General features: G+C 45.6%; 1 protein-coding gene across 1 annotated transcript; it reads left to right on the top strand.

Moving 5' to 3' along the window:
- Positions 1 to 15,943: 15,943 nt before the first annotated feature.
- Positions 15,944 to 52,665, top strand: pou2f2b (POU class 2 homeobox 2b; the record flags this gene model as incomplete). Its single annotated transcript, XM_079276146.1, has 16 exons — positions 15,944 to 16,043; positions 44,375 to 44,440; positions 44,603 to 44,637; positions 45,013 to 45,069; positions 46,010 to 46,126; positions 46,324 to 46,647; positions 46,954 to 47,059; positions 47,186 to 47,274; positions 47,412 to 47,552; positions 47,651 to 47,792; positions 47,902 to 48,050; positions 48,293 to 48,490; positions 48,586 to 48,782; positions 49,541 to 49,609; positions 50,050 to 50,123; positions 52,337 to 52,665. 16 exons carry the CDS (start codon positions 15,944 to 15,946, stop codon positions 52,663 to 52,665), a joined length of 2,193 nt encoding a protein of 730 aa, XP_079132272.1.
- Between the last annotated feature and the right edge of the window lie 8,283 nt (positions 52,666 to 60,948).

Raw genomic sequence — 60,948 nt, 5'->3', positions numbered from 1 at the left:
GTGAGTGTGTCTGCAGGTTTGTGGTTGGAATACATCAAGGGCTCGGGGGCCAAAGTTCAGCTTCATCCCAGACTGATGACCCTGCAGACAGACTGACCTTTGGGGGTCTAACAGCTGGGGGAGAATGTGGCGTACCGGACCGGTCGGGGAGAGGGGAGAGGATTGGGAGAGGGGGAAGAAGATGGAATCAGAGGAGGTGAAATTTCGGACAGAAGGGAGGAAAGTTAGAGCGAAGGGGAATCTAAAGAGGAAAACGGCAGGGGGTGAGACAGAGGTGTTACCACAGTGGACCTTGAATACATCCTTGTGGTTGTTGTCTGTGCTACTGCGCTCTCCCCTGTTTTGGTGCTTGGCTCTGGTTTGAAGCAGTGAATTAACACCCGACCCCGGCATCTGACCCTACCCCCTTCCTCCAGCTACCCCCTCCAGATTAGCAAATATGTGCTATCTAGCCTGGACACACACACACACACACACACACACACACATATATGGCAAACAAAGTCATACATGTACACACTTGGCTACTTAATGTATAGGGAGCAAAAATGGACAAAGCAGCGCATGTCCACACAACCTTTGCACATCCCATCGTCTGTCCACCATCTAATTCCCCCGAGTGAAGCCTCATTGTGTCACTGCTTGTCACCGTAACGGTCAGTCTGTAATGACTACCTCCCCCAACACAATGACCAGGGAGGAAAACTCCCCCCCCCCCCCCCCCCGACACACACTGACCCTCATCCATTTTACCTGCAGGACGTAGCCCAGCGGCGGCCCCACTGCCACAGCGTTGGACCCCGTACATGCTCATACTGCAACACCCGTAACCTCTAGCTTTTGTCCATACCAGTTTACACCTGAATCGCTTTTGATTTCTTACACCTTAAACTGAAACCATACTTCAAGTGTGTTTATGCAGAGTGATGTGCACGACAATGAAAGAATGTTTTCTCTTGTCGGGGAGTTTGGTTAGAAGTGTCCAGAGGCCTGGAGTCTAGAAAATATTTGGAACTAATATTAGGAAACAAACCAAAAATCATTGAAAGCCTTCAACCATCTTGTGGAACCATTGGTTTATAGTTGCTGCAAGCAGCAATAGTGGCAGTTTGCCTTTCATAAAGGTGCACGGTACAGATGTGATTCAAAAAGTTGAACAGGTATGATATTGCAAAATATATATATATATACCAGCTACATTGGCAGAAATTTATAGTTATTATATAGCCAAAAACAAACAACTGAAATTCTGTTTACTAATATACCAATTGACATTAAGTCATGTAACAGAATCTGTACCAGCTTTATTTATTTTTTGTGCAGAAGCAATTTCTCTACATTTTTTGCACATTTGCAGCTAATGTTCATTGTTCTGTCGTGATTTGATTTCATAATTCAATCTAGTTGTCGTTTATTTTATTTTATAATGTAAAAAAATAACGACCAACCACAAGTTTCCAGACTCCAAAATGATGTTACACTGTAAGTTATTTATTGTGATGTATTGTAAAAAGAAAAAATCACATTCACATTTGACTAAATATGAAACAGAACTGAGGTCAAATGTTTGCATTTGTGAAGATGTAACCAGCTCATGTTTGGTATTTTTTTCTTGTTAAAATGATAAAAGATATTTGCACTTATTTTCACAACCAAAATATTTCATTTTGATCAAATAATGCATTAATCAACCAAGTGTGTCAGCGCTATTGTTATAAGAGGTTGTATTATTATGGCGATTCATCACATGAGCCCTTTTGTAAAAAACAACATTACCGTCGCCAGACCATTCCCTACATTGATGGTGACAGATACCAGGCACCCACATATTTTTCTCACATGCCCAGCAGGAATTAAACTCCTAATTCTTGACAGTGTAAGTGCTGTCCGTTACCCGTTGAGCATCACAGGACCACATCCCTTTTCCTCACATCCCATCTCCCACAGCCTCCCTAAGGCCATCGTGCCGGATTGATGGCCGCTCCGGCCGAAAGGTGAGGGGGGTCTCGGTCGGGCCGGTCAGCAGAATTTGTAGTGTCCACCCTCCGCCTGTGAGTGTCAGCAGAGAGCAGCCGGTGTGTCTGGCTCGATTAGGTTTCCTACCTATCTTCCCACTGTGTCAGACAGAGGAGGAAGGCAGCAGAGAGGGGGAGAGCGGCGGGAAGTTGCCCAGAGGAGAGGGAGGACAACAGAGGAAAGCAGGAAAAATACATCTTTTTATCCCTGCTCTCTCTCCATCAAAAGCCCTGTACAGTTTCTCCTTATGTGTCTCTGGCTCTCCTGTTCTCTCCGCCTCTCACTTTGTCCTCCTCTCACCCAAACCCCTAATCCTTCTCCTTTTACCCCACACTCGTTCCTTAATCCTAAACCTCTTCTACCCTCTCCACCGGCCCTTTTTCAATTGTTCTCCCTGTACCTCTCTGTTACACCTCCTCCCTCTTTTCCTTTCCGTCTATCTCATCTGAACATGCCCCCTCTCAGCATAACCATTTTACACACTCCAGATGACTGCAGCACCTTATTTCCTCTCCTTCATCTCTTGAACCTTGTTTTCGGATTTTATTTCCTCCCTTGTTTTCTTTGTTATATCATCCACACGTCCTCTTTGAGCCACTAAATAGCTGCCCAGCATCTCTTTTCATTGTGCTGCTTGCTGTCCAATAGTGCCAGATTTAAAAGTCACTAATGTCACCATCACAGATATTTCCAGAGTACATTCATTCGTGCTTTTTCTAAAATCATTTTCCGATGTAGGAATGGTAGCCGTGCCGTTGTCACAATGCACCTGCTAGAGGTTTTCTTTTCTGTCCCGAGCAAGCTCAAGCACACACCAATTTTAGTCACTGCCGCCATTTTGTTGGATGTGATCAATTTTCTGTGATTTGGCTTCAGTGATTTCCAGCCTGTCAGTCTCGCTGTTGTGTTCGGGTTCAGCGGTGTTGCCATGTACAGCTCAACGTGTTCAGCCGTACCTGAGGGCTGAAAGAGGAATAGGAAGTTGTTCGTTGTGGTTATTGGAGCATAATCATGGACGGATTTTTCCATTGTCAACGATACAACAAATTGACAGAATGTAAAGATTAGTTTCCCCCTTGAAAGCTGAAGAAGGAAATGGAAAAAAAAAAAAAAAATTGATGTTACGACAAACAAAACACTGTGAAAAACTACTTTTGCTTCCACAATTTGACTTTTTTGTTGTGAGAGTGGGCTGTAATTTCACCCCTGAGTTTAACCACACAATGTTTCACAAATAGTGTTTCTGTGCCACCTCAGCACTGCTCATATTATTCAGATAACAAGAAAGCCTCTGTCACGTCCGACAAAATAGGATATGTTTTCTTAATCTGTCAATGGCTCCGGCCTTGAAAGACTTCATTTTGGCTGAGCAATGAAAGGCTCAAAAACATCAATATGGCTGAGCAGGATAAGAAGAAAGAGCCATATTCCAAGTCTGTATCGCACTCCCTCCATATCCTCCTATTTGTATGGTGCAGATATTGGGTCTCAAGCGAGAAATCAGGATTGCGTTCTCTCAGAATGGCAGCATCCTTCTGTTGAAGTGGAATAGGAATGTTATATGGAACCAATGCATCCGGACTTGCCTGGACATCTCAACAATACCCCTTCACACTTTCTCTCTCTCCCGCTCTCTTCCTCCATGTCTCTCTCTCTCTCTCTCTCTCTCTCAATAACGTTTTCGCTTTCCATCTCCATCATAACCCACAACAGTGTGGAGGACGAGGTGTGGATTCGGCCTAAATGTAGAGTCGTGTCGACCAAGCCATGACTGGCTCTGATGCCCGGTCCACCATGGTAATAAAGTCTGAAGAGAGGAAAATGGAAGAAAAAAAACAAAAAATACACTCCCTTTCATACGCCTCTCACTTCCATTCTCTTTGTGTGTTTAAAGTGTGAAAAAGGATTGCTGAAAGAAGGAAGAGATAGGAAGAGACAGTTATCCTTGCTTTGCCTCGCCTGTCACACTACAATGTGCATGGTTGATAACTCATTCAGAAAACATGCATGGGCCGGGTGTAGCTTTTCAAATAGCTTGTATGTCTGAATGCGATTTAAAGGGTGTTTTTTTTATGCAGCTGCCTGTAGCTGATCAATGCTGTTCCTCTTGTCATGCTGTGAGAATATCACATTGGGGTACAGTAAGTCAACACTGGGCACAGGCAGCGTTTAGCATGGCCTGTGGAGAGAGTTTGGTTTGCAGAGTGTGATGTATATGGATGTGGTTGGGGGGGGGGGGGGGGGGGGGGGTATTGTGGTCGGTAACTGTCAGTGCAAAAAAAAGAGAGAGAGCAGCCTCAGCACCGCGGACAGTGATTTCACCGATGTACAGTGGTGGCTTTTGCCTCCTGTCTTTTCCCCCTCACTCATCATATTTTCAGCCTTTCATTTTTTTTTTACACAAGGGGAAAATGAGGAAGAACAAAACCAACATATGAAAACTAAAACATGACAGAGAGGGGGGGGGAGGGAAGGGGGGAGGAACAGAGGAAGGAGAGGCAATCTCAGAAAACAAGAGGGCTTTCAAAAGTAAGGGATGAAAGCTAGTCAGGCTGTTATTTTTGAAAAATGATCCTTGTGTAGTGCTCCTCTTAAGAGCCAGGTACACATTATTTTATCTTCCTGAGGAGAATCAGTGAGGTGTTTTGGCACAAGGCAAAAAACTTGGCAGTAGTTTCTTTGAAGTTGCACAGTTTATTGTCCTTAAATGTGATTTTTGACAGGTATATTTTCAATCATTTTTCAGCGAAATGTTCTTCAAATCATAAATGTGGATCATATCAAAAGGCAACTCATGGACTCCTGAAATGTCAGCATGCATCTGCTGTTTATGACCACAATATATTGACAAGCAGCTATTCAAAAAAGATCTCTTTTAATACGTCAAATTAATATATAGGTGCGAACCGAGTGCCACCATGTTACAAGCAAGCACTGCCTCTCCCTCTCGAACACAGACTCCCTCTTTCCTTAGCGGAGGCTGCTGCTGGCTGGCCGGTGGCTGAAACCTGAATTAGAGTGAAGCTGAGAGTCCACACAGAGTCATTTTGAGTACCCCCCCCCCCCCCCCCCCCTTTGACCCTCAATGCCAGTGATCCCACAGAAAAGATGAGGCACGCAATTTGATGTGATGTGATGTCGGAGAAGAAAGGAGATGGAGGCAGACAAAAAAATCTAAATGGCTCAGAGGACATTGTTGAAGCCGATGGTCAGTGAAACACCTTATCGCTGCTGCTCGGGGGGTGATGCTTTCTTAATCACATCCCTCAGGCCATTATTGTTCCGTGAACATATATAATGTTCCATGAGATATTTTGTCAGGTTTACAGTGAAGGTTTCTGCTATTTAAACGTGGCTTCAAAAGGCCTTTCAGTGTGTTCGTGTGCATCCAGATCTGAAGGAATGCCGCTCGCCGTTACAGCAGGTGTTTGTATTGGAATGTGCGTCTGCGCGCGTGTGTGTTCAACACGTGTCCCACGTATCAATAGGTTAATAGCTGAGATGTCAGTTTCAGTGACTGGCTGATTAGTTGTGTGTTCACTAATCCACACTGGGGCGGAGAACTATTGGCTTTCCCATTGATTTTAGCGTGGTGAGCAGGCAGAAGATAGAGAGAGGGGAGATCTATTGATTGACCCCAAATTAGCCCCCCACCACCACCACCACCCACCAACTCGTTCTGCCGTTCCCTCACTCATCCCCGGCTTCCTCATTGGGTGCCCGTGCTGAGAAACATTCGGTATGATTGGACACTTCGGCGGGGAGAGAAATGTCTCCTTTTTGATGTCGTTGATTTGGTGTCTGGTGAGGATGAGTGCTACACTGTGTCTGACCATAGGGAGCAGCTGGTTTGGAGGCCTTTGATGAACCAAACAGCGCCACTTCCAGAGGGAGGGTTTTACTTCAGTGTTTTCTGATCACAAACCATAACCGTATTTGTAAGAACCAGCTCTGTTACATGTTTCTTTTTGAGCAAAAGCCAGAATATTCATACAAAAGGTGTGGAGGACAAATCCGTCTCTGTCCTTGCGCCCACATCCTTCAACTTCTCCTTTTCTCCTCTGCTGTCCTTCATGACTGTCACACCACTGCATCATATTCTTCCTTTTAACTGTTCTTTATCTCCATTCCTGTCCCTCGCTCCCTGCCTTTCTCCGCCCCTCCCTGCAATCCTGCTTTCCTTGGGTCTAAGCTTTGAGCTTTTTCTCCTGAGCCTTTGCTTCCCATATATCACTCCATCTCATCCCTCTCTGTCTGCCTCTGATATTCCTCTTTAGGCCTCCGTCACTCTCTCCCCTCTCTCCCCTGTGTCTATGTAAGCAAGAGAGAGGAGGTTGTTAAACATTTTTCTTCCCTCTTAATTGTTTTGACTGGGCCGATTGGCATCCCGATTAGGCCCATTGATTTCCTGGCGCTAAGTGCATTGATTTTTAAATTTCTTATTGATCCCCGCTCTAAATCTCCTGCACACTCACTCACACAGGCTCACCGTTCGCAGGGGCAGAGACGGAGAAAAGGTTTGAAAGGAGAGGAGAGGAAGGGGGGAAAGGGATTGGTGTTAGGTAAATACACTGACTGGTGACAGTGTAGTGAATTAACAGAGTGAGAGGAGAAGAAGAGCAGGAGGCGATGAGGGAAAACAGAGTCATGAGCTGTGAGGGGAAGTCGGCTGAAAACGCTTCACCGCACAGCGTTGGTAGATGCAGAGAAGAAACAAAAGAGCAAGCAGCACTGATAGATATTTCTGCATCAATGCACCAAAGCATTGTCAAGGTTTAAGCCTTTTTTTTTTTTCTTCAACACATCTGGCTGTGTCCCAGCGGAAAAGCTGTAAAAATGTAAAGAGAATCCATAATTTTGTAATCATAACAAGCACGAGGAAGGACTGGCAGCGAGTTGCCGGCCTAACCGCCCGGACGGAACATGTTCACGTGTGAAGAATGAGTCGCTTTATGGGTGAACAGAGGTTTATGAGGGATAGACAGATATTGGAAATGTCAGAGATGGAATAGAGTGTTTTGTCTTTGCCTTGCTATTTCACATGGTCTGCAGAGCCTACTGGAGACGTGTGTGCGTGTGTTATTTCTGGCTTATGACTGTGTTAGGCTTTAGAGGCCCGCTGGATTCCAAATCTTACATGCCCACTGGTGTTTCTCTGAAGGTGGTGGACCTAATTGGCTGTATCCGAGTCTCTCTCTGTGTGTGTGTGTGTGTGTGTGTGTGCGCGCGCTTGAAGGTGCATGCGTGAGTGTGCACGTGAGCTAGACTTATGTGAACTGAACTATGTCTCCTCTTGTGTGTGAGCAAGAACATATATGTTTTTACTGTTTGTATATTTGAGTGTGTGTGTGTGTGTGTGTGTGTGTGTGTGCGCGCGTCTGACCTTTTCTTGGCTTAAGTGTTGAGGCTCAAATTCAGACATTAAGTTGATAGAATTTTCTTTTTAAAGCCTCTGTTCTTGAGCAAATTGTGCTAACCTTTCTCAAGTCATTTGCTGCTTTTCTGTCTCAGCGTGTAGTTGAGTGCCTTTGCACAACACACAAGATATGGGCCATATGTAGCATTACTGTGTTGCAATTACTATTTACTCTCTGTAGATCCACTTAACATAAGTGCTTTCAAATGGCAAGCAAGGAAAGGCAACTTTTGTCAGCAACAACAAAAAACTTCAACATCACTACCGTTGTCAGGGATAATGCATTGCTGCGCTGCAGTGACGTTAAATGCACGTTATGAAGAGTGCTCTTTAATGGCTGCGAGACGGTGAAGCTGGCAATGACAGTGAAGATGAGGACGGAGGAGATTGCTTTGCTTAAGTTCTCGGTGTTTATATTTTCTGCCAGCAGTTTGCAGAAAATGTAAAATAACATATTATTGCACAGCAGAGTGTGTGTTGGCTAGACAATGAGAGATAAAGTGTTTAAGATGCATACACTGGGCCGAGCTGCTGTTTGCTTTGTAGCGATGGGGCCTGTGTTTGCTCTGGTGATAGGGATGGCCTTACCGCACGCGCTGCATGCACTCACACTCTCACACACACACACACACACACACACACACACACACACACACACACACATATGCTGGTTTGAAAACGCATGGATAAATCAAGAATATGTGTCTTTACTCATGTGAGATTGCGCATGAACAAACAAACACACACACACTCCCATACGCACACACGCAGACAATAACGCTCCAACTGCCCGATGGTCACTCTTTCTGACTGCTTTTTTAGACGAGGAGTAGGAACCTGCAGACTCAGCGCACAGACACACACACACACACACACACACACGGCCATGTGCCTCTCAGCTCATGCAGATATACACATATGATCACGAGACAGACTCACAAACTCACAACAGCATGACTGAAATTCAATCGTACCCCGTCGTACCACGTCCTTGGACTCACAGACACCTCTCACATACTCACACACACACACACACACACACACACACACTCCGTCCAATACACACTCAAAACATAACCTTGACCTGTCGTACTCCCAGCCTGCTCTGCCATACATACTTCATCCGTTCACACTACGATACACTTTTGAACATTTATTGATCACATGGATGTTTACAAACACAAACTCATCTCAATGTTCAAGTTAAGAGTTTTGTCAAGACGTGTGAGACTTTAAAAAGGTTGACTAATCAATTAATCCAAGAATCGTTGCGGCTCTAGTGATGAATTTGAAGTACACTTTTCTAACATAATGGAGCCATGGCTCCTCGTATTCATCCAAACATGTCCGTAGAATTAGGGCAGATACACTCAGTGATGAATTTCACTGTCAAAGACAAATTCGAAATAAATCTCTCGCCATGGACTTCCAGCGTGTGTCGCACTCTGATAATTTCCACAATATCCTCTGCAACCCCCGGGGGCACATTTCTTTTCCCTGTTATTTCTCTCTCCATCTTCTCCTGTTTGTTTCTATCCCTGTAAAATGCTGGTTGCTTTGCTGAAATACTGCAGTGCTTTATCTGCCCTCTTTTTCCTCCCTTTAGTCCCCCTCCTATACTCTTTTTCCTCCCCTCTCTGTGATTCTCTCCCCTGAACGGGTTGGGTGTACACCCCCCCCCCCCCCACCTACCTCCTCTTTTAGTTGTTGTTGAAGATAGTGTGGGGGGGGGGGAGCGGACGGACGGACGGGTGAAGCGGAGAGGGGAGGCGGTGGTAGCAGCCGGGACCCAATGACGTGGGTGCGACATGTAACCGTGGCGCAGGAGAGGAAATCAATACATGAAAGGATGAGGAGCACTGGGGTGGATTACCGTCTGGGGCCCTGGCTACTGGAGGGATGGAGGGAGATGGAGGGGGTGTAGATGAGGCCTGGGGGGGGGGGGGTTAGAGAGTGTGTGTATGTGGAGGAGGGGTGTGGAGGGCGAGAGGCCAGATTGTCCAGTCCCCTCTCTCCTGCATCCCCTCCCCTGACCAAGCGCTGTTTGAATCTTGACCCCTCCCATCAAGCCTTCCGTGCTTCTAAACACTTTTCAGTGCCAGTAGGCTGCCATAGGTGAACCTTCGGCTCCACACTTACACACACACACACACACACACACACACACACACACACACACACACACACACATACAAGGTGGACTCTATAATGTTGAGTGAATACTGCTATGGCCACTGTGTGCTAACACTGCTGATAACCCGAAGCTATCTGTATGGGGAATAATCGGCTGATATTACCAGTGTGAATTAGAGAGCCCCAGAGAGATTGTGTGTGTATGTGTGTGTTCGTGTGTGGTTGTGCGGTGAGTTTGCCGGCCTGTAAGTCTTCAGCAGGGTGCGTCCGCAGCACTGCCACAAACCCAGATAATAAATATCTATAATAAATATCATTATTATTGGGCCAATCTCCCCCAATAACGGAGCCTCTGTGAAAGATGGCACGAGGGACTGAGCTGGATATTGGCAATATATCAGCATTGATTATTGAGAGTGCTGACAGAGAGAGGGAGGCAAAGTTAATAAAAACTAATAAAAAAAGACAAGGAATACAGAAATAACAAGGGCTTTAGCTGGATCAGCTGCTTGTACGGAAAAGGAAAGGCATGAAGGTGAAGGGATAAAGGAAGGAGATAGTGGTGTACAGTCATGGTTCGTGTTCCTCTGTATGTCTAGTTGCATTTTCTGTCTCAACACGTGTATCTGTGTGTGTGTGAGTCTGAATTTAAGTTTTATCACTCTTGGTGTCTGCATGTGTGACTTTTTTTGTGTGACTGCGAATTGGCATTGACATCTACACAGACACAGACACAGACACACACACACAGACACACAGACTCACTTTTCCCTCTGCTGCATGTGTCTTTTTTGGATTGATTGAATCCTGGTTGGATCTGAACACTGTGGTTGGGATCCAAACCCTGCACAACCTTGAATTGGACACTAACCACGATGCACAAACAATACTTATCCACTCACCCACACACACTCTCTCTCTCTCTCTCTCTCTCTCTCTCTCTCTCTCTCTCTCTCTCTCTCTCTCTCTCTCTCTCTCGCTCGCTCGCTCGCTCGCTCGCTCGCTCGCTCGCTCGCTCACACACGCACACACACACGCACACACACACACACACACACACACTGGCAAAGACACCCACAAACAAACATCATAAAAGGCCATGCATCATATCTATATTATCTTGACAAATCTATACATCATGTCAGAGCATGGCTTTATGTGAATATTGCATTTTGCTGTGTTATTGGTGTGTGTGTGTGTGTGTGTGTGTGTGTGTGTGTGTGTGTGTGTGTGTGTGTGTGTGTGTGTGTGTGTGTGTGTGTGTGTGTGTGTGTGTGTGTGTGTGTGTGTGTGTGTGTGTGTGTGTGTGTGTGTGCAGAGAGGATATGAGAAGAGCGCGTTGGCGCTCTGTGCTGCTGGGTTGAGACGGGACGGGGCGACAGTGAGAGAGGGTTGTCCATTCTAATGGGGCCTTGTTAGGCCGCTGACAGAGCCAGTAACGCAACTGTTGGCTGCTATTGATTCCCGACCGACGCCGTTATTGATGAGTGAGAATTTAATTCAACCAGCTCGTTTGTCAACATGACATCACCATTTAACTACGGCCATGACATGGATGCGAACACCCGCGGATGAGCTGGGTCACACACACATTAAAACACAGACACGCACACACACACACACACACACACACACACACAGAAAGGTTCACAAGAAAACATTTTTCACACACACATGCAGTCTGACAGATTTGCGCCGTTTCATGGAGGCAAAGGAATCATTTCTCAGTTAGAACCTGCTGCTTCTTTTGCATCGTTTACAATCAAAATTATTTTGTTCAGTATTCAAACACTGTGTTTTTAACCAGTCAAATAAATCATTCAAAATGAATTACAGGCAATTACCAGGAGTGCAATAAAGTATATGACTAATGCATGGTCCATGCTATGACTAATGTAGAGCCTAAGGATACTTCTGGCTCTTTCTGATTGGATAAATATTTCATGCCACATTCTGACCTACAGCACATGACATGGAAAACATGTTGTGTGAGGAATTGAACAAATTGCTTTCTATGAATAAATTTGTAACTAGTGTAGGACAGGGAAAAAAACAGTTAACCAAACCATCATTTGCAAATATTGTACTTCATAAGAAACATGCCAACATGACTTTTGATTTTAAATTGAAGCATTACATTAATATTGCATCTGCTCATCACTGTATAGCAATTGTCAGTATAAAATAAATATAAAGAATATTGAATAGTTTTTAATAATTGTGTCAGTTTGCAAACAATACAAAGAAAAGCAAAGAAATGCTGCAACATCTAAACTTTTTTGTTTAATAGTTACATTCCATATATTATTGATCGGGTGGAAGAATTGTAATAAAATACCTTTCATATATACCGTGTTTCCTTATGGACCACCGACGAAAAGGACATTTGCCATCATGAGCAAATTTGTACAGTTCATACTCTAACAGTAGTTTATCATTTTTGCAGAAGATAAATATTATAAATTGTGACATTCTGACAAATTTAAAAATGCAAATGATTTTTAGTAAAAGTAGTAAATTGCAAAAGCACAGCAGACACAATGTAATGCAATGCTGTATAAGTTCAACCGGAAATCATTTTACAATTGATAGAAAAACAGTATGATCATTCATACAAAGTGGCGCTCCTGTATACATGTTATATGTATTTATATTGTATTTCTGTGATGATATAAAGTATATATTTTACACCCAATATACAATAATCATCCATAATCACTGGAGTTAACTGGCAGTATCCAGCATCCAATCATACATCCATTTTCTATCTGAAAAATAGAGGTAAAGAGATAAAGAGAGAGACAATTTTGGAAGAGCATTTTTCAACCAGCTCTATATCTCTCTGTATGGATTGGGAGGCTTGATAGGGAGGGAGGTGGGCAATCAGGACTCTGTGGGCCCCCGATGAGAGCGGTCCAGCAGGGGTTATTGGCTGGAGCGGCCCCCCAGGGGAGCTCTCGCTCTCTCTCTCTCTCTCTCTCTTTGGGCCCATGGGTCTCTCTGTCCCCGGGGAGTAAAACTGTGGAGACCAAATCGCTGCAGGGTTCCTATAGGCACCAAGCATGAAACGCACACAGTCGTAGGCGCAGACAGACAGATGGACAGAATCAAAGATGAACGAGATAGAGGTCATCTCCAGGTATCTTTGTGTTCTGTGTTTGAATGTGTTTGAATGTGTTTGAATGTGTGTATTTTACAATGTTTCTACTTGTAGAGAGAGTGGTGGGGGGGGGGGGGGAAGCCAGTCAGAGGAATGAAAAGTGAGTTTTTTTCTCCCTTAAAAGTTTTTAGATCTTCCACCTGCTGCAGGTGGAGTCTGCGAGTTCATCTTAAATTCATGTGCAGGTGCTTCGTGGTGTCTTTTTACACGTGTGAATAGTTGATCGTTTTTCTGTTATGTTGTCTTTGCGGTCGTGTCAGAAGGAAGAAAAAGAAAGAGTTTGGTCTGAATAGTGCGTGGAGGACGAAGGGGTGGATGCTGTAGGTGTTAGTATCCCTCCTCCTCCTCCTCCTCACCTCCCCATCCTCCTCTACCCCTCCAACACCATCTTCCCCTCTTTCAATCTCACACACCCTCCCTCCATCCCTCTCTTCCACAGATGCGCACAACCACACTACATTCTACAAGAAATAATTGCTTTTGTCTGGAAGGAGTGTAGGGAGGAGGGAAAGGGGGCGCGCATGGCTCCCTCTGTGGCGAGAAGGGGGTCTTTGAAGGACAACTAGTCACTTCTCCCTTCCCTCCTTCTTTCTCCTCTCTCCTCTTCTTGCCTCACCTCCCTTCCCCTCATTCATTCTTATTTGCCTCGCCTTGCTCCTTTCTATCAGTTTTCCTCCTCTCCTTACCCCCTTTCCTTACTCTCCGTCTCTCTCCTCCATCTCCCTTCCTTCTCTCCCCTCTTCCTCTCTCCTCTGTCCTCCTCTTGCTCCATTCCCTTCCTCTCCCTCATTGGACCTGCGGATGTCATCTGTCATACGTGAAGCGGAGGGAGAAGGACAATAAAACCTGGTTGTCTCCTACAGAGGATGACACATTTTTCATAATTAAGAATATGCCAGTTTAGTGTGCAGCGCACATTTCTTGACAACGTGGCTGTCTGTTGATGACAGAGACCATGACAAGTGTGGTGATGATAGAAAGATTATTTATTTTACGTGCAATTTCCATGAAAACAGACCTAATCACCCGCAGCAATAAGTGAGCAGGTACAGGAACAGTCCTGTGGGATGGGGCTTTCAGGAGCAACAGCTCGCTCATTTCTATTGATTTGCCCGTATTGACTGCGATGTTTAAAGTATAGATTTTTCTATTTAAAAATCTATATCGACAATAATCTGGTGTGTAAGCGCCAGGCGTTGACTGGTGCTGGACTGTAATTGACAGCGTGTAACATGTCTGTGCCGGGGAGGGAGAGGGCAGGAGGAGAGGAGAGGCATGCTGGGGAGGCCGGCATGCGTGGCCGGGACGCAGGAGGGAGGAGAGGGAGGTGGTGATCACCTCAATCATGGAGGAGCTCATCCCCTGACACTCAGGCTCTCGCAAGTATTTTTTATTCTTGAAGTGTGTGCTTTTTAAATAAACAAAATAGTCCATGCATATATGGTGCATTTATCTCACTTAGTTTAAGGTGGTTAAAAATTCCCCAAAATGTATTTTCAGGCTGCAAACTAGATATTTTCCATGCTCGGAGCAGTAGAGGTCGTCCTTCTCTTCCTTTATCTGAATAATAATGATACATCGTCCGCTGAGGAGGGCTTATTAAAAGCAGCAGTGATGAGATAACTTAATTGTGCATGCTGGGTATCAGGGATTAGCGTTAAGCACATCTAGGTATCCATGGATTCTCTTATCTGGTCCTCATCCCTTCCAAAGCAGGCCGGTAGTAATGCACTGATCACCACTGGCATCATTATAGCCGGTATTATTAAAACGGGGGGGGGGGGGGGGGGGGGGAATCCAGAAATCAATACAGGATACCTTTTGCAGCGGTAGTGAAAACGAGGGAGATGGGGGTGGGTGGGAGGAGGGAGGGGATGGAGGGAGGTGCGGGGGTGGGGTGGTGATGTGTGAGTAGTAGCGGGTCCTCTCTCGCCTCAATGTTGCGGCCAGCAGATCGCTACAATCCTGGAGGGAGCCGGGTCGAATGAGCTATTGGGGTTCCCATATAATAACGGGGACAAACAGACAGACAAAAAAGACACACAGACGGACGGGCGGAGATAGGCAAGTGTTCCGATAAAACGCGAGACCATAGCTGGAATCGATACGCTGTCTTATTTCCGTTTTTGTTGTGTTTTGGTAGTTTTAATTATTTATTTATTCGCTTTATTTATTTATTTATTTATCGATTGATTGCGTTTTAATTACTGCCTTGTGACAGAGAGCGAGGGAGGAGGAGCGTCAGGGCCAAGCGCGCGCGTGGTGTTTGAGTGTGTGTGTGCGTGTGTGTGTGTGTGTGTGTGTGTGTCCGTGCAGCCTCTGCCCCCACTTGTTTATTTATTTGTTAATGAGAGCCTTTAATGAAGCTGTTTTAAATGTGCTCGCGACGCGATCCGCTGCTTTGCCCGAGCGGATGAATGTAGCCTTCATGCGAAGGAGAGAGGAGAAGGAGCGCGTGCAGATAGAGACCAAATACAATAGATCAAACCAAATACTACAGAAATCCAAATAATACTTTCTAACTCCGCTGGCCTTTTACACGGTCTTGTCCGTTTCTATGTGTCATCATTTATCGTGCTGTTTTAAATTGCAAAGCGAATACCAAAGCTCAGCCCGGTCGGGGATGCTACAGGAGGAGGCTAGCGACTGTTCTCATGCCTTTTTCACACCTACAGGAAACATTACTGGTGAGGAGTGAGAGGATCAAATAAGCTCGCGGGCCTCTATGTTTACTCAAGGAGAACGCTTTAGCTGTGCAGAGGTAACAGAGAGACGCAGGTGCATCAACGACAGGCAGGTGACACACAGCCTTTTATTATAAAGCCACAACAATAGGCCGGCAATTGTATCACAACTTTTTTCCCGTAGCCTGTAAGAAGTGAGGTCGGATCTCCCCTCTGTCCGTCTGTGTGTTAGTCTGGACTGTAAGATAACTGCTGCACTCAAGGGACCATCCTACATATATGTTCTATGCACATTTACACCAAAACGAATGCCGGCCACCAGTCGACATCCACAAATGTAAATAAAAAAGGCGCAGCTGGGCTACATGCATACACACCCAACGGCGAATGTTGTGAGTTCTCCATACCAAATATTTTCCCAAAGCCGTCTAGCAGAGAAACGGACGAAGACACGGAAGCTTCACGAGAGGACAGAGCTCATTACAGCACTTCTGTAAGATTATTTGCATCAAAACAAGAAGCCGGAGGAAGACCATGTTTGTTCCCTTGCCGGTGCCGTTCGTGTTTCAGAGAACTGCCCCTGACCTCAACGCCTGGCGTCTCAAGTCCCCTCTGGCTCTCCGCTCCAACTCCGGTAAGACATTTTTACTCTTCTCCCTGCTATACACATCCTCCATGTCGGCCAGACTCCGCCGCGCAGACGCGCCCCGCCTTGTTCGGTGCCGATGCACTTGCAGCGGGGAGACCAGCCCGCGCGCACACCCACTTACACGGGCGCGCACACGCTCCTCCGGCTCCGTTTGAAGGCTTAAACAGAGTCCTTTACACCTGCAGGGTGGTTGTTCAGATCAAAGAAGCATTCAGATCAAAGAAGCATTCCCGAGCGACGTGGAATGTCCGTGCGGATTGATAATGAATTGCGTAAAATGTCCGTTTTTTGCTGTCCATTCTGTGGAGCGATGCGCCACTGTTCCTCCCGTGTGTTGCTTAATTTCCACGCCGACTATGCCCCTTTCTCGGAGTGTATTTCTCTCATGTCTCCGTCCCCATCCTTTCCCTCGCCTCCACTGCCTGCGCCTGAGCCTGAACCTCCGTCTCTCCCCAACTAGACTCTCGGCAGGCAGGGAATATTCATGCCAACTTATCGATCCTGCGGAGATCGATTCCTGGGCCGGTGGAAGCAGGGAGAGGGGGAGAGAGTAGGTGCACGGAGGAGTACGGACGTACGAGAGGAGAGATACAAAACACTGTTATTCATTCGTTTTATTCCATACTGTTTTGACATTGTGTTTTATTCAGGGGGATAATATATGTGTGACTTGGCTCTGAGCTTGCCGGACATCTCTGATTCCCCGCGGTGACTGCTTTTGCTCTGACTTGTGTTTGCTGGGTAAGGGACAAGGCTCGCATCTTTGTAAACACCACTGGAAATAGACTTCTTTAGTGACTACATCTCTCTGTCCTATCGCTGCTCGGCTGCTGCACGGTTGAAAGCAAAGGGAGTGTGGAGTCAGGGAGGGGGAGGGTGCCGGCTGGGGCCGCCGTCTGCGTTTCATCTGCGCTGAAGCGGAATAAAAGGACGCATGGTGGGAGCAGCCAGGCTGGCTTCAGTGTGTCACTGGCTGTCGTTGTGAGAGAGCTCTAGCTCAGTCCAGCTTCGACTGTTTTTCAGACATGCAACAGCTGCTCGGCCCTTTTACCCCTACTACCTCTTTGGAGAGGCGAGGATGTGCTGGCTCTAGTGTATTCCTGCGCACTCTGAAGGACTGCAGAGCAGGCCTACAGGAGGAAAATTCATTCAACAATGCATATACATACAGTAACTTGCGTATCAGTGCGTAAATGTGGCTGGTGTGCACCTTATCCGATGGACAGGCTCTTAAAGGGCCAGGCATCCCCCCCCCCCCCCCCCCCCCCTGCTCAGCTCCCCCTCTCATTTCCAGATCAGTTCAACCCCATATGATTTCAGAGATGCCAGGCTTCACCCTTACTCCACATACTCAGTCAGCAGTGCACAACATGTGACAATGAAGGGATAGGTGATAGAAGGGGAGAGGAAAAGAGCAAAGAGGGATGAGCGGGACCTGTAACCTACCGTATCTCCAGAGATATACACACAGAAATGAGGGGAGAGGGGTTGGAGGGAGGACGAGGGGAAGGAGCGGGGACTGGGGGGGAGGAGGAGTTTCCGCGCTTTCGCACGTTGAAAAATGGCGAATGTCAGAATGAGATAAAAAACAAATGTGGAAAGAGAGAGGGAGAACTGGGTGAGAGTAAGAGTAGATGACAGAGTGAAAAACGAGGAGGGAGAGGAAAAACCAGTTTGAGCTTGAGAGGTGAGAGTAAACCACAGATGAGCCATTATGTTGCAGTGTCCCGGGCCAGGGCCTGCATCTGAATCAGCAGGCAAACTGATGGGATGTGTGCCGCTGGATTCCTCAGCTGGTCGGATAATAGTGATTCACAATGCTATGCTGATTTTATTCCATTCTGATAACACAGTACAAGGTGCTGTCCTTTTCACACTCAGAGGGTTTGTCGCTAAAAAGGGTGCACGGCCAGTTCAACAACTAAGGACTGAAACAGGACTGAAACAGAACTGAAACAGGACTGAAACAGAACTGTGCGGTTGTTTCTTCTAGAAGTATGCATTGCAAACACACCTGTGTCTTTAGTGATCTAATCTGATAGCTCACACAGGACATGTTAATCCCTCCACACACACACACACACACACACACACACACACACACACACACACACACACACACACACACACACACACACACACACACTGGTTTTTGGTTTTAGAGCTCTTGATTCAAGCCCTCAGTGAACTTGTTTCTTTGACTGGTAGCAGCCCCTTGACTCCTTTTGACTTGAAGCTTTGTACGGGGTCAGAGGTCACAGCAGGAAGGTTTGATTTAGCCCCACCTGATCCTTCTCTGCCCCCTGTGTTTTCCTTCTCTTTCATGTTACAACAGGCCTCAAGCATTCACGCACAACCCCTGTGGGGGCTCACGCACACACAGACACATCGTCATGAAACAGGCGAACCATCATAGAGCATAAAGTGAGGATGTTACACCGTTTTCCACCTGGATGGCGAGCCGCTCTCACTGATCCAGGTTTTGTTCTATTTTTAATGGCATTGTGTCTGTGAAGGTGCAGGTCAGGGCCACTGCTGTGGTGAACTCTGTGTGTGTACGTGTAGTAAAGTGGTTTGTGAAGCCATCAGCATTAACTGGTGTATGAAACAGCGCAGGGCTTGATATGATATGATATGATGGGGCATCAAGGTGACTGCTTTTTTTCCCCCCCTCTCTCGCACACTTACACAAACACCTAGATTCAGTTCATCTCAGCTATGCACCTTCTGTCACACACCATTAACCACCATCTCCTACAACATACCGTCTAGCTCTCTCTCTCTCACACCCCATCAGATTTTAGACTCGCTTCATTTCTGTCTGACAGAGGAACATTAAGCGTACAGTTATTGATATTTGTATTCCTCATAACGTTCCTGATCGTCTAGGGATCTGATGTTTTTATTTCACACAGCGTGTTACAATGCAATGTTCAGTCTTAATCCATTAATCACGACATCTCCAGTTCTGTGTCTGTGCTTTCCCGGCTACTTTCGAGACATTTCTACATGTTTGTGGGGGTCTGGCACACGTCTGCGATGGTTGACGTGGGGCCGTGCATGTGCGAGCCCATTTGCTCTGTGTCCGTCTGAGAAAGAGAGAGTGCGCATGTGTGTGGGCACAAGCACGAGCACACGTGCAAACTAGTGTGTGTAGGTATAGATCGGTCGGTGGAGGGGAGCGTGCAAGTCGCAGTGTTAACATGATTGCAAATGACAAAATGTCAACCTGGGTTTGTTAGCAACATAATGGGGAATCAATAGACACGAGAAAGATGTCAATACTACATGCTTTATTGCATTAAGCTACCTCTCTCCTTCTCTGTGGCCCTCTCTCTCCTCTTCTTCTCCCGTTCCCTCCCACTCCCCCCCTGCTCTCCGTCACAATACGATTCTCTCTCCCTCCTCTCGTCTCCCCGTGGTAGTAGAATTAGATTGCAGTATATGAGCCAGCCACGGGCTCCTAAATGCAGCAGGCTGATGGCACAATGCTTCTGGAGCTAATGGGCTATCGGTTCGTCTATTTACCTCCATTAGGCTCACGTAGATGTCCCAGACGCAGTTTGACAACATGTCAGGGCCAAAGCAGCTGCAGCAATGACAGCTTATGTTTAGCTGTTGCATTAATGCAATGCGACTAACAGCATTTGAAATTAATTTCAATCCTATTAACTGGTTACCTTTTCTGTGGATTTGCACAGGTGTGCATATGCACCAGTAGGTTGTATTCATATACAGTGTGTGTGTATGTGTGGGTTGGTTGAGACGAAGTATTAATGCTGATGAGGTCCCAAAGCTCATTAGCAACAGTGAGTGGTATTGAGTTTCTCCCGGGAAACGCGGACCCGGACACACACACACACACACATATACACAGTGCATCCTCACCAGCCATTAGCGTATTAATAACCATTACCACACACACACACACACACACACATATAAACACGCAAACGCACTCTCACCAATCTGTGACCTTTACACATATGCTTTTAAATATGCATTCTTCGACACACACACTCGGCGCATACACACCAGGACACAGCCATAAAATCATGCAAACGTATTCATCTAAAGAGCTTGATGAGCAGCATTTACTGGCCATCCATTGTTCTTGAATGTGTCCGCTACACACTATATCATTTGATTCACACACACGCTCCCACACACACACACACTCAGAGGAATAATTGTGTGCACTTGGTCACTGTGTCCAGTGAAATACAGCCCAGCATTAGTCCTAATCAGAGGCCGGGTGAGCAGGCCACTTAATCAGACCTATCACCTGGAGAACACACACACAGAGGGATAGATGGTGTGTGGGCGTGCAATTAATCAACACATCAGCAGGAATAAACACATACAAACCACCTGACTCCATTCTCGGTATTGATTTATCCCTCTTTCTGTGTTTCTCGTTGCCTCTCCCTCTCTCTCTTTCAACAGCATACGGATGACGTATGTACGGAGATTTCAAGCATTCTTGACCTCTACACGGGGGACGCAGTGAGTGTGTGTGTGTGTGTGTGTGGACGATCGGTCAGCGGTGGCCTGGCTGTGATCAGGGTTGGAGTGGGCTTCGCCACATGCCGCCAATCACCCACGTCAGACTCGGCAGTCAAAACAAGCCTTTGAGCTCCCGCTGACCGTATTGAACTCTTGATTATCTGATTTCACAACCAAGGTTGACTGATTTATTCAAACGCCAGTGCAAAGGCTCAGAGAGAGCGAGGCTTTATGCGTTTCTTTGTAACAGAGCATGCAACGGTTCGGACGGTCTATTTGCTGAGATGACTGTGTTCTCGTAAACACACCAACAATGAGTTTTCGCCCGCCGCTGTCTTTTTTTGTTGTTGATTGCCGCAGGCTGTAACCTTTGCCACCCCGCTCATGTGTCGGTACATTTAGATAATAAAAAAGACCAATAAAATCCAAGGGTTTGATTGGGTGTCTCCCCTTAGCCCAGCAGAGCGAACGACTAAATCAGAGGTCCTTCTCTCCATTTCATTCAGCTGATAAGATTTATGGTAATGAAGGGGTCCTATTAACCTTCGGGGTTCCACTGCTGTCCTTCAGAGTAAGGGTGGACCAGAGTGCTTACCGGTCGGGTTTTGAGGCGGAGGCAGCGAACATGTCTGCGATAAGCAATGTCACATCGTAGCGAATGCTCCCTCTGGAGTGCACACGCGCTCCGCTCACACACACACACACATGCACAACGGAGACTCTCCAAAAGGAGCGCTTTGAGAGACATGAATGCATGTTTAATCTTCCTCCTCTGTTCTCTGGGCTGCATTTTTCCCTTTTCGTGAACCCCTCTATCCTTCCCCCCTCGCTGGCCTTCTCTCGGCAGTAGCGTTCTGTTCTGAAATGTATCTGTTGTACTCCACCACCTCTTCTCCCTCTCATTCCCTTGTGCAGTCTCTCTTACTTTGCCTTTCTTTTACAAGTGCACGGCCTCGCTCCTTTTCTCGTTGCATGTGAAAACAAGTGCCCCGGGGGCATTTAAACATTCTCCAGAGTTAACAAAAGCATTCTTGCGATTGATTCTAAACTTTCAACAAAAAAAAACATTAACCAATAGATTTTGGGACTTTTTTGTTTTTCATTAAAAATTAACATTTTAGATTTTGATACACCTCCAATGTGTTTCTATCTACTCCCTTTCTTCCTGCGTCTATCCATACCATTACCAACAATAATCACTGGGCGTCTATAAATATTAGAGGGCAGAAGGAAATGGGGGGGGGGGGGGGTAAACCCCTCCTTCTCCTGTACAAGGGCTGCACCCCTCTGTCCCTTTGTCTGCTTGTAAAGGGGACGAAAGAGGAGGCGCACACTGCCGGAGGAGTGACTAAGTGACCTCTCTCTCCCGTTTCTTTTGACGCTCCCATGTTCTGTCCATTTTGTCCTGCACATCCCTCTCCCTCCCTCCTCTTTCATCCTCTTTCGTTCCCCCTTTTTTCAGCCTGGTTAAGTCGCCATGGCTGTTGGCCTCATACGTCCTCCCCCCCCCCCCCCCCCCCTCTCTCTACCCACATCTCCGACAGCAGCAGCCCGGTTGCCAAAGTGTCTGTAGGACACATTAAGGCCCATAAAAGCCTAGTCTGCGGTCGCACTCTTAACCACCAGTCAGAGGTAGTGTACAAAAGTGACTTTAAATGAGGCTGTGATTACCCTGGAACATGGAGAGATACTGAAGTGGCCAAGAGAGTGTGAGACAAGGCCGAAGCGTCGGGAAGAGGAGAAGAAAGCTGCTCTTGGACATTTCTCGACTCTCTTAAGGAAAATTGAACAGAAACGAATATTTGTTTCTCCCACAGCTAGGAGCTAAACAGGCAACCCGAGTGGAACAAGCGATGAAAAGTTGTAACCCAAATTTCCTGCCGCCCACCCCCATCATCGCAAAACTCCCCTCGCCTTGCCCCTCCCCTCGCCTTGCCCCTTTTCCTAATTGGCCACATGCTGCCTTGAGTGACAAGTGTAATCATCAGTCAAATTATGATGGGGGAGAGAGGTGGAGGCTAGGGGAGGTGGAGGAGGAAGAGAGGAACAGCAGAAGGTGGTGGTGGTGGGTTGGGTTGGGGGGGGGTTGAAAGGAAGTGCTTTGATCAGAGGTAGAGAGGGGGTGAGCGGGCAAACAGACAGAGCTACATGGAAACCTGCTGTCCACACACCTGCTGCTTCATAGATGGGCGAACATTAGCACCCCCAGACCTCAGTGTATAACATCACAGAAGAGCTTTGCAACAGCCCTCTGTAACCACAGTTAATTGGAAAAATGTGTATTGATTGGCGTTACAGTGAAAACTTTGTTTTGAACTTGGACTCTTTCTCTGCTTTCTCATTTCAACCTGAATAGCAGCAAACCTGCTCTGCTGTCGTTACAATTGCAACACAGACTAGAACAATGAAACCCCAGGGTGTGGTAGCAGCGCGCTCTTTGATTCTCACTTGGACGCACCAGGCCAGGCCCGCCTTATATATTTGGATGTACTTTGTTCGCGAGAGCAGATGTTGCTCTCCCGCCAGCCAATGAGGTTTACAGTAATTAGGAGTGCTGATGAAGCGCTTTGATTCTCCGGCGCTCTCATTAGCGGCTAGCTTGCTAGCGCTGCAGCAGGCGCTCCAGTCACATCCTATTAGGCGGCTCAATGTACACTCTGAATTAGGAGCGGGAGATTAAGTGGAGATGAAAACTGTCTGCGTACGCACGCACACACACACACACACACACACACACACACACACACACACACACACACACACACACACACACACACACACACACACACATACACACACACATAAATTCAGACTGTTAAAAAAAAAAAAAAAAGACCAGCAAAGTTCACATACACTCACTGTTATAATGAGGTTAATAGAAGAAAAGTCCTCCCTTGGAACCAAAAATTCAAGAAGGTACTAATTAGAGGCGGTGTTGCACTGAACATGATGCATACCTCAAACGTATGCATGTGTCAAGTGCAAGTTTTCACAAATGAAGGGTGCTCGTCAGAGAAAAGAACAAATGCAACAGGGAGAGGAACAGATTTTTAAGACATAAAACAAGTTTCTTTAAGTGTGTATGCATGCACCCTCCGGTGTCTAATCCAGGTGGTGGAATAGTTCCCTGTGTTTCGTACAATTTGAGGGAAACAAAAAGACAACCTCGAAAATACATCCCTTTTTTCCCCCTTCTATTCTTCTCCCCGCTAGTCGTCAATACTCTCTACATGCTCCTCTCCCGCTCTCTCGTCGTCTTTTGTGTGATGGAGTGATTGTTGAGGACGTGGCTCCTGTGTTTAACGCTGGTTGATGAAGTCTGCCTTTGTCTGTCTGCGCTAACCTGTCGCAACCGGGACACGCTTATAGCAAAATCAATACACAGAGTAGAAGAGGGAGAGAGAGAGGCCTGGCAAGGGAGGTAGAGAAAAGAAAAGAGAGGGAGGGGTGTTCAACGGTAGATGAAGGCAACGAGACAGAGCGAGGATAGAACGGGAAGTCATTGGAAGGAAAAAGGAGTACGGAATTTGAATACTTAACTCCAACGCTGCAGAAATGTAGTGACATTGAATGGCTTGGGTCGCTCATAGTGCCTGTGTGTGTGTTTGTGTGTTTAAATGAGTGCATTTATATGTGTGTGTTTGTTTTGCCTGCATGTGGTTTTGACCGAGGAGCGGTCGTATGTCTTGAGGCGCCTGAGCATGTGATTGTTTAAGTGCTCGTACGCCCGCAGAATGGGACGGACCCTATCTGTGCGAGGGCTTCGTTCGCTTCCACTCCCCAGAGTCGAAGTCGGTGTGAAGAGGAGAGGGGATCGACAGAGGGACGAGGAGAAGAACAGAGGAGGAGAGAAGGGATGGGGAGAAGGAGAGGTGTATGGGGTGAGGAGGAGGAGGAGGAGGAGAGGGGGGAGCAGTTGTGTGAGAGAGGCACAGCTGGGAAATGAGAAATGCAACCCCCCTCCCCGTATACCACCACCTTACACTCACACATACAGCGCGCACACACATATATGATCCCCATCTCTTTATCCTCCCCTCAGGAAAGAAGGGGCTGAGGTGGAGGGGGTGAAGGGAAGGGAGAGGCGTGGGGGGGGGGTAGGAAGAGATGGAGAAGGGGACAGATAGGGGCATTAAAATTCATGGCCTTTTTTTTTTTTTTTTTTCCTGCTGAAAATCAATAGTGTTTACTATGAATGAGTGGAACAGTGGACAACAGTGGTGCCGGGGGGACAGAGAGAGACAGAGAGGAGGAGGACGAAGGGAGAGAGAGGGAGAGGTAAAGGGGAGGGGGGGGGGGTGAGTTTATTCCGTTAGGCAGAAGCACCAGAGGCCAAGGTTAAAGACCAGCAGGGTTAGAGAGACACAGAGATAGAAGCACCAAGTAAATTCAGTTGTCTTCTAAAACAGACATACTACCCTATAAATGCATATTTACTGCTACATCATAAGAATGTAATGTAAGGTAAGACATTGCGCAGCTGTAACGCTCCCTGCTGTAATATAAACTGTTCCACCGTCTTTACTTTTCTAACTTTCCATTCCTCATTCCTCGCTTCGACTTCCTCTACCTTTCAAAAACTGTGTGTGTGTGTTAATTGGCAGCCAGCAAACACCACTGACATGGTCTTTCACAAACAAACAGACCCACACACATGCACACACACAAGCCCGTCACATACACACAAACACACACAAACTCCGGACCAGTTCACACTGAGTTGTTCTGCAACCCTGACCCTGTTTCCTGAAAGCCTAGAAGTTCAGGATGGCTTCCCAGTGTTCTGATGAAGCACTGCCTGTGTGTCTCACACCACTTGATCAAAGAAGAAACACAGTGTTTGAATCTGTTTTTACTGGATGCGGCTGCTACATGTTCCACATCAATCAAAGCTTTTAAAAACATTTATGTTGTTCTTGTGTCTGCAAAATTCAGTCAGTAAATAGAGAACAGATTTAAGGGTGCCAAACAATACTTTAAATTCCCAGCAAAGTTTTTTTTTTTTCTCCAAAGAGACCAAATTGCCATTTATTTTCTTTTTTCTGTATTTCTGTCTTTTCTGCATGTATGGTATCAGATTCTCACCATGGAGTCTGCGTCTTCAGGTTGCTGTGGTGGACTGCGTACGTGTGTGTGTGTGTGTGTGTGTGTGTGTGTGTGTGTGCGGCAGCATGTAGGTGTGCATGGCTATGTCGTGCATGTAAGCCCCCGTCATTGTGCACACACTGGTGTGTCCCTGCATTGTTGTGCACGTAGAAGCCTCTGTGTGTGCGAGAGAGAGAGAGCTGTACAAGGGGTGTTATATATTCAGGCAGCTCATGCATTATGGAGAGTGCAGGTTAGAGCGTCTAAATGTGAACTTCTGGTATGAGGAGGGTTCAGGGCCAATCTCACCGAAGCCTTTGGTATTAGCATAGCATCTCAATTTCAAATCGGCCTGTCAAAAGCCAGCAGCATGTTTTATTCAGCAGTAGATATTGATCACTGGTATTATGCATACATACCAGATCTATATTACACACCAAATCGGAGCCTTTGATATGTATATGATACTGCTTTGCGAATATGCTGCATATGGGAGCTGACTTGTTTATGAGTCAAAGGAGAGGACCGAGGCAGACAAAGTGCATCCGTTGAGCTCATGAGAGTGTGGACACGGCATCGTCTGCGGGGATGTGGAGAGTTTGCCGAGGTCAGAATGGCACAAAGGTTCTTTCCTGTGGGCTCGGGCTTGTGTGTTCATTACTCCGACGCCTCAAAAGACCAAAGTGGATGTTGTGCGCTAACTACAATTTCTCAATCCACTTCCTGAGCTTCTAGCTTGGTTGAAATGACCTCCAAGCACCCATATACATTAACAGCCAACAGTTCACTGTACCAGCGTCTCTTTGTCCATCAACATGTTTTTCCATCAATAGTTCTCCATGTGTTAAACCGGAGACCAGAGGCCATCTCTGCCTCTCTATCATGTGCCGGGTCTGATCATCACGCTGTATTGGTGCTGCACTAAATCTCCCCCCTCTAAATGACTGGAGTGGATGAAAGGTCACAGTACATGGGGGAGGAGGACAATGCAGGCTTTAGTTGTGATGGAGCTTGTTTTTCACCCTATATGAGCAGAGGTGGCCCATTTGCTGAATGGGACATTAGGAAGGTTTGTGAGGGAATTAACTTTTTTTTGTTCCCTGCCCACATGACTTTGCTCTTACTGAGGTAGAATTCAGTGTTACATTAGATTTTTGTCTTTTTCCGCTTGTTTTTTCCCCCAACCATCTTGTACACCCCCCCCCCCCTCTCTCTCTATCTCTCTCTCTCTCTTTCTCTCTCACTCACTCAGTACTCTGTTCCCTTAGCGACCGTTTCCAAGGTGCCCATTCCCAAGGGCTGGAGGAGGGCTCCAGTGATGTCATGCATGCATAACTCCACACCTGTAATTCATGTCCTGTTCTCCCTTCCTCTCTGTCTTTGTCACTTTTTTCTTTCCTTATTTTCTGTTATTTTTCTTCTTCATTTTTTTCTACACAACTATTTTTTCCTGTCTCTTTGACCTCCCCCCCCCCCCATCTCAGATGCTTTCGTACACTGTCCCCCTCTCTTTTTGTCCCTTCCTCCGTGGCTTTATTTCACATCCTAAATGGCTTTTTCCACCTTGTTCCCGCTCAAATAAAATTCACTTTTGATTTAGGAATCACTTCGGTTTGTTCCAGATTTTGATTTGAACTTGTAGCACTGCCTTTTATTTTAACAGTGACGCTCATCTTTTCACTTGCTGTTAAAAGACAGACAGTTGTGCTGCCCTCTTTCCACCGTGTACATGACTCTCTACATCTGCTCCATGTTTAAAAGGTCATTTGTCAAACCTGACATTTTCTGCCCTTACGAAAGGTTTCCTCAATATCCTGCCCGGCTCCCCCATTCAGAGTTTATGTTTTTTCATCTATTTGTTTGCTTTTGTATAAACCTTTTCTGACAATATATTCCTCTTCAGTGTCAGTAAATATGAAGAGATAGGAGGCTGAATTCTATCATCTTGTAATGTTCAATAAATTAAGGCATGACTGATGCAGTCCCGTGTGTGTGTGTGTGTGTGTGTGTGTGTGTGTGTGTGTGTGTGTGTGTGTGTGTGTGTGTGTGTGTGTGTGTGTGTGTGTGTGTGTGTGTGTGTGTGTGTGTGTGTGTGTGTGTGTGTGTGTGTGTGTGTGTGTGTGTGTGTGTGTGTGTGTTGTATGGGTAATGGGGCCAAGGATTCCATGAACTGCAACCGGAAGTGTAGTGAGTGTACTTGCCCATGCACACGCTCAATGGGGTCTGATTAGGGATTAACGTGTGTGTGTGTGTGTGTGTGTGTGTGCATGCATGCCAGCAGGATGTTTTTACTCAGCACAGGTTGTCACTTTCCTGTTTCCCTCCATGTACCTTTTGTTCCACCCCTATTCCACCATTTTGGTTTTTGTTCCGGACAAAAAGAGGCCCCACATCAAGGCCCCCCTACCTGAGCACCGCCTCCCTACTGATGTTTACCAAAGCTCCCCCTCCGACACACACTCTCCCCCCACCTCTCATCCCAAAGCCGTTCTCTCTTCACCTCTCTCTCTCTCTCTCTCTCTCTCTCTCTCTCTCTCTCTCTCTCTCTCTCTCTCTCTCTCTCTCTCTCTCTCTCTCTCTCTCTCTCTCTCTCTCTCAAATTCAATATTCAAATGTACAAGTTCAATAAATCCAGAAAAAAAACAAATGGTGTGAACATGAGTACACAAAAACACAGGACCAGTAAACAAAAATAGTTTTTAATAAATATATATATACAACACACACATATATATACAAACATATATATGTAACAATAGGAGCACAGAATTTTCATGCGTTTCTTCGCTGACTTTCGTTCAGTTTGATGCATCGTTGGTATTGTCAGGTTCTGTTTCCCAAGAACAGAAAGAAAATATTGACATTTTTTGGGTCTGATCGCTTGGTATTTTGGAAACCGTTGAAGTTGTATTTTGGTAAAGAACTTGGTCCTTATGTCTGCATACAGGCTGCTGCAGGTTGCAGGAAGAGCAGGAAGATCTACTAATGGCCACACTCTGTATTGGAGATCACATGACACAAACTGGAACCAAAAAGACTTTTGCTCATTCACCATTGGATACATACAGAATACATACTTAGTCAATATTTGCATGCCATTCATGTCTGCTGGGAGCTGGTAAAGGACTCCTATGCACAAGCCTCTGTGGGGCCTGAAAAACCTTTCCAGCGTCCGTGCCCACAGCAACTTACATCCAGTTCTCTTAAGGTTCGCATACAAGGTCTCTACCTTTTGTTGCTGGCAGAACCAACACAGTCAGTTTCCTCTGGTTTGCCGGGTTTGTCTGTGTCAACCAGTTTCAATGGTCAGACTGCTCACTGAGGGGGAAAATCCACAAAAGGATCATGCCGTTTCCGCTGCGCTTAACCTGAACAAATGAGACAAAAAGAAACCGTGTAACTCTCAAAACACCTGTGAAGGATAAAATAGCTTCTTGGTGCTCGTGTGCAATTTGCATGTATTTAAATGAGGTAACATGCATACATTTGGCTCAAAATTGGCCTCTTGAAATTTGAGCTTTATTGCAAAAACAAAGTCCAATTCACAGAAATCACCACTAAAATCCACATGCAGTTACAGTAAAATGAATGATGTCTTGGTTGGTGGTGTCGCCCATACTTTCCAGTGATCGTGGCAGCATTGAATGATATTTTTTCTTTTTTCCTCAAAAACAAAAAAACATGGGCACTCAGCTGCAAAACTTGATGGGCTTGTTTGCGCTGTAATATCATTGGCGCAATGTCTTTTGTGAATCGGACCTTAGATGCGGCAAATAGCCGTTTCAAGTGATGTGTAATTCATGCTGCTGTCCGCGGCCGCAGTCCATTCTTTGTGAATTCGCCCATCAGCGTGTGTTTAGTTGATGTCTTTTTCAGTCGCCCTCCCTCTCTCTCTTTCTGTGCTGTGGTGATGGGAGGGCTCTGGTGGGCTTGTTGAATGAACTTTGTGGTCGTGCTGACAAATCAATGATAAAGAGTAATGACATCAACAATGTCATGTATCTCCTTGTGCTTTCATTGACTCTCCCCGTCTCCCCCCCAACTCCCCTCCTATTATGCCACCTTGGGTCTTTGACTTCGCTTTGCACCATAAACTATGTTTCTGTCTCTTAATGTTTGGCATTATATGTATCTTTTATCTCTGTGGTTTGTTTCTCTCTCTATTGGTCTGTTTATCGGCTAACTCCCTCTCTCTCTCTCCCTCCCTCTCTCTCTCCCTCCCTCTCTCTCTCTATTGATCCAGTCATAGTTTCCTCAGTCTTCACAGTACTGGGCCGCTCTAATCAATACAGATAATTGTCTGCTCTCTCTCGATGCCAAACATAGTCTCCCCTTCTCCCCTCTCCCTCCCTCTCTCGCTTTTTATCAATGAACCCCGGTCTTCCCTCACCCCTCCTCACCCACCCCGCCCTCCTCCACCTCCAGACGGGGATTCCAACCTCCCCTAATCACGAGAGATAACCTGCTTTCTTTACCGATTTTCTCCCACCCGCCCTCCCCCACACACATCCCCGCCTCGCCCGCTGCCTCCCTTTCCTCCCCCGTTCATCGATTACCGTGAGAGCCGGGGCCCGGCCCGCCCGCCCTACAGATGTAAACACACACAGTGCTCAGGTTGTGGTTTAGTTGCCATTCGACCGCTCCCTGTGTGTGGGCCTGTTGGTTAATCGGTGGGATCCAGCGGTTTTTACCGGGTTACGGCGGCTTGATGACTCGGATCCATGATTGTCAGGAGGGATGCCGTAATACATTCACCATCTAGCCTGTGACCTGTCATCTCCAAAATATGATCTCTCATTTGTGACGTCAAAAGCAGACATCCTTGACGAGTAGAAAGCTCCAATCTGTATTTGAATTCATTTGTTTCCTGATCAGAGTGATAAGGTGAATTAGAGCCTTTAGTCAAGCAGGACAAGTCACATCAAGTCCATTTTATTTATATTGCCTAAAATCAGAAATTAGTCTCAGAGAGCTTTAAAATCGACACCCTTATATCCTTAGACCCTTGATTCGGATAAAGAAAACCTCCACTCAGCAATCCTTTAAAGCTGGGGTAGGCAGTTTTCTGGAAAAGGCAAAGAAAATGCCAGAATTTGGAAATACAACCCTCCTCCTGCCGCTGTCCACTCACTTTCCTAAGCATCTCCCATCAGCCGAGCGCGGACATATGCCCGTGCTTCATGCAGTAACCTGTACGAGTACTTGCCATTTATTTCAAACGTTATCCCAATAGTGACTGTGATCTTGATGCTGAGAGTGGCAAATAATATTGAGATTTACCATCTTGTTTTCTTTACAAAGGTGTGTTCCCATAAAGCCCTTTGAGATGACATACCAGGATCAGAGGCTTCGGTTAGCAGAAGGTTAAACGATCAGCGGCATTTTCTCTCCGTCTCTGATACGCTTTGCCGATATTGACATGTGTTTTGTTGCGTTTATTGTCAGACTGCTGTTAAGACTCTTTTTGATAAGTAAGTCTTCCTTTTTGTTTGGATACTTTGCAGTTGTTGCCAATTCTGGAATAGCAACTTTTTCTGCAGGATTTTCCACCATTGAATTGGGCTTTGTGTGCATCTGCATTTGTAGAACACCCAATAGTCTCCTGTCATGAGAGGAGGTGCAGAAGTCTAGCTTTCTCTCAGTCCACTTGAATTACAATATGCTGAAAAGGTTATCATAGAATTTGCGCTCAATGATGTCCCAAAAAAACCGACCTGCCTCGGCTTTTGTAGAAAAAAGGGAGAAACCTCAGGAAGAGCAACAGAAGACGGATCCCTCTTCCAGCACGGACAGAGGTGCAAAAAGTGTTAGCATAATAACACGCAATAAGAATTACACTGTGGAGAAACAGAATGATGATGTTAAGTCAATATTAAGTGTAAGAAGTTAAAGAGCTTCAAGAAAAAGAGTGAAGACTGGAGTGAACAAACAGTTGGACCCAGTGCAGCGTTCATATTCTGTTTCTACATATGAAATATGCGTGTTTAATAATGCATCAACCCATCCAGCCAACAAGACAGGTTACAGGCCTGCAGGTTATTGTGCTGTGTGTGCAAGTGCGTGTGCACAAATGTGTGCGTGTAGGTGCGTGCATGCTTGCGCACGTGCATGTGTGTGTGTGTGTGTGTGTAGGTATTCTTATTCTGTACTTTATCACTGAACTCAATCTGGTGCTGCACGTAAGCCATACAAGCACAAACAGTATATGTATCCAATGTTAAAACAAATATCTCATATCCACTCACATCTGCTGCTACTGATAGCTGCGGCACTGCCGTGCTTCTGTTTGGTCTTTACCACAAGAGGAGTAAGTGAGATGGAGTTTGGAAAGGAAATAATCCGTTTCAATCACGATGTAGGTCAAAAATAAAACGAGTTGCCAGGAAAACAGAAGATAGCGAGAGCATTTGTATTTGAACAGTAAGTGTGCATTGGAGTTTTATGAATATGTTTGTGCATCGGTGAGTTATCTGTACGATTGAATGTGTGTGTTTGTTTAGCAGGCCCGCACGTGCGCGTGCATGTGCACATCTGAGACAAATGGAGAGAGTCTGGAGGCTAGGCTCAGGTTTACGCGTGTGTGATCAGACTAAGCAGGGCTTAAAAGGGCCAGCAGCGTGATGGAGAGGAGAAAAGGAGGGAGGTGAAGCGGTGGGGTTATATTGTCCTGGAGGAGGTTTAGGGAGGGGAGGGTTGGGGTCGGACGGGAGACAGCAGGGATCCTCCTCGCCCCTTGGGAGTTGAACCTACAACCCCCTAACCTTCCTCTAGCCCTCTGGTCATGGACTTGAACCATGTAACCCCCTGATGGACAATCTGTTCTTCTCCCTAGTCTCGCTGCAGCACTGTGCATGCCATTAACGGATAAATAGGCTGTGTGTGTGTGTGTGTGTGTGTGTGTGTGTGTGTGTGTGTGTGTGTGTGTGTGTGTGTGTGTGTGTGTGTGTGTGTGTGTGTGTGTGTGTGTGTGTGTGTGTGTGTGTGTGTGTGTGTGTGTGTGTGTGTGTGTGTGTGTGTGTGCGAGCGTGTATACATAAGGACACTTCCATGTATGAGTCAAGTGTTTGGTCAGTTGGCTGTGGCTTTGACGTTGGGTCTTGCCCCCTTTTTATTTGATGCTTGTCAAACAGAAGAGGTGGAAAAGGAAGCCTGAAGCGCGGTGATTTGTTATTTTGATTCTTGACTCTGCTTTGTTGAGATTTCTGTTTTGCAAGCCGGTGTGAGAGGTGATTTTTTTTTATTGTATTTTGCACTCATTGAAATAGATAAATAGAGCATTATGTGTGATCCACAAGGGCTCTTTCTGTCTCCCGTGGATCCCAGCTCTCCTCGTGTCTCTCTAACGAGGACAGTAGCGGAGAGGTTTATGCACGCCCGGACCCGACTCATTCTTCACCTGTCAACAAAATCATTCACACCTCGGGAAAAAAATGGAGATACAGTAGAGAGGAGGACAGGACGGGGGGCAGTTAGTGAGAGGGGAAAGGCTATGAGGAAGTAAAGGAGGTGGCTGATGTATTCCTCTTGGCAATTGTATTTTCTCTTTCCTTTATTTTTCTATTTCTTCCATTGCTTGTGTTTGCGGGCTCTTCTTATCAGATCCCGGCTCCATTCAGGGCCTCAGTCAGGGGAAGAAGCCAGACGCCTCCGTCTCTCTTTCATTCAATCTCTCTGACTCTCTTGCTTTCTGGTGCTCTTCCTCTCCTAACCTTTGAGAATAAGAGCCATGAATTTGAATTTCAGAGCGAGCTAGCAAGCAAGAGAAGGGTTTGCAAGGAGGAGGAGGCGGATGGGCAGGAAAAGAGGGGAGGCTTGGGCAGCTCGAGGGGGGGGGGGGGCGGTTTGTTGGAGCCGCGGTCGTTGAGAAAGGGCCTGCTCAGCGCGTCCCCCGGCCTCCCCCCTTTGAGGGGCCCCGATCGATACAAACTCGGAGCAATAAAGCTTTCCCCCTGTCATCTCTGCAGAATACAAAGCAGAATAGAGAGAGGGAGAGAGAGAAAGAGAGGTAGAGAGAGAAAAAGAGAGGGAGAGAGAGAGGTGAAAAGCTGTTCCGCTAGCCAGACCAATTTCCTAACCCCCCTCCTCCTCCTCGCTCGCTTCACCACCACCTCCCCAACACACCATCACCATCACCACCACCTCTATCACCCCCTTTTCTTACCACCGTCTTTTTATCTATTGCTCTTTCACCTTCTTTTTCCCGAATGCACAATATATCCCCCCGACTGTATAGCTGAACAGCTATCTCTCCATAATAAATACAGCATGAATAAAGGATACAATAGATTCCCTGCTTCCCCAACTATCTGAGAGAAAGGTAGAAAGAGGAAGATGAGGGAGGAAAAGTGGCAAGAACTGTGGCTTGATGGGGGGGGGGAAGTAAAACAGTCAGGGAGCAGGACGGACGGAAAACAGGAAGGAAGGACAGTTAGACCTGGGGATAAAGTGTGTGAGTGTGTGCAGAGGGGGGAGAATAGGGATAAGGTAGAGAAAAAGGAGAGCGGGAAAGGGGGGAGAGGGATTGCACTCAGAGAAAGATGGATGTAGCGATACAGGTACAGAGGAGGCGGAGGAATATTGATGAGGAGGAGGAGGAGGGTAGAGGAAGTGGTAAAATGTGTGGGGATGGGTGAGGGAGTGAGAGAGAGAGAGAGAGAGAGAGGTGAGGGGGTCAAACAGCAATCCCTTGAATTGAGAGCCAATTACTGTAATTGTAATCTGGATTCAAAGCATAGAGACACAGCAGTGACAGGCTCATGCAGGCAAACGCACACATGCACGCACAAAACAGACAAAAGAGAGAATGTGAGTGTGTATATGTCCCTACATGCTGTGTTGATTGTTCTGTGAAACTGCAGATGTGCATGCATTGTGTGTGTGTGTGTGTATATATATATATATATATATATATATATGTGTGTGTGTATGTGTGAGTCCCTGTCTCCATTCTTCTTCACTGAATGGCAGTGCAGGAGTCAGCCTGCCAATCAACAATTGTACTCTTGTCAATTTAATAATATTTCTGAGCGTTGACCTGCAGCGCTACAGCCATGGCTCTATATTTGTGTGTGTGTGTGTGTTTTCCTATGTAATTCTCTGTCTCTCTCCCTCTTTCACCTCAGTCTAACCCTCACCACTCCCTCCCCCTCTATCGCCCTCCCCCGGTCCCTGTCTCTCATTCTCTCCTTTATTTGAAGAAGATAGTGCGAATCCTTCATCTCTCCTCCACTAATTCTCTCCGTTATTGTCCCTCCGCTCGGCCCTCTGTGTCTTTGCACTTCTTCGCTTGTGTCCTCCCTTCTTTCCTCGCCGTGATCTATATTGCTCGCTTTTTCTTTGGGTTTTTTCTTTTTTGCTCCGGCCGTCCTTTCCTGTTATACTTTGGCTTTTCTCTCATTCTTTTTCTTCTCTCTGTCGCCTCACACAGATGTCACATCCCTTTCTTTCCTGTTTTCTTTTCCCTCTCGGACCTCCTCCCTCCATCAACATACCTCAACTTCCCCGCTATCACACTCTTCTCCTGTCCAACCCGCTGATGTCCCTTTTCCAGGCCAGCTCATATTCAACATTGTCCCTTTTTGCTTTTTCATCATCATCGGCTCATTTTGTCAACTCTATGTCCCCCTCTCATTCCTCACCCTCCCACCCTCCGTCCATCCTTCCTTCCTTCCTCATCCCTCTCTCCCTCCCTCCACCCTGTTCGTTCCCTGGGGAGGTCAGTAATAATGGTAGTGATGGAGTGAGAGAGGGAGGTGCGATTATTGTCTTGTCGGGAGTCAGAGGAATCGATCGGCCCAGAAATATGAGGCGCGAGAAAGAGCCGCTGTGTCAGATACAATAACCACCCGCTCCCGGGGGCTTACACACATACATACACACACATTTAGACACACACATACACACACATTTAGACACACACACACAGACCGACAGACACATACCCGTATTCGACACGAACATACACATTTATTTGGTTCGACGCAAGACACTGACACGCCCGCACACTCGTACCGTCTTTCTTTTTCATTAACGCAATGCACACACATCCTTCTTCTTCTGTGGTGGATGAGAGTGGCGAGGCAGCCCAATCATCTCCATGCTTTGATCTGAGATGAAGCATAGATCTGTTCTGATCATTCTTCATGCACAGATAAAGGGCACGGCGAGGAAAATCGCTCACACACCTTTCACTCACGCAGCTATAAACAGACATAAACACACGCATACCCGCGCACGCCGCACACACACGCTCACACTGAGACCTTTCACTGCTGTTGCCTGGCAACGTGGCCGAGTGTCCAATCCGAGGCGAGAACAGTGGCCGGTGATGTCACAGCTGCTGCTGACCAGCAGGTCTAAGAGAGAGCGAGAGAGAGAGAAAGAGAGGCGGAAGAGGAGAAGAGAAAGTTTGAATTGGAGAAAGAAAAGGGGGGAGGTCGCTAGAAAAGAGTGGGATGATGATGATGATGAGAGGGTTTGAAGGAAAGGAGGCAAAGAAGTTGAAGAACAAGCCGAGGTGAAAGAGGGGTGGGTCGAAGGAGCACACATAGACAAATGGTTGCCAGAACTAAAGTACACCCATTGTTTTGTATTTTAATTGGGGGAATATCAAGGCCTATTCTGCACAACAGCGTGCTTTGCCAGTGTGAACAGTTTGGTGTAAAGTTTGGTGTAAAGCCTAAATGCTCCTTGAGCCGGCGATGAAGACCACAAGTCCCGCTCTTGTTCCAGAAGAAGAACAAGAAGAGGGGGTGAGACAAGCAAAAGAAAAAGATTTGAGCATCAACCTTGGGAGCGCCGTGGGAGAGAGCAGTGTCTGTCTAGACAAGCCCGGCTCCCTATGGGCTGCGGAGATGATACAGAGAGGAGGGGAATGGTGTGAGAGAAGGATTGAGGGGCCAGAGGAAAAGGAACGATTGAGAGGTATTAGGACAGGAGAGGAATGGGTGTTGTAAAGGTGTAGGCGGTGTGTATGAGTGTGTGAGATGGCGCATGTCCCATGGTAGCCAACAGTGTGAGTGTGTTTTAGCCCCTGCTGCTTCTCATACAAAACCTCAACCTCTGTAGTCTCCACACTGCTAGACCTACTGTTTATAATCCTGCAACTCCTCATGGGGCTACACCTGCACACACACACACCTACACCAGACGAGATTTTAAATCTCTCACCTTGTAAAATGGAGTCTTGCGGTCGGACTGTGAATAGGACTTGGTGGGTCCATCACTGAGCCGGGCTCTGTCCCCTCTTCAAGAAGAGGAATATGATGGATTACATGAATTAGAGCCAGTGTGCGCACCAGGCCTGAGGCTGCAGTAGATATAGGAGGACCGAGCCGTAGAGGGATACTGAACTGGTTTGGAGACCTCTGAATTGTCCCTGCAATGACCCATTATACACACACAGCGTCCTCACCCCCAGCTAACATCCTCTCTACGATCTTTTGATTTCTGTCTCTCCATCCCTCACCTTCATTCCCATCACTCTTTCTCTTCTCCTTCATCTCCTTCCTTTCTTTTTCTTCACCATTCCTCTTTCCCCCCCCCCTCTTAGTAACCCCCAACCCTCCCTACCTGCCTCTCCCTCTCCCTCTCTGACAGTGGAGTGATTGATGGCGCTCTAGAGGCCTCAGCTTCCCCCCATCCTCCTCCCTGGGGTCCCACTATCAGATTGTGTGTGTGTGTGTATGTGGGTGTGTTTATTATCTTAGGAACGGAACTTCTTGCGGTGACCAAACCACACTCTGCGTTAACATAACTCATATTCCCTGATAAAAATCATCAAAATAAATACTCTTTTATAATTACATATTTACTATATTTTCCAAGTTAACAGTATCACAATTTCTGATGGGGAAGTGTTAATATGTCGTCTTCGATTGAGACCATTTGCAGTCACCCCAATATCATCTAAGTGGAGTGTTGCTAGGTCTGGTCTCCATGGTAACCAAGGCTCAGACCTCCTTGGGGCAGGAAGGCCCCCCATGGCCATGAACGCACACACACACACACACACACACATACACACACAGAGCACACTTACATTCACCAGCCACCTATTAGAGCCACTCAAACAAAAATGCACACACACACACACAGCACGCATGCATACACACACACACACGTACAAAAACACACCCTCTGTTAGGTGGGTAGATTGGAGTTTGAACAAAGGTCACGGCCAATGCTAGGCTGCCCAGATGACCTCTAACCCAGAGAAACGCCCCCTCCCCAACGTGCAGTCTGTCACCGTCGTTGGACAGGCCTGGCAGTCTGCCCGTTCACGTCCTAATGAAGGCCCCAAACATTCTCACAGAAACAAGGGGTCCGAACAGATGAGTGAAACTGAAGATTAGTCTCAGGGCCTTAAGTCTGCTCATGGTGTCCAACCTGCATCTTAAGGTGAATGGACTGGGGGGGGGGGGGGGGGGGGCACAATCACTGCTCTGACTGCAACTGACCATTTTCATTAATCTGCCGAATATTTTCTAGATTAATCAATAAATCATTTGATTGTTTTATCCGATCATCGGGCCAAATAAAAGCAGCAAATCCTCAAATTTCAGACGTTCGGGCAATTTTTTGCCTGAAATATGACGGAACTGATTAATCAATCAAAGGCAGTTCGTTTTCTGTCGGTTGACCGATCATTCATCGAATCTCAGCTGTAAATCCGGCTATTTACCCAAAGACATTGTGCTTGTGTGAGTTTTTTTAAGAAGGCAATGTACTCAAGTTTATGTCCTGATATTGAGTAAATATAAACGTATCTCAGAACACCAGTATTTGTATGTATTTTAGGACAGATGTAAAAAGATGTCTCTGTATATCAGAGAGCACCTCCAGCACCATATGCACTTGCGGTTGTAAATCACCACATAAAGTATTTATACGGTTAAACTTGGGAACTCTGCTGCCGTTAGCTTTTGAATTAGTGAACTCGGACCAAGGGAGAAGGAAGGGGAGGGAGGGGGGTGATCAGCGGTCTCCTCTGTAGATGGGAGTTTATTTCTTCATCGGGATTAGAGAATCAAGAGTGCCACCTTGTGGTTGGTTCGTCCTGCTGTCAGAGCAGCACTTTTGTCTCTCTCAGGTTTAAAAATCGAGGCAATATTTCTGCTGAAACATGCTCGTCTGCTTCCTTGAGATCATTCTCCGATGACAGATTTTCACCAATTTAGCATCGTCTTGGTCGGTTAATCCTCGTGGGTGGCACTTCTGGTGGCTCACATCTAGTTAATCTGCAATGTTCCACTTTCACGTCACATCTATTCGTCACATGAACAGATTTTGCGGCGTGGCTTTTCTGTGGTGCATCACTGTGTGCCGCCTATACAGTGTGGGTTGGTCAGTGGTACAGTGAGTGTTGTGACAGACTTTTTCCTTCCTCGGGGTTTCCTTCCTTCCTCGGGGTTAGAGTGCAGCTGTGGCTGGCAAACTTAGCCGAGGATGTCTCACATCTTCTCTTGTTGGTGTCGACCTCCCTCGACAGACCACCTCAACTCCCACTGATGTGCTCGCTCGCAACAACCCCACAGTCTCACACGGACGACCAAGGAGAGATGGTCATGACTCATGGCAGACAAAACTGACGACGAGAGCTTGTTAGAACAGCTTGGAGTTGAGGAAAAACTCTGCTCAGTTGACTTGTCGTGAAGGTTTTGAAGCAACACTGGGTCACATATCGTGCAAACGTATCATACACTCTTCGGTCACAATGTCAAGCCTGCTGTTTTTCTCTTGCGTGTGTGTGTGTGTGAGTGGCTGTTTCCAGCCGCGCCATCACTTTCCGTCGGCACCCGTCATCCCCCTCTTTTTCACCTCGCCTATCTCTTCGATCTCCTCGCTCACTCACTCTCCCACTCTCTAACCTCTTTCGTGTCCCCCTTTCTTTCTCTTTTTTCTTTTGTCTTGTGTTTTTCTCCCTTCTGTGCCGAGTTCCTACTCTTTTGAGGCTTACTTCCTGTTGTGTTGCAGGATGTGGGGAGGAGGTGGGGCTTGGGGGGTGTGGACTAGAGAGAGAGAGAGAGAGAGAGTAATTCTCTCAACCATTTGATTTAATACACTCCTCCTTTTTGGTTTGAGAGAGAGGGGTAGAGTGAGAGTTTTTCTTTACGTAGCGTGCACACACGCTCTCACACAGACACAGATATGACCAAGACAGCAGCAATAGCAGCAAAGGACTTCTTCAATATGTGGTTGCCAGGTGAGTGACTGTCTGTGCAGCCTTCTCTCTCTGCTGGCCTTCATTTACCAAGACCAATTAAGCTTTGCGTGAGTGAGAAGGTTTGTGTGTGTGAGAGTGTGTGTGTGTGTGTGTGTGTGAGGCAGAAAGAAAACTGTGTCGATGCTGCTGATTAATGCCACTGGGTCTAACAAGTTCTGCTAATTAGAGAACATCAAAGAGCAAGAGATGGTAGAGAAATGGATGGATGGATGGATGGATGGATGGACGGGCGCCTGTCGCAGGCAGAGGGAAAGGTCAGACACCTCGCCAGTCCATAGCATGCCTCTGTGTGTGTGTGTTAGAATGTGTTTATACTATGAATGGTGAAAACTAAATCAAAAATAACACAGTAGGAAAATACAGTGAAAAAGTTTTTCAAAATGTCTAATGAAAGGTAAACCAGGGTTGGAGCCGGTATTTGGGAATATTGGGATTATTTTTCATTCGTCATCCTAAAACATTTTTTCTTTTTATTGTCTCTGCAGCAGCGTTGCATTTGTTTTTAGGTTATAGATTTCTAGCAACCTCTACACCGGTGTTAACTTTCTGTGTGTGTGTGTGCGTTGCACCGATTATTGTTTTGTCCCTTTTAACGTTTAACTGTATGTCAATTCCTTCTAAAGACATTTTTTAAGGACTCAGGTACAAAGATACTTGTTGTTTTGTTTTTTAAAGAAGAACGAAAATCAAAAGAGGAAATGCCTCAAATAACTGTCATTCTCAGTATTTGAAAATTGATTAAAAGAAACAAAACAGAAGGATGGGACTCGTCTTGCCCCTCGGCCTTGTTTTGGTGGTCCGCTCAGGCTGATAGAGTCTCAGTTGACCGACAGCGTGTCTCAGCAAAAAGTACAGCAGGCGGTTAGCTTACTCACCTATTACCAGAAATACATTTTTAAATGTCAATTAGCTCATAATTTTCTGATATGATGTCCTGATATGATTCTTGAAAATGACAAGTGTCTTTGACGCCATACGTTGTTTATTAAGGAGTGATTCATGGGTTAAAAATCCCAGAGTCACATCTCAACCTGATGCGGTCACAGCTGGGACCTTCGGTACGTTGCTCTGACCCGAGTGAAACCTCCTGAGCACCAAACTGCGACAAACAAGAATGTATCACAATGCAGAAAAAACAGAGTTAGTGTAAATAGTACAACAGCTTCATGCAAAACAAAGTAGTTATTATTATTCGTTCTTCATTTTTATTACTTTAAAAGTATGGGGCATTTTCTATAGTTATTTAAATGTTATGCAGTTATGCAATTTTTTTTCCCAGAATTATATGTGAATAAATAAGTCATTTACCCAATTTAAAATTTTAAGGTTCTCGTTGATAAAGGCCCTCCACAGTGACATCAGTCTATATTTCAGCCGCATTTGCTTTTATTAAGCTATTTTACCAATTCATATTTTGCATTTTTAGTCATTAGTAATTTCTCTGTGTTATTGATACAAACACCAACTTAGCAACCGGCAATGTCACATCTCAGGTTTTCCTTTAGCTTCTTACTTTTGTTCGATTTTTCCTCTTCAATTCCTTCTTTCATTCTTGAATACTGTCTTCATCCACTTACTCAATCTTGTTTTTTTTTTCTTCAGCACCTTATTTCATTCTCAAATTGTGACGTCGACTTATGTCTTCATCCTCATGTGCAAACGCTGTTGAGCTGGACGGCCGACTCTTTGATGCTCAGTTTTAAATGGAAAATATCTATTTTCCAATGAAAATCGTTACCTCTCAGCGCTTCTTGGTTTTTTAAATCCGTAGTTAATAAGTGTGATGACTTCAGTTCCCAGACACCCTCCATGACGCTGGGGTTGCATCCTGAATCAGGAAGTATGGATGATAGGTGGGGGGTTGGGGGGCATTGGGGCAGTTCCCACAGAGTTTCATCTCAGCCAAAATACCCAGAGGAGAATAACAGAAACAGTCCTGCCTGAGCAACGACACTGTTATTCCTTGTTCATTTTCTATTGCATCATTTATTTATGACACAGGATTATAGCACATTGACTTTGCTCTGTTTAAGATACAGAGAGTACGCTGCAGCTCTGGTCTCAATGGGTCAAAGTTAAACCCTGAGCTTTGCTGTAAGATGAATACAACATCTTAATGAGGAAATAGACATAGTACTCTAACCTTGTTCTTTGTAAAATGCTTCTTAACACTTCTATAAATGAAGTTTTTACCACGTAGAAAAAACAAGGAGCCGCTGCCTCTTATTCTCAGACTTATTTAAACAAATTCACTAAAATTGTAAAAACATTGCCAACATGCAACTCTGCCCCGTGTCAAGCAAAATGAGTAGTGTGTGTGCAGCAATGTGTTGTAAAAGAGAGGGCATCTTTTCAAAAGACAGAGTGAAAGAGAGGGAGAGAGCAGGCTAATATTAATAGCCTCTCTGACAGTAAGTGTTGGGTTTAGCACTCTGCGTTCAACCCCGTACAAGGGGAAGTCGGGAGGGGAAGTGAGAAAAAGACGCAGCATCTTGATATACTGTCCCACTACTGTATTACTGACCACATTATCCACCATGCTACTGTCGGTAGGCCATTTTCAACCATGAATCAATACACACCTTGCCCGGGTGTCCTGCGAGCGAGCAGTACAGGACAAGAGGCAGCACTTTGGTAACTTCACATTCCAGCTGTTTTATGAGCTGGACAATCATGTTATATGGTGGATTTGGCTTTGGAATATTGTACACTGCATGTGTTGATGATTGGAGCACAAGATAGTCCACTGTAGTGACACAAAATACATAGTTTCGCATTACAATTAGTCAAAGACTTCATTTTGTGCATCTTGAGAGGATTCTATTTTCACCAGAAATGGAGCAACATTGGACAGTTTTTTTTGGTTTCACCAATAGCCATGATGGCAAATATTGCCAAAACAGCAGCCTTATGTAATGTTGGAATAACCACAAGTCGACCCTAATATTAGATGAACCAGATCTTTGCATCCATATGGCCAAATTAGCTTTTTTATTTTGCAGAAGTCTGTTCATTTGAGGGAAACCCTGCTCTGTGTGTGTGTGTGTGTGTGTGTGTGTGTGTGTGTGTGTGTGTGTGTGTGCGTGTGCGTGTGTGTGTGTGTGTGTGTGTGTACTGACCCCAAGTTATAACCAATGTGGCGGGAGAGTGGAGATTTTCTAGCTCACAGACACTTCCCCCTTCCCCTAAAAACACCGCCTGTATCAAAGTCCACTTATTTGTGATGAGGAAGTGGCTCATTTTAGCTATAAGTTCTCGTCTTTATAAAGATTGCACTGGACTGATGATTCGCCTTGTAAAAGTGGCATCAGGTCAGTGATGGTCAGCGGAGCAGTCATCCTCTCCATGTGTCACTGCTGCCCCCCGATGGTGAAAGCCGAGCCTGACCACTTGCTTGTTGGAATTGCACTATCGGTCGAATAAAACTATTCGGCGTGTTGTAATGATAAAAGCTCAGCAACACGCATACGGGGAAATTAAAATGTGCTGTCGTGTCAGTCAGCGCCTTCGTATCTGGAACGTGAGAAAAAAACAGGACGAAGAGAGGAGAGATAAAGAGGAGAGGAAGGGGTGAAAGGGGAGAGAGAAAAAGGAGGAGGGAGACTGAGAGTTTATTATGCAGGTGGCAGATATAATTAGTTGGTCGTTGGGCAGATTTGCATGTTTTCACAAAAGGGAAGTAGCTCTGAGTGTGTGTGCGTGTGTGTGTGTGTGTGTGTGTGTGTGTGTGTGTATGTGTGTGAGAGACAGTGTGAGAGCTTGTCAAGAAAGGGGGGAAAGAAGAGAGAAAAAAAAGGTTTCAAATGGACACAACAAAAAGTAGTCTTTCAGTTTGTGGTTTCAGAGAAATAAAAAGTTCTGCAGTGAGATGATGCCATTGGGTGATTAACAAAGCAAAACTACTACACACACTATACAGACATTTAAACCACAAACTCACACATACACACACACACACACACATTCAAAACTTTTCTTGGATCATCCTCATCCCCATCTTTCCCAAACTCTGTGCCAAAATGCTCCACCTTTTGCAATAGATACATTTTAAAGACTTACATTTCTTGACTCCTGTTGCCAAAGGGACTGTCCCAATACAGTATCAGTGATGTGACAACACACACAAAAAGATGACACACAAAGTGTTGAGTTGCTCCCACGTAAACACCTCAAGCTAAATTTAGAACAAGCTCACCTCAGGTCAACCCACTCTTTTGTGAAACCGCTAATTGGAAAGAATGAATGAATGTGGGCTGGATTCAACTTGTGAATGATTCAGCCACATTGTTTGTTGTACAGTGTGTAGGCCCGGCCTGTGACCTGAAAACACTCTAACCTATCTGAACTCGACGCCCTGGACGTCCTCTTTCCCATTTTGTCATCGAGATTGTGATCGACCTGCTTCGTAAATGTCTTCTGCTTCCGTCTGCATTTATTTCTCTGACGCATATTTAAGAATGAGCCTCGCTGACTTATTTATCGGTGCGTCTTCCTGTTACAGATATCAGGATGTCAAAGGCAGTAGAGGTCGAGAAAATCGGGGCTGACTCACCGTTGGAGGGAACAGGTATAAGACGTGCTGCTGTTAGTGGCAGCAAATATTCACAAGCACATACTGTACATTTTATATAAACAGTAATGCATACATGATGTCGTATGCTGTAGTTGTCTGTACGTTGGAGCTCAACACATAATCAATTTCTCACTTTTTCCTTTCCCTCCCACGCAGATTCAGAGCGGAATGGACCTGAATCAAATCACCAGGTACGGCTGACTGGTGTGCTCATAATCAACCATTATCTCCCACCTCTGGCACCCACATAATTAATGCGAAGAAAGATAACGCTGCCAGTCAGACGGTTTGTACTGCTGGCTTTTTACACGATCGATTACTTTGGCCAGTCTTTTTAATTGAATCCTTTAATTGGCCGTGAAATTAAGCAGAAGTTAGCAACAAATCCTTACATTTAAGCAGTTGGATGCAGCTTGATAAATCACTAAAATTAGTTCTAAAATGAATAAAAAATATATTTTCTGTTCATAAATCCACTATTTCTTTTAGCAAATGAAATAGATTAAATAAAATATGATGCATTTTGGCAGTCATTTTTGACACGAGGTCCGTTTTGTCTCCTCTAGGCTCAGTCAATGAAAGTCAATCCCTTTCCCCTTTCACTGACCCTGAGCAGCAACAAGGTGAGTGTGTGTGTGTGTGTGTGTGTGTGTGTGTGTGTGTGTGTGTGTGTGTGTGTGTGTGTGTGTGTGCGTGTGCGTGTGCGTGTGTGTGTGTGTCCATGCCACTGAACTGCCTGTGCATATGTCTGGACTTATGTTTGTGCATCTTTTGTGTTTTAACCTCAAACAATGGGTTTATAGACAGTATAGCTGCCCCAGCTTTGTATTCATTGCTTCGCAATTGTTCTTTTGTCGCGTTTGACGTTGAGGTTCATAATGTGTCGACTCTCCACCCAGTCCTAAATCTAAACAAATTCACTGAGAGTATGATGGCACTCTCCCTACACAAAGTGCCTTGAGAAGCGAAATATATCTATAATGCTGTACGACTTTCACTGAAAGGGTAAATTGACCTGATTTGCATATGCAAATGATTAAGCTGGAAGAGTGCCCCTCTGCCAGTTCAAACATGCCTGATCCTGTGAGGAAAGATGATCCTTTTGTGCAAGAAAGAAACAAACTGGTGGACTCTCATTGCCTGAGGCAGACTAGACATGACCTTTTCATTAGTTTACTTGGGACTGATTATGAGCGATCATCTGAAATTACTCAGAATTTAAACAGTCAAAGCCGTCTATCATGATCTTGAATAGCCAGGTAAGCTTATGTAGTTGTACGTTTCTAATGAAACCTTTTGACCAATTCTAAGTTCTGGGACATGGTGGTTCCCTGCCTTGTGTTCTTTTATATATTTGCTCTGACTTTTTAGTGCAGGCATGCACTAAAAAGTTATCTTTTATGCTGGAAAGAAGAGGCGTAATTGCTGCTTTCAGCAATGGGATAATGGGAATGTTCTGGGGGCATAAAGCGCATATTATGATTTATGTTTTGGATACATGTATGCTTTTTTCAAATGAATGTTCTATTACATTTGCAGCTCTGTTTTCTGTCTTCCACACAGAATAAGATGGAGGAGTGTGAGATGTCCCTGGCTCTTCCTCTCTCTCACGGCCCGACCCCCTCACAGACGGCCATGCAACATACACAGCTCATGCTGACCGGCTCCCAACTAGCAGGGGTAAGACAGACAGACTTATATTACCTGCTCACAGACACACACAGCGCTTTGCTTTTACCCTGCTTGCTTCTCTTGTGCTGCTTTTTGAACACTTTGTTTCCTTCTTTGTCTCCCTGTGTCCATTTCCTCCCCTCTCCTCTCCTCTCCTCTCTTCTCCTCTGCTCTCCTCTCCTCTCCTTCCTCTCCCTCTTCGCCAGTTGACAGCTCTGTTGCCAGCACAGCAGCAGCTGTTGCTGCAGCAGGCTCAGGCGCAGCTCCTGGCTGCAGCTGTGCAGCAGTCCAGTGCAGCCCACGCTGCTCATGCTGCCCACGCGGCCGCCCAAGCCAATCAGCAAGCTCAGGCAGCCGCAGCAGCAAATCAGCAAGCCCATCAGCAGCAGGCGGGACAAACAGGGCAGCAGGCCCAGTCGCAGTCCCAGGGACAGGGACAGAGCACACAGGAACAGACAGCCCAGATTGTCCCTGTCCCGCCTCCTCCGCCCCAGCTCACCCTCTCCCAGCCAATCCAACTCACCGCCCAGGTACTGACTGCCAATCTAAGCCTCATCCTGGTGATCGGCTTGATTGAGGAACCAGTATCAAGCCACGGAACAATTCTTCTTACATGTCAATCGCTTATTTCATGAGTCACAGTTTCCATCTTGCACGAATGCACACATTTTCCATTTCTAAGTATCTCCTCCTACTTCTATGTTTTTTTTGTACATCAAAAAAAATCTGCTGATAACACCTTTTTGTGTGACTGCGCGGTCTATCTGTCTCTCGTAAAGTCATGCATTCTTGTTCTCTCTCTCTAATCTGTCCGTCACTCTCTCTTGATTGAACAGGACATCCAGCAGCTGCTGCAGCTTCAGCAGTTGGTGTTGGTGCCCGGCCACTCGCTCCCGTCCCCTGCCCAGTTCCTCCTCCCACAGGCACAGCAGGGCCAGCAAGGTGGGAAGGCCTCTTACTGGGATAGCGTTTTCTGTTATTGGCAGAAATAAGTTGTGACCATAAATTCTGATTTGTTTGTTTTTGGTCATAATTAAAGGTGATTATTTGTGGTTTTTTTCCCCTCAGGACTCTTATCGACGAATCTCATTTCGCTACCTCAGCAAAACCAAGGGAGCCTGCTGTCTGCTTCAAATAGAATGGGACTCCAAGCACATGTATGAGGAAACTCTCAAGCTTCAGTCAGTGGAAAGCGAAAACCAGCCTCTGCACCAGCAATAAACTAACACCTTTGTCTCTATCTCCCTTCCTTCTCCTTCTCAATTTCGTTCCTCTGACGTCGTACCCGCCACAGCGAGATAAGAGTATGGAGGTGAGCGGTGTGACCACGGTGTCCTCAGTGACCTCTCACCCCGAGGAGCCAAGTGACCTGGAGGAGCTGGAACAGTTTGCCCGCTCTTTCAAACAGAGACGCATCAAACTGGGCTTCACACAGGTGGGGGGGGAGACACCTATGTGTGCATTGGCAGGTTACATTAGCAATTTCTTAGTCTTTGATGTATTTTGACTGTTCTTATTTGATCCCTCCAACAGGGAGATGTGGGTATGGCCATGGGGAAGCTGTATGGCAACGACTTCAGTCAGACCACAATCTCTCGCTTTGAAGCCCTCAACCTGAGCTTTAAGAACATGTGCAAGCTGAAGCCACTGCTGGAGAAGTGGCTCAATGATGCAGGTGAGCTCTCATCAAACAGTACTTTACATATAGGTTAACATGTGTTTTTAAAAAAAGTGCTTTTAGAGTCGGACACTCATCTGTTTCTATGTTTGCTCTCCTTCATCAGAGACCATGTCCATAGACTGTACCTTGCCCAGCCCCAGCTCCCTGTCCTCTTCCTCTATGGGCTTTGACGGGCTTCCTGGTCGCCGCAGAAAGAAGAGAACCAGCATCGAGACAAATGTACGCGTGGCCCTGGAGCGCGCATTCATGACGGTAAGACGATGAACCTCATTATTTAACTCAAAAAAAGAAGAAATTGAAATTCATCGATTTTTTCTTTCCTGTCGATTTGTGTAACAGAAGAAAAGTGTGTTATGAGTTCGATTTGTGAAGTCATTATTTTTCCGCTGAGCTCTTAAATGTCAGATTGTGCTCTTTGTGTTAATATAAACATCATGTGGCGGAAATATAGCACTGCTGAAATGATCTGAATTCCTGTCTGTCCCTTCCAGCAGAACCAGAAGCCTACCTCAGAGGAGATCCTAATGATCGCAGAGCAGCTCAACATGGAGAAGGAGGTGATCCGGGTCTGGTTCTGCAACCGCCGGCAGAAAGAGAAACGCATCAATCCCTCCAGTGCCACCCCTCCCCTGCCCAGCCAGCCCCCCACTGCCCCACAAGCGCACAAACAGCCCTGCTACAGCCCTCACATGGTAGACATCCAGCATAGTTGTGGATTTTTGAAGAATATTTCGTGATATCTGAAGTTTCAGAACTCTGAATTTGTCTTTTTCCTTCCCTCGACCAGATGTCCAGCCAGCTGTCGCAGGCCGTGACCAGTCTCAGCACAGCAGTGACCACCATGTCCCCCGTCTGCTCCCTGACTTCCAGCCTCACCTCCACCCACCCCTCTCTCAGCTCCGCACCCTCCCCGGTGACTCCTCCTCCCCGAAGCACGGCCAGCCCAGCCACTCACAGCCACAGCACACTCAACCTTAACACAGGGTAAGAGGCCGTGACCCGTTCACAATGCACCACCTGGGATTCCCCCATCAGTTACTTGACAGCAGTTATTGTCTTGGCAACTTTGGGTTTTCCACTTACCTTTAGGGGTAGGTGTTCTCCAAAGTGATTCACAAGGCAGAATCTGGAAAAGCATGTTTCACTGCTGTGAGGCTTTCAGTTCCCTCGTCTCTAGAATAATGAGATGTTTTGTTCTATGACATAAAATATCTCAGTAAATATCCCCCTTGTGTGTTCTGAAGCTTTTACGTGTCTTACAAAAGGCAGCCGCGAAACGTCATCTCGCCAAACACTAGTCCGCTTTTAGCTTCGTGGTGGTGACGCTGAAGTCATGTGACCGTGTTGTACTTCATTTACAGCCTCACGTTAGCTTCATGGTGCTCACATTTAGATCTCTGTTTGGTTTTCTTTTGAACTAATCTCAATTACAATATTGTTTTATAGCCTCCACAACTGAATACATTTAGGCAAATTGTTTCAGTGCCACTACATGCAACCACACATTTCCATAAACACGCTCACCATGAATACTGTACCGGGCCATTCTCGGTTCACCTGTAGTTTGTAGTTAAATAGTTGATACTGTACAGACACACAGGGATTGTTTGGGCACGCACACACACACACACACACACACACACACTGATATCCCAACATGCCATTGGGCACCACTGCGTCCGCTGTGCTACAGTGCACTCTAACCCTGTGTGCGTTTGTGTGTGTGGTTCTTGTGTTCACAGCTTATGGCGTATGGGTAAAAAGAACGGTGACGTGTCTAACTACATCACCGATTTTGCTGCAAACTTGAGGTGAATGCGACCGAGACACACACACATGCCGATGACGCAGCACAACCGACTTTTGTTTGGTGCAGAATACTGTGTTCTTGTATTGAATCACTTCTAAGATAAATGCATAGTTAATGAGAGTGTTGGTGTTTTCTAACATGTTCCAAGATGTTCTGTTCCTTCTGCATTTCTAACCTCTTGTTTATTGGCTGTACAGCCAACTGTCAGCAAACTGCTGCTCTTTATATGTGCGGGGCTGCGTTTGCCCTCTGCTTGTCCTTGCTTCTAAACCTGCTTTTTTTCTCACCTTTTCTCCTCTGTCTGTCTGGGTTCGTATATATGCTTGCACATGTATGGTGCTGCGTGTGTGTGTGTGCGTGCGTGTGTGTGTGTGTGTGTGTGTGTGGGTGTGTGTGTGAGTGTGTGTGTGTGTGTGTTTGTGTGTGTGCGTGACACAACAGGAACACTGTGATGGGAGTTAACACAGGGATGAACCATGCCCTCCTCGGTAACAATCCCCTGGCCACTCTCCAAGGTGTGTGTGTGTGTGTGTGTGAGAGAAAGAAATGGGTTTATTTCAGGAGAGTGAAAAAAGAGAAAGCTTAACATCAGCAGCACTGATAAACAGAATATAATTTAGAGGTCAAGGCTCAGGTGGTGTACTTTATAATTCAATTTCTGGGAAGATCTTAGGGTCACAGAATACATAAATAATACGCAGAGAAGAGTGTTTATTTTATGGCAATACATTCTCCTCCTCTCCTCTCTCACTTATACACTCCTACACACACATAAATGCTCAAAGTCAGACACATACTGTGCACGACACATCTCCTCTCACACACCTTCCTACACTTGAGAACAACACAAGAATAGCACAAGAAAAACAACAAGCGTACAATCCTGCAGAGCTGACCACCAAGCAATCCAGACCACCGTCAGCACAGCTAATTTTCAATCATACTTTGTGGTGTTGTGATGAGAAAGGGGGCGAGAGACGTATTAAAAACAGAAGTGTGATGATGAGTCATACAGTCATGCATGGTAGGTGAATCAAATCGTGCCGCTAGACTGGAGACGCAGATGAATAGGCAGCCGAGGGTGTTTGCTCATCCACAGTACGAAGCCGCTGAGGCAAAGATAGTTGTGGAGAGGAAGAATGGCTTATTTCTCATATGTTGCCATCAACATCCATGACTTCATCCCATCAAGTGTGTGAGTGTGTGTGGCAATTATTACGTTACTGCATGGGCTTTAGTTTTTGTGTGTGCGTCTGTGCTGTCTCACTCATCTTTGGCGTTTCATCTCTTCATTTCATCATCGGTGAAATGTGTTGATGTGTTGAAGTTCACCATAAAACGTTTGAATGCAGATTTTTTTTTAAAAACTAAAACTTTTGTGGGGCTGTTTATAGCTTTTATTTAAGGTTTTCAGTTTTAACCATCAACTTTGAATATCAGACCATCAGGGTCACAGAGCAAGAGCCTCATTGTGGACTCACTATTTCACACCACATTGATGCTCAACACTCGCATACCAAGAAATCGATCGCTGAGGAGCCAGAAATAACAGCTTCTTCACCAAAAGTTCAGTACAATGCAGTTCAGCCACAAGACATTCTGAGAAGTATGGATGCTTTTTCTTCAATGGAAGAGAAAAAAAAAATTGGTTTTGCTGTTGCTGTGCAATCACGAACATTACTCGGCTGCGTTCACGTGTAGCGTTCTGTGTATGAAAGAAGCGCTATTCACTATTCATCGACCTTGTTTCCATAACAACAGACCGCTCATGTCAGTTTACCTGTTGCTGTGGTTTATCTGATCCCACAAGATTATATTGGTTCAGATATTAAACAATATTCAAGTATTCTCTTTTGGCACAGTGCTGGGATTGTATCTATATGTTGTTTTGTTTTGTTTTATTTCCCAAAAACCAGACAGGTGCCTTTTTTTTACAAAGAAACCGCACTCTGAGCACCTTGAGGCCGCGCCCTGAGCTTCCCATTTAAAATGGGTGGTGACGGTTAACGCCATACTTCTGCTGAATTCAACAAGTTCAGGCACTTTCTCTCGCTTGGCTGTGTACTGTAGGTCATTATTAACTGAAGTAAAGGTAGATGAGGAAGACTGACAAGAGTGTTGAAAGACCGAAAATATAAATTAAAACACTTTACAGTAAACAACAATGACTAAAAAGAGCTGGATGTTACTTATTAATTACAATGAATAAGCTTTTGTTTTCCTTTTGTAAGTGTCTGAAGGAAGAGGAGTAGGGAGGATTGTACGTTTACACATTAGAACCTTAGAAGGAGGCAAAGAAGACACAATACAACCAGTCGGCAGAAAAAGAAAGTTGGCATTTTACGTTTTTTAAACCACACGATATGTTGAATATCGACGTTTCTGACCCAAGAATACCTGTCATAAATAAGTTTCACATCAGCCTCGTATCACGCTTGCAGGAATGCACAATACCACGTTGTGGGTGTTGTGAAACGATCGGTTACGTTTAGGAAACAAACCTACTTCGGTACGGGTGGAAAAAAGATCATGATTTGTGATAAAAGGACAAATTAACATTTTAACGTAACAACCGTAACAACCGTAACTAGCTTAAACAAATAACAAAAGCTCTTAGCAGACTGTTTTACGTATTACAAAACAAGCCTGGCAGCGTTACTGACCAAGCGTAAAGTCAGCGTTTGGTGCTACTCCTTTAATCTTTTTCTCTTCTTTCTCCCTCCCTCAGCCCTAGCAGCCAGTGGTGGCCAGCTGCCTCTTTCCAGTCTTGAGGGGGCCGCAAAGATGATGTTTGGGGCCTCTGGGGGCCAGGGAGGGTGCCTCCCCTCCTCCCTCTTCCTCAACCACCCCGCCCTCCTCCACTTGGGCCAGAACCCCGGCGTTGGACTGATCAGTGCCGCCCTAGCTAAAGCCTCCCAGGCCTCCCCCTTCCCCTTTGCCAGCAGCATAAGCCCCACCCCCTGCTCCCCCTCCCCCTGCTCCAGCCCCGCCTCTTCCTGCTCCTCCAGTGAAATGGCACACAGCCCAACCTCTCTGGGCGGAGCCAAGATTGAGTGACCGCGCCAAGGGCCAATCAGAGAGGAGGAGGAAGGAGGAAACGAGAACCTCGCCTTTCACACCAAAGCTATCTCTTTCTCTCTCTTGCGCTCTTCTTCCGTTATTTTTTTCGCAATGGCTCTCTCTCTCTTTCTCTCCCAGTCTTTCGATGCCAAAAATACACAGAATGAAAGAGGAGAGAGGGAGGGAAAGAAGTGAAAGAGGGGAGAAGGGCAGAAGGGGGGCGGAAAGGGGAAGATTGAAACCAAAAATCTTGATCTATCCAAATAGATGGAGAAGAGGCAACGTGGGACTTTTTTGTCAATAACCCGTGATATCGACATGGCATCTCTCCACTCTGTCTCTCTAAAGGAAAACATACAAATGACTCTTTAGCAAAGAGACGGCAGAGAAGCATGTCGAAGTGCATAAACCAAAAATGACAAAAGATAACTTTACTATGTGACAAACGAATGGCGGCAAGGACAAAAAAAATGGAGAGGAGAACTGTGCTTACGTTTTCCCTTTTTTAATTATTTCGAAAAAGCTGCGGGTCTGAAGGAAGAAGAGTAGGGAGGATGAGTTTAAACCAAAAATGTACCCAAGGAGGAGGATGTGGAGGAGGAATACACAATGACAAAAAAAATGTAAAAAAAACGGCAACCATACCAAAATCCCAAATACCAAAAACCAAAAATACGGAGAGAAAAGCTTTATTCAAAGGACGTGTAAATACTGAAGCTATCCAGGACCAGGACTACTGCTACTCACACACACACACACACACACACACACACACACACACACACACACACACACACATCAAGAGCCAATCCATCCCGTCATCGACTCATCCTGTCTGTGTCAGCCCATGTGTCTCTTATAGGTTCTCATGCTAGATATACTGAATACTTTTGTAAAAGATTGTTGCCTCTGTATCGTCATGTCTCTTTACCTCTGGTTCTAAGAGCATAGGATATCTTTCCTGTCCCCTTTGTTCGTTCACAAGTCGTTGACAGAGGCTTGTTATTCAGTGTCTGTTTTTTACTCTTTGACAAGTACAGTTTGGATTTGTTTTTTAAATTATTTATTCATATCATTTCATACTCCAACTCCTATTTATTGTTGCAGCTTCTTTTTTTTTTGCGCTATAGCTTCTGGGGTTCAAATCATCATCAAGTGTCATCATCATTGTCTTCATCATAATGTATTTTTGTCATCAACGTGCATTTTGTTTTTGTTGTTACCGTGACTATTCTGCAGGAGCAGAGATGACGCAGGTGAAGAGATGCTCACCAAGTGCCACGTATCCAAAATAGAGTTGGCACGCTGATTTCAAGGTGTGAATGAATTTATTACGACCTGAACAGGTGACATATTGTGCTCTTAATCAGACCACTCTTGGAGATAACCCATTATCAGTGACTCCGTGGCTAAATGAACATGCCCTGGAAAACTTCACATACTGAAAATGGCGCTTGTTAAAGAGTGGCGACCATTTTGAAAGTATGAAATAGGGCTCTGATTGGAGATTTAAAGTAATAACCGTGGAGACTGAAGGCTAAATAAGTCAATAAAGCCAAGTTTAGTCACAGCCGGCTCTCATTCCTGCCTCGTCAATCAGCATAGGCGCCACTACACCTGTCTGTCTAGACATGTTTACTGATATTTGTCTGTTTCCATCATCACTCCATCGATCACATTTCACCGTCATTTTCCACCTCAGACTGCCATTAATTCTCAAATGGAAACCAAAGCATTCTCAAGGCTGGGCTGTTCTTGAAGAACCTCAGCCAAGACATGAACACAACAAAGACCCAGAGGGGCTGAGGACAGGACGTAAGCCCCCTGGTATAATACCCTCCACCTGCCCGTCCAAAAACCCACGGGGGAAGCTTTATTTAGGGAACTGATCCTTTACTCCGAACCCCCAGAAAGAAGGGTAGACTTTGGACAGGGCGAGAGAGGGACACACTGTAGTGAGGGGAGCAGGCGTCACACTTTTTTTGTAAGAGGATACCAAAAATAAACCCAAACCAAAAAAAAAAAAAACACAACCCAAGGAATGACAGAAGCAAACCAAAAAGAACCCGAACCAAATGTGGCTGGAGGGAGGAGGGGAGGAGGACAAAATGCAGGTGTGTCGAAAGACGTGAAGCCGTCTGTCTGTCTGTCTGTTAGCTTTAGGGCTGCAGCATACGCCCCACTCTGAAACTGTGTAGCATGGAAGGAGGGATGGATAGACAGGCGGACAGAAGAAGGACAGACAGTTCCTCCCCTCCTCTGCCTCTCACTCTCTCCAGCTCAGCCCTCTGGTCCTGGATGGAGCTAAACGCAAATGACCTCACTGAACTGAAATCTTCTAAAAAAAAAAAAAAAATCTGTTTTTATTTTTCTGTTGGTTGGTTCTGATTGTTTTATCTCAGCTGTGTCTCTTGATGCCGTTTTATGGACTGTACTTTAGTGCTTATTTCTCATTTGGAATAACGTACTCGCTTACTTACTACAAGAGCTCCTTATTTTTTTCGTAGTCGTGCTAGAGATTTTTATCAGGTGGTTGGAAAAAATACTGTGAAAATTTAGCTTCCAGATTTTTATGAGATAAAGAAACAGACTGTCTGGGCAGAAGGAAAAAAGACACACAAAAAAGCCAAAAACAAAGAGTTGAATAGCAAACTGAACCAAATACTGAACCAAACCAAACACAGTGAGGAACATGAACAGGCCTTCTCTGCATGAGGGCACAGAAATGGGTCAATTTGTCTGAGGTGAAACTGTGCGTCTGAAGTGTTAATGGGAGGCCAAATGGTTTTTAAAAAGGAAAAGGGTCTGCAGTGATGTCTTGTCATTAACTTTGACCCCAGAGACGGCAGAATATACACACTTCAGACACAGAATAACACACACACACACACACAGCAGCGGCCTCAGTCAGGTTGACCGTTTGAGAGTTGGAGGTAAACGTATCCAAAGAATATTTGGTTTGATCCACACCAGAAAACAGTCGACACGCGAGAATCGTTTCATGAACCAAACTCTAGATGTGGGGTTTGCACCTTAAAGGTGAAACCTTTTCTCCACATTGACTCTTAGACGGAATGTATCTGTTAGTGCTTCTATAGATTTTGTAGAAAAAAAGATCTATGTTCTACTGCTTACTTATTGCTAATGTATTAAAAAGAAAAAAAAACTTACAAAAAAGACTGAGAAAAAAAAAAAGATCCTAAAAACATTGATGATGATAACTTGATTTTAGACCAAAAATTTTAACTATCTCTCTTTGGAATTTTTTTATTTCTCCTTATTAATGATGATTTAGACTTTTGATTGTACTATTTATTCAGGGTAGGGTTGATTTGATTTTTCTTTTTTTGCCTTGCTATTTATTTCCTAATTTATTTCTAGCGGTGCTTCTTTTTTTTCTTTTTTCTTTTTTTGCTCTGAGATGTGTTTGTGATGTAATTGTTTTTGCCCCCTGCTGAAGTTCTTTCTTACTTCTTTAAACCAAATAATACCACAAATGCAACCACGGGTCCTGTAGGGACTTAATAAGGGAATATGGTTGATTCGATGGTCAGCCATTAAGATATTCTCCTCCTCACTGAGATGACTCTCCTCTTAAAGCGGAGGGGAAGCTCACAGCATTGAGAGGCAGCACTGTGTTGATAAACACCTCATCGTTTGCAGGACTTTTCAAGGGAAAACAATGAATTTGGCAGAGTCGTTCTGGACACATGCCTTTGTTTCTCCTGATAAAAAGACAGAAAAGGGCAAGTTGAAATTCTGCTTCAATGGAGAACGCATAAATATAGTTTATGTGTGGAAAAACTGCCTGAGTTACAGCATGAGGTGTTGTTTGAGACGCGGTGCTGCTTCAGTTCTCTATATTTTCTCCACAGGGAGAACACGCTGAAAGCTTTACAGCTACACAACCAAAAACACAAAAGAAGAAGATCAACTGGGGCAAAGGTTTTTTTTTACACAATCGGGAGGAAAGAAGGAGGCAAGAGAGAAGAGGGCGATTTTGGATTTCCAGTCGTAAATTGCCTGCTTACCTCTCACACTGTCTCAGTCTCTTTTTCAGTTTTTGTTTCCACTTTTCTAGAAGTTGGTTTCAACTTTTTTCTTCATCCACTGTAGGATGTAAAAGAGAGATAGTTCATCATATACCTCATATTCTTTGATGATAAACCAAATAGATGAATGCTTTAAAAATGCGGGGTTCCGGTGGGGATCGGGGTACCGGGATGGTGCGCGTGTGGACGGTGTGTTTGCGTGGCCGGGAGCAGACACAGTACGGCTGGGTCACAGGCTAAAGGTTGTTGCCCGAATGCAGGTAAATGCAGAGGTTTAGAATTGATCTGGGAAGTAACAGATCATCGACTAGATTGCAGTTTTTCTCCATGGGATTCAGTGCCATTTAAGGTCAAAGGGCCACACTGGTCCATGCTCCGGTCCACACACACACACACCTGGTCCCCCTGGAAAACACCCCCGCCGTCTGTGTTGAGCTTTGAACACAGCCCTCTCCTCATATCTGACCCTCGCTGCTTCCTCCCTGTCAAACACGGACTGTGGGCTTAAAGCTGCTCTTTGGCACAGATCAAGAATCAAATCTGGATCCAGTTTCTGAGCTGAAAAAAAAGCTCAAAGATTCCTGCCTCAGAGCAACTTTATCACCAAGGTCGCCGAGCCCTCTCTCGCCTTTAGGTGTCCGTTGCCTGATGAGGGGCCTTATTGACCATTTGATGTCCACGTGTATCGGGGAGCGCCGTAGGGCAGCTAACCGGGGAACGGCTGAGACCAGGGTGGCTAGGTGACACATCCAGACACTCACGACTCGGGTGTGTTTTGAGACATTGGAAGAGTGAAGGAGAGGTGTGCCTGTGATCGGACTCTCAGGGTCCATTTTGTTGTCGAGCTCTCTCCGTGCATTCAGAGGAAATGGAAGCAGTGCTCTGCTGCGTTTCTGACCAGGCACTTTTTCTGTGAACCTCAGGGTTTCAGGGACCGGGTGTAACGTGTAGATCCCTCCGGTGGGGATACCCCCCTTAGTGAATGATACCAAAGTCAATGCCCCGCCATGGGATCCAGCACGATGTACACACTCCCTAAAATCCTCATGTCCATCTGAGTGTTCAGAAACTCCACTTTCCTCAATAAGGCTTAAACGGCAGCAGATTCTTTAATATGTCTCTCACCACACAATCACATCATCTCTACAGGCTCAGAGATGGACTTTTATGGATCTAAAGAAGAAGCTTTAAAGGAATAGCTTAATATTTGGGGCAATACAGTGACTAATTGTCATGCCGAGAGCTAGATGAGAGCCGGTGTGGGGACGACAGAACTCCAGGAAGTCAGTGTAGCAGGCCAATAAATAGTTCCAGTACCTAACTCCCCACAAAACCACAAATTGGTATATTTACACTTTGGCTTTTGTACAGTGTAAACAAACTATTTAACATTTACATTTCTGAGCTTTAGAGGTGCTGCTGCGAATAAGTGTCTGCTGATCTAGTGATCTCAAAAACAGCTTTGTACTAAATGTTTCCAGTCTTTATGCTAAGGTAAGGTAACCATTTCTCAGCTGTAGCTTCATATTTACCGTACAGATCATTTGTTAATCTGCAAGAAAGCCCAAAAATGTCAAACTATTCCTTTAAAATGCAAGAATCAATGCTTGAACTTGATTGAAATCATGTCAAGATCAGAAAATAAATGGAGACACGGTGAGCAGAGCAGAGAGAACATCAACAAACACAAGCTGCTTCTTCCTCCTCCACCCACTCTCATCCACACCACTCATGCTCTTCTTCTCTTCCATCTTTCTCTTCTTTCTCTCTCTCTCTCTCTCTCTCTCTCTCTCTCTCTCGCTCTCTCTCTCTCTTCTACAATACAGCTTTAGTCCAAAGGTTTCTCCAGCAACACAGCAAAGCGAGTCAGACGTCAAAGAATTAAACCAAAGAGCTCTAACTTGACCTTCTTTTCAACACAAGGCCTCCACTGCATCCTTCACCTCTCTCTGTACATCCTTCCCTTCCTGTTTGCTCTCCTTTATCTCCTCCGTCACCTAGCGAGCCGGTCTTTGAAGCGTTAACCTCAGCTATCCAAAGGGGAATAATAATAATCACGATGATAATTAAGATGATGATGAAATGTATATTTTTAAGTATTTGTCATTGGAAAAATAATCTTCTCATAATTATGATGATCATGATGATGACTACAATGATGATGATGATAATGAAGTTTCTCTTGGTATCTTTGTAGCTGTTCTGATCCTTTTTAAGTTCTAGTCCTTTCTGCTCGTGCTGGCGGAGAGTACTGCTCTACTCCCATCAGCCCCCCCCCCCACCCTCTTTCATTTGGTTAACCCAATGTTTAGTCCTAACGTCTACCTGTCAGACCTTTACCCCTGGATGTTTGCCCGTGTGTGTGAGAAAGAGTGAGCTGTCAAACATTGACCAAGGGAAGTTCAAGAGTTTTCTCTGGAAGTGGTTTCTTGTTGGGGAGGGGGGGAGGGGGAGGGGGGTCAGTCTATTACATTTCCACCTGTGAGCAGCGTATGTGTGCGTGACCAGGTGGGGCCTGCTGGGAAGTGGGCCGGGTGTGGTTCGCTGCAGCAAAAAAAGACAAAAAGATTCCCTGTTCTTTAGAGAACAACAGGCCCCCACACAGGCCGTTTACTGTCAACTGTAACGTCCAGTTTGCCAACTTCCTAATGCGCGTAGCTTTAAATCCCCCTGGCACAACAGTTAGTGTGTGTGTGTGTGTGTGTGTGCGTGTGTGCAGGTATGGTTGTACCCCCCCCCCCCACCAATCCCCATTTCCCGTTCTGTCTCCCCCCTACTTCTCCCGTGTGGTAGCAAGTTAGCCCTTTAGTGTATTTATCTTGAAAACCAAAAAAACGAAGAAAAATAACTACTTATTCATTGTACAGTGTTGTTCATTTTAAGTCATTTTTGTAACTGAAAGTGTTTCATTCATCCAAATAAAACAGGAGACAGAAACTGTACAGATGATCCCCTTCACCGCCTCTTAGTCTTCTCTGTTCTGTACACCAGTCTTCATCTTCAACCACAGGTTTCACTTGGTTTGACGAAACCTCATCTACGAAACACGCAATGCAGCTCAACTTGTCGTGCCACTGTCTAACCAGAGGAGGGAGCTGTTAGACTTGATATCTTTGCTGACAGAGCCCCGAGTAACTACCACTCCACTGATTCTTCTGTTGCTCTGTGGCCCTCTCACATACGGGGGTCCACAAGTGTCATGGAAAATGTTATAAAGCATTAATTAAATAATTAAACCAGAGATACATAAAGTTAACAGGTGATTAATTAATACAAAAATGGTTAGTGAAAAGAATGACTTTTAATAATTTACAATTAGATATATTAATCTTAAATAAATAGGAGAAAAGAGAATATAACAGCCAATAAATACATTGAAAATAGTCCCTGCATATTGAAATCTATCATCAAAAAAGCAAAAGCTCTGATGGAAATGGTTACCAGCTAACCAGCTGCACACTAAAAAACACTGCGTCAAAAGTGATTATGGGTCAATACAGCGACGACGCAACACTGGATTAGCTCTACCTGTGGATAGAAGACCATTGGGTCCCCAATCAAATCAGAGACAATGGATTGTTTTGACCCAACGTAAGTGTCACTTGTTGTGTTACTGACGGGTTGCTTACCCAAGCTAAAGTGTGATGTGGTCTGGAACTGCAATGATTTCCCAGATTGTAGACACGTTGAGTGAGCACAGCTCATGCAGACAAGGGCTGCTAAGTTTCACCCTGTGTCCCCACACCTGCAGACAGACAAGATCTCCTTTAGTAGACATGTTGGTGGGGGTAGAGGAAGAGTCAGATCATCTTCATCTATCCCTCCGTGTATTTTCTTTCAGCCAAGTCAGGGAACATCTGCTAATTGACAAACATCCTTTCGTACGTTTGGCCTTCTCTGATCCAGAAGTGTTTGTTTCTCTGGCTGGCTGTTTTGTTTTCTCCTTCTCCTTCTCCTCCTCCTCCTCCTCTCTTGTTAACTGCCTCTCCTCTTCAGTCTGTCTCCCTCTCTCCTGCACCCCCCCCCCCCCCTGCTGTGTGGCTCAGTAGGTGGATGATTAGGTAGGATGCTGGAGTGTGTAAGTGTGACAGCTTTCAGACACCCACCTTCGAGTTGAGTCACGGACGGCGGTGATGAGCATGTGATCCTATCACCAGGGTGACTCGGGTAGATCTGTGTTGCTGTGTTGCCGCATCGATATGTAATATTTCTGCTTTCCCAAAATGAT

Source organism: Melanostigma gelatinosum (genome assembly GCF_949748355.1).
Source record: "Melanostigma gelatinosum genome assembly, chromosome: 9".
Classification (NCBI taxonomy): Eukaryota; Metazoa; Chordata; class Actinopteri; order Perciformes; family Zoarcidae; genus Melanostigma; species Melanostigma gelatinosum.
Note: the sequence above shows the minus strand (reverse complement) of the source record. Positions and strands in the feature narration are given on the sequence as shown.